Below are 72,089 nucleotides of genomic sequence, written 5' to 3'. Positions count from 1 at the left end.
CTGCTGAATGAAAAGAACAGTGTAACTCTGTGACTTGATTTCTCATATCACAAAGCAGTTTCTCAGAAATCTTCTTTCTAGTTTTCCTATGAGGATATTTCCTTTTTTGCCATAGGCCTCAATGCACGCCCAAAAATCCCTTTGCAAATTCCACGAAAACAGTGTTAGCAAACTGCTCCATGAAATCAAAGGTGTATCTCTGTGAGATGAATTCACACATCACAAAGAACTTGCTTAGAAAGCTCCTTTCTAGTTTTAATCTGAAGATATTTCCTTTGACATTATAGGCTTCAATGCAATCCAAAATATTCCTTCCCAGATTTCCCAAAAACAGCGCTATCAAACTAATCTGTGAAAAGAATCCTGTAACTCTGTGAGATGAATTTACAAATCACCAAGCAGTTCCTCAGAAAGTTTCTTTCTAGTTTCTGTCTGAAGATAATTTCCTTTTTCACAATAAGCTTCAATGTGCTCCAAAGTATCCCATTGCGGACTCAAAGAAAACAGTGTTAGAAATCTGCTCAATGAAAAGAACAGTGTAACCCTGTGAGTTGAATTCACACATCAAAAAGTGTTTTCTCAGAAAGCTTCTTTTTAGGTTTTCTATGAGGATATTTCCTTTTTCATTATAGGCCTCAATGCACTCCCAAATATCCCTTTGCAGATTCCACAAAAATTGTGCTAGCAAAGTGCTCCATGAAAAGAAAGTTGTAACTCCTTGTGAAGAATTCACACATCAAAAAGTACTTTCTCAGACAGCTTCTTTCTAGTATTTATCTGAGGATATTTCTTTATACACCATAGGCTTCAATGTGGCCAAAAATGTCCCTTTTCTGATTCCCCAAAAAGAGTGCTAAAAACTGATCCATGAAAAGAATCATGTAACTCTGTGTGATGAATTCACAAATCACAAAGCAGTTTCTCAGAAAGCTTCTTTCTAGTTTATGTATGAGGATACTTCGTTTGTCACCATAAGCTTCAATGTGCTCCAAAATATCCCATTGTAGATTCCAAGAAAACAGTGTAAGCAAACTGCTCAATGAAAATAACAGTGTAATTCTGTATGTTGATTTCAAATATCACAAAGTAGTTTCTCAGAAAGCTTCTTTTTGGTTTTTCTATGAGGATATTTCATTGTCACCCTCAGCCTCAATGAGCTCCCAAATAGCCTTTTGAGGTTTCCATGAAAACAGTGTTATCAATCTGCTCCATGAAAAGAAAGGTGTAACTCTGTGAGATAAATTCACACATCACAATGAACTTTCTCAGAAAGCCTCTCTAGTTTTTATATGAGGATATTTCCTTAGTCACCATAGACATCAAAGTGATCCAAAATATCCCTTCTCAGATTCCCCAAAAACAGTGCTGTCAAACTGATCCATGAAAATAACTGTGTAACGCTGTGAGATGAATTAATATATCTCAAAGCAGTTTCTCAGAAAGCATCCTTGTAGTTTTTATATGAGGATATTTCCTTTGTCACCATCAGCTTCAAATGATCCAAAATATCCCTTCTGAGATTTCCCTAGAACTGTGCTACCAAACCGCTCCATAAAATGAATTGTGTAACTCTGTGAGAAGAATTCACAAATTACAAAGCAGTTTCTCAGAAATCTTCTTTCTAGTTTTTGTCTGAGGATATTTCCTTTGTCACCATAAGCTTCAATGTGCTCTGAAATATCCCACTGCAGATTACAAGAAAGCAGTGTTATCAATCTTCTGAATGAAAAGAACAGTGTAACACTGTGAGATGAATTCACACATCACAAAGTATTTTCTCATAAAGCTTCTTTCTAGTTTTTAGCTGAGGATATTTCCTTTTTCACAATAGGTCTCAATGTGCTCCCAAATATCCCTTTGCGTATTTCACGAATACAGTGATACCAAACTGCTCCATGAAAAGAATGGTGTAAGTTTGTTAGGTGAATTCACACATCACAAAGAACTTTCTCAGAAAACTTCTTTCCATTTTGTATCTGAGGATAATTCCTTTGTAACCATAGGCATCAATGCGATGCAAAATATCCCTTCTCAGATTCCCCGAAAACAGTGCTACCAAACTGCTACATGTAAAAAATCATGTAACTCTTAGATGAATTAACAAATCACAAAGCAGTTTATCAGAAAGATCCCTTCTTGTTTTTGTGTGAGCATATTTTGTTTGTCACCATCAGCTGCAATGCACTCCGAAATATACCATTGCAAATTCCAAGAAAACAGTGTTTGCAAACTGCTCAATGAAAAGAACAGTGTAACTCTGTGAAATGAATTGACACAACACAATGCCGTTTCTCAATAGGCTTCGTTTTGGTTTTCATCTGATTGTATTTTCTTTGTCATAGTAGGCTTCAATGTGCTCCGAAATATCCCATTGCCTATTCCAAGAAAACAATGTGAATAAACTGCTCAGTGAAAATAACTGTGTAACTCTAAGAGATGAATTCACACATCACATAGCAGTTTCTCAGAAAGCTTCTTTCTAGTTTTTAACTGAGAATATGCCCTTTTTTAACATAAGCCTCAATGCACTCTCAAATATCCCTTTGCAGATTCCAAGAAAACAATGTTAGTCAACTGTTCCATAATAAGAAAGTTGTAACTCTGTGAGATGATTTCTCACATCATGAAGAACTTTCTCAGAACGCTTCTTTCTAGTTTTAATCTGAGGATATTTCCTTGGTCACCATATTTATCAATGTGATCCAAAATATCCCTTCTCAATTTACCCAAAAACAGTGCAACCAAACTGATCCATGAAAACAGCGTGTAACTCTGTGAGATGAATTAACACATCACAAAGTGGTTTCTCAAAAAGTTTCTTTCTAGTTTTTATATGAGGATATTTCCTTTGTCACCATAAGCTTCAATGCACTCTGAAATATCCCATTGCAGATTCCAAGAAAGCAGTGTTAGCAAACTGTCCAATGAGAAGAACAGTGTAACTCTCTGACATGATATTACACATCACAAAGAAGACTCAGAAAGCTTATTTCTAGGTTTTTCTGAGGATATTTCCTTTTTTACAATAAACATCAATGTTCTCCGTAATATGCCAGTTCAGATTCCAAGAAAAGAGTGTTAGCAAACTGCTCAATGAAAAGAACACTATAACTCTGTGACTTGAATTCACACAACACAAAGCCGATTCTCAGAAAGCTTCTTTTTGATTTTTCTATGAGGATATTTCCTTTGTCAGCATAGGCTACAATGCAATCCCAAATATCCTGATGCAGATTCCATGAAAACAGTGTTATCAACCTGCACAATGAAAATAAGGGTGCAACTCTGTGAGATGAATTCACACATCACAAAGCAGTTTCTCAGAAAGTGTCTTTATCGTTTTTATCTGAGTATATTTCCTTTTTCACTATAGGCCCTGAACCGCTCCCGAATATCCCTTTGCAGATTCCATGAAAACTCTGTTAGCAAACTGCACCATGAAAAGAAAGGTTTAACTCTGTGAGATAATTTCACACATCAAAAGGAACTGTATCAGAAAGATTCTTTCTATTTTTTTTCTGAGGATATTTTCTTAGTCACCATAGGCTTCAATGCCATCAAAAGTATCCCCTCTCAGATTCCCCAAAAACAGTGCTACCAAACTGATCCATGAAAAGAATCATGTAAATCTGAGATGAATTCACAAATCACAAAGTCTCCGTGTGTTCCCAAATATCCCTTTGCAGATTCCATGAAAGCTCTGTTAGCAAACTGCCCAATGAAAAGAAAGGTGTAACTCTATGAGATGAATTTACAGTGCACACCTAACTTTCTCAGAAAGTTTCTTTCTAGTTTTTTTCTGAGGATATTTTCCTTTTCACCATGGACTTCTATGTGAGCCTAAATATCCTTTCTCAGATTCCACAAAAACAGTGCTAACACACTTATCCATGAAAAGTCACGTGTAATGCTGTGAGATGAATTAACACATCTCAAAGCGATTTCTCAGAAAGCTTCCTTCTTGTTTTTATACGAATATATTTCATTTGTCATCATAGGCTTCAATGTGACCCAAGATATCCCTTCTCAGATTCCCCCAAAACAGTGCTATCAAACTGCTCCATGAAAAGAATCGTGTAAATCTGAGATGAATTCACACACCACAAAGTAGTTTATCAGAAACCTTCTTTCTAGTTTTTGTCCGAGGATATTTCTTTTGTCACCATAAGCTTCAATGTGCTCTGAAATGTCCTACTGCAGATTCCAAGAAAACAGTATTAGCAAACTGCTCAGTGAAAAGAACAGTGTAACTCTGTGAGATGAATTGACACAACAGAAAGCAGTTTCTCAGAAAGTTTCTTTTTGGTTTTCTTCTGAGGATATTTCCTTTGTCACCATATGCTTCAATGCACTCCCAAATATCCCTTTGCAGATTCCACAAAGACAGTGTTAGCAAACAGATCTCTGAAAAAAGAGGTGTAATACTGTGAGATGAATTCCCACATCACAGGGAAGTCTCTCAGAAAGCTTCTTTATAGTTATTTCTTCAGGATAGGTCCTTTTTCACCCTAGGCTATGATGCAACTAAAAATATCCCTTCCCAGATTCCCCAAAAACAGTGCTGCCAAACTGATCCATGAAAAGTATTGTGTAACCAGGTGAGCTGAACTAACCCATCACAAAGTGGTTTCCCAGAAAGCTTCCTTCTACTTTTTCTGTGAGGATATTTCCTTTGTCACCATAAGCTTCCATGAGCGCCAAAATACCCCATTGCAGATTCCATGAAAACAGTGTTAGCAAACTGCTACACTAAAACAAAGGTGTAACTCAGTGAGATGAATAAACACATCACAAAACAGTTTCTCAGAAACCTTGTTTCCAGTTTATACCTGTATACTTCCTTTGTCACCATAGGCTTCAATGCAATCCAAAGTATACCTTCTCAGATTCCCCCGAAACTGTGCTACCAAACTGCTCCATGAAAATAATCGTGTAATGCTGTGAGATGAATTAACATATATCAAAGCGGTTTCTTAGAAAGCTTCTTTCTAGATTTTATGAGGCTACTTCCTTTGTCATCATATGTTTCAATGTGATCCAAAATATCCCTTCTGAGATTCCCCAAAAACAGTGCTAATAAATGGCTCCATGAAAAGGATCATGTAACTCTGTGAGATGAATTCAGAAACCACAAAGCCATTTCTCCAAAGGCTTCTTTCTAGTTTTTGTCTGAGGATATTTCCTTTGTCACCATAAGCTTCAATGCACTCTGAAATATCCCATTGTAGATTCCAAGAAAACAGTGTTGGCAAACTTCTTAATGAAAACAACAGTGTAACTCTGTTTGATGAATTCACACATCAAAAAGAATTTTCCCAGGAAGCTTCTTTCTAATTTTTATCTGAGGATATTTCGTTTCTCACCATAGGCCTCAATGTGCTACCAAATATACCTCTGCAGATTCCACAAAAAAAGTGTTAGCTAACTTCTCTATGAAAAGAAAGGTGTAACTATCTGAGATGAATTCACACATCACAGAGAATTTTCTCACGAAGATTCTTTCTAGTTTTTTTCTGAGGATATTTCCTTTGTACCCATAGGCTTCCATGTGATCCAAAATAACCTTCTCAGTTTCCCCAGAAACAGAGCTATGAAACTGATCCATGAAAGGAATCGTGTAACTCTGTGAGATGAATTCACAAATCCAAAGAAGTTTCTCAGAAAGTTTCTTTCTTTTTTTGTCTGAGGATATTTCCATTGTCACCATAAGCTTCCTTCCATGTGCTCTGAAATATCCCATTGCAGATTAAAATAAAACAGTGTTACGAATCTTCTCAATGGAAAGAATAGTGTAACTCTGTGAGTTGAATTCACAGATTATAAAGCAGTTTTTCAGAAAGCTTCTTTATAGTGTTTATCTGAGAATATTTCCTTCTTCATGATAGGCCTCAATGCGCTCCCAAATATCCCTTTGAAGATTCCACAAAAACAGTGTTAGCAAACTTCTCCATGAAAAGAAAGGTGTAATTCTGTGAAATGAATTCACACATCACAAAGAACTTTCTCAGAAATCTTCTTTCTAGTTTTTATCTGAGGTTATTTCCTTTGTCACTTAGGCCTCAATGAGATCCAAAGTATCCCTTCTCAGATTCCACGAAAACACTGTTAGCAAACTGCTCCATGAAATGAATTAACACATCACAAAGCAATTTCTCAGAAAGCTTCTTTCTAGTTTTTATCTGAGGATATTTCCTTTCTCACAATAGGCTTCAATGAGATCCGAAATATCCCTTCTCAGATTACCCCAAAACAGCTCTCAAAATATTCCTTGAAAAGAATTGTGTAACTCTGTGTGATGAATTCACAAATCAAAAAGCAGTTTCTCAGAATGCTTCTTCCTGGTTTTCGTCTGAGGATATTTACTTTTTCACAAAAAGCTTCAATGCTCTCTGAACTATCCCATCATAGATTCCAAGAAAACTGTGTTAGCAAACTGCTCAATGAAAAGAACATGGTAACTCTGTGAGTTGAATGCACATATCACAAAGCAGTTTCTCAGAAAACTTCTTTTTGTTTTTTCTACGGGGATATTTCCTTTATCACCATAGGTTTCAATGCTCTCCAAAATATCCTCTTGCAGACTCCACGAAAACAGTGTTCTCAAGTAGCTCAAAGAAAAGAATGGTTTAGCACTGTGAGATGAATTCACCCATCACAAAGCAGTTTCTCAGAAAGGTTCCTTCTAGTAGTCATCAGAAGATATTTCCTTTTTCACCATATGCCTCAACGTTCTCCCAAATAACCCTTTGCAGATTCCACGAAAACAGTGTTAGCAAACTTCTAAATGAGAACAAAGGTGTAACTCTGTGAGACGAATTCAAACATCACAAAGAAATTTCTCAGAAAATTCTTTCTAGTTTTTATCTGAAGATATTTCCTTTGTCAACACAGGCTTCAATGTGTTCCAAAATATCCCTTCTCAGATTCCCCAAAAACATTGTTATCAAAGTGATTCATTGAAAACATCATGTAACTCTGTGATCTGAATTCACAAAATACAAAGGAGTTTCTCAGAAAGTTTCTTTCAAGTTTTTGTCTGGGGATATTTAATTTTTAAGAATAGGCTTCAATGTGCTTCAAAATATGCCATTGCAGATTCTAGGAAAATAGTGTTAGCAAACTTCTCAATGAAAAGAACAGTGAAACTCTATCAGTTGAATTCACACATCACTAAGCAGTTTCTCAGAAAGCTTCTTTTTCATTTTTCTATGAGGATATTTCCTTTTTCACTATAGGCCTCAAGGCCCTCACAAATATCCCTTTGCAGATTCTATGAAAACTGTGTTAGAAAACTGCTCCATGAAAAAAAAGGTGTTTCTCCATGAGATGAATTCACACAACACAAAGAACTTTCTCAGAAAGCTTCTTTCTAGTTTTTATCGGAGGATATTTCCTTTGTTACCACAGACTTCAGTGTGATCCAAAATATCCCCTCTCTGATACCCCTAAAAACGTGCTACCATACTACTCCATGAAAAGAATCCTGTAACTCTGTGAGATGAATTCACAAATCACAAAGCAGTTTCTCAGAATGCCTCTTTCTAATTTTTGTCTGAGGATATTTCCTTTGTCACCAAAAGCTTCACTGTGCTCTGAAGTATTCCGTTGCTGATTAAAAGAAAATAGTGTTAGAAAACTGCTCACTGAAAAGAACATAGTAAGTCTGTGCAATGAATTGACACAACACACAGCAGTTTCCCAGAGAGCTTCTTTTTGGTTTTTATCTGAGGATATTTCGTTTGTCACCATAGGCTTCAATGTGCCCCCAAATGTCCTATTGCATATTCCACAAAAAAAGTGTTATCAAACCACTCAATGAAAATAATGGTGTAGCTCTGTGAGATGAATTCACACATCACAAAGCAGTTTCTCAGAAAGTTCCTTTCTAGTTTTTATCTGAGGATATTTTCCTTTTCACTATAAGTCTCAATGCATTAACAAAATCCCTTTGCAGATTCCATGAAAACAGTGTTAGCAAACTGCTCCATGAAAGGAAAGGTGTAACTCTGTGAGATGAATTCACACATCACAAAGAACTTTCTCAGAAACCTTCTTTCTTGTTTTTATGTGAGGATATTTCCTTTGTCACCATAGGCTTCAAAGCAATTCAGAATATCCTTTCTCTGATTCCACGAGAACAGTGCTAAAAGACTGACCCATGAAAAGAATCATATAATACTGTGAGATGAATTAACACATCTCACAGTGTTTTATCAGAAAGTTTCTTTCTAGTGCTTATATGAGGAAATTTCCTTCGTCACCATAGGCTTCATTGTGATTCAAAATATCCCTTGTCAGATTCCCCTACAGCAGTGCTACCAAACTGTTCCACGAAAAGCATCATGTAACTCTGAGATGAATTCACAAATCACAAAGCAGTTTTTCAGAAAACGTCTTTCTAGTTTTTGTCAGAGGTTATTTCCTTTTTTATCATAAGTTTCAATGCCCTCTGAAATGTCCCATTGTGGATTCCAAGAAAACAGTGTTAGCAAACTGCTCAATGAAAAGAACAGTGTAACTCTGTGAGTTAAATTCACAGATCACAAAGCAGTTTCTCCAAAAGCTTCCTTTTGTTTTTTTCTCTGATGATATTTTGTTTGTCATCACAGGCTTCAAGGAGCTCCCAAATATCCTATTGTAGATCCCACGAAAACAGTGTTATCAAACTGCATAATAAGAACAGTGTAACTCTGTGAGATGAATTCACACATCACAAAAGCAGTTTCTCAGAAAGCTTCTTTCTAGTTTTGGTCTGAGGATGTTTCCTTTTTCACTATAAGCCTCAATGGACTCCAAAATATCCCTTTCCAGATTAAACGAAAACTGTGTTAGCAATATGTTCCATGAAAAGAAAGGTGTAGCTCTATGACATGAATCCACACATCACAGAGAACTTTCTCAGAAAGCTTCTTTCTAGCTTTTATCTGAGGATATTTCGTTTGTCACCATAGGCTTCAATACAATCCATAATATCCCATCTCAGATTCCCCAAAAACAGTGCTACCAAACTGATCCATGAAAAGAATCATGTAACCCTATGAGATGAATTAACACCACACAAAGCAATTTCTCAGAAAGCTTCTCTGTAGTTTCTGTCTGAGGATATTTAATTTTTCACAATAAGCTTAATGTGCTTCAAAATATGCCATTGTAGATTCCAAGTAAACAGTGTTAGCAAACTGCTGAATGAAAAGTACAGTGTAACTCTGTGCATTGAATTCACGTATCACAAAGCAGTTTCTCAGAAAGCTTATTTCTAGTTTTTTTATGAGTGTATTTCGATTTTCACTATAGGCTTCAATGTGCTCCCAAATATCCCTCTGCCACTTCCATGAAAACTGTTAGCAAACTGCTCCATGAAAAGAAATGTGTAACTCTGAGATGAACTCCCACATCACAGAGAAGTTTCTCAAAAACTTCTTTCTAGTTTTTATCTGAGGATATTTCCTTTGTCAATGTAGGCTTCAATGTGATCCAAATATCCTTTTTCAGATTCCATGAAAGCAGTGTTAACAGACTGATCCATGAAAAGATACGTTTAACATGGTGAGATGAATTAACACATCACAAAGCAATTTTTCTGAAAGCTTCTTTTTGCATTGAGGATAATTCCTTTGTCACTAGAGGCTTCAATTCACTCCAAAATATCATATTGCAGATTCCACGAAAAGGTATTATCAAACTGCTCAATAAAAACAATGGCGTAGCTCTGTGAGATGAATTCACACATCACAAAGCAGTTTCTCAGAAAGCTTCTTTTTAATTTCTATCTGAAGATATTGCCTTTTTCATTTATGCCCCAGTGCACTCCCAAATATCCCTTTACTGATTCCACGAAAAGAGAGTTAGCAAACAGATCCCTGAAAAGAAAGGTGAAACACGGTGAGATGAATTCACACATCAAGAAGAACTTTTTCAGAAAGGTTTGTTCTAGTTTTTACCTGAGTGTTTTTACTTAGTCATCAAAGTCTTCAATGCGACCAAAAATATTCCTTCTTAGTTTCCTCAAAATCAGTGCTACCAAACTGATACATGAAAACAATCATGTAAATCTGTGAGATGAATTAACACACCACAAAGTGGTTTCTCAGAGAGCTTCTTTCTAGTTTTTATATGAAGATATTTTCTTTGTCACCATAAACTTCAATGCACTCTGAAATATCAGATGGCAGATTCCAAGAAAGCAGTGTTCATAGACTGCTAAATGAAAAGAACAGTGTATCTCTGTGAGATGAATTCACATGTCACAAAGCAGTTTCTCAGAAAGCTTCTTCCTAGTTTTTATCTGAGCATATTTCCTTTTTCAACATAGGCCTCAATTCGTTCCCAAATATCCCTTTGCAGACTCCACAAAAGCAGATTTAGCAAACTGCTCCATGAAAAGAGAGGTGTAACTCTGTGAGATGAATTCACACGTTACAAAGAACTTTCTCAGAAAACTTCTTTCTAGCTTTTATCTGAGGATATTTCCTTGGTCACTATAGGCTTCAATGAGATCCAAAATATCCCTTCTCAGATTCCCCAAAAACAGAGCTGTCACACTGATCCATGAAAAGAATCATGTAACTCTGTGTAATGAATTCACAAATCACAAAACAGTTTCTCAGAATATTTATTTCTAGTTTTTGTCTGAGGATATTTTCTTTTTCACAAAAAGCTTCAAAGTGCTCCAAAATATCCCATCATAGATTCCAACAAAACAGTGTTGGCAAACAGCTCAATGAACAGAACAGGGTAACTCTGTTAGTTGAATTCACATATCACTAAGTCGTTTCTCAGAAAATTTCTTTTTGGTGTTTCTATGAGGATATTTCCTTTGTCATCATAGGCTTCAATGCACTCAGAAATAGCCTTTTGCAGACTCCATGAAAACAGAAAATCAAATGGCTCAAAGAAAAGAATGGTGTAGCTCTGTGAGATAAATTCACCTATCACAAAGCAGTTTCTCAGAAAGCTTTTTTCTAGATTTAATCTGAGGATATTTCTTTTTTCACCATAGGCCTCAATGCGCTCCCAGATATCCTTTACAGATTCCATGAAAAGAGTGTTAGCAAACTGCTCCATGAAAAGAAAGGTATATCAAAGTGTATCTCTGTGAGATGAATTCCCACATCAGAAAGAACTTTTTCAGAAAGCTTCTTACTAGTTTTTATCTGAGGATATTTCCATTGTCACCATAAGCTTCGATGCACTCCAAAATATCCCATTGCAGATTAAAAGAAAACAGTCTTAGAAAACTGCTCAATGAAAAGAACAGTGTAGCCCTGTAAGGTGAATTGACACAACACAAACAAGTTTATCAGAAAATTTCTTTTTGGTTTTTATCTGAGGATATTTACTTTGTCTACATAGACATCAATATGTTCCAAAATATCCTATTACAGATTTCATGAAAAAAGTGTTATAAAACTCTCAATGAAAAGGACGGTGTAGCTGTGTGGGATGAATTCAAAAATCACAATTCTGTTTCTCAGAAAGCTTCTCTCTAGTTTTTATTCACACATCACAAAGAACTTTCTCAGAAAACTTCTTTCTAGTTTTTTCCTGAGGATATTTCCTTTGTCATCATAACCTTCTTTGCTATCCAAAATATCCCTTCTCAAGAGCCCCAAAAACAGTGCTATCAAACTGATCCATGAAAAGAATCGTGTAGCACTGTGAGATGAATTAACACATCACAAAGCGGTTTCTCAGAAAGCTTCCTTCTAGTTTTAATATGAGGATATTTTCTTTTTCACCATAAGCTTCAATGTGCTCCAAAATATCCCATTGCAGAATACAAGAAAACAATGTTAGCAAACTGCACAATGTAAAGAAAGGTGTAACTCTGTGTGATGAATGCAAGCATCACAAAGCAGTTTCTCAGAATTCTTCTTTCTACTTTTAATCTGAGGTATTTAACTTTTAACCTTTGACCTGAAAGCACTTCCAAATATCTCCTTTGCAGATTCCATGAAAACAGTGTTTGGAAACTCCTCCATGAAAAGGAAGGTGTAACTCTGTGAGGTGAATTCACACATCACAAATAAATTTCTCAAAAACATTCTTTCTAGTTTTTATCTGAAAATATTTCTTTGTCACCATAGGTTTAAATGTCATTCAAAATATCCCTTCTGAGATTCACCAAAAACAGTGCTACCAAACTGCTCCATGAAAAGAATCGTGTAACTGTGTGAGATGAATTAAAAGATCACAAAGCAATTTGTCAGAAAGCTTCTTTCTAGTTTTTATCTGAGGATATTTCCATTGTCACCATAAGCTTCAATGTGCTCTGAAATATCAGATTGCAGATTCCAAGAAAACAGTGTAAGCAAACTGCTCAATGCAAAGAACAGTGTAACTTTGGGACATTAATTCACACATCACAAATAACTTTCTCAGAAAGCTTCTTTCTAGTTTTTATCTGAGATCATTCCCTTTTCCACTATAGGCATTAAAGCGCTCCAGAATATCCCACTGCAGATTCCATGAAAACAGTGTTAGTAAGCTGCTCCAGGAAAAGAAAGGTGTAACTGTGTGGAATGAATTCACACATCACAAAGAACTTTCTCAGAATGTTTCCTTCTAGATTTTAACTAAGGATATGTTCTTTGTCACCATAGACTTCAATGTGATCCAATATATCCCTTCTCAGATTCCCCAAAAACAGTGCCACAAAACTGCTCCATGAAAAGAACCATGTAACTCTGTGAGATGAATTCACATTTCACAAAGCATTTTTCCAGAAAACTTCTTTCTTGTTTTGTTGTAGAATGTTTCCTTTTTCACCATTAACCAGAAAGTACTTGTGAACATCCCTTTGCAGATACCACGAATTTAGTGTTAGCAAACTGCTCCATGAAAAGAAAGGTATAAATTGGTGAGATGAATTCACACATCATAAAGCAGTTTCTGAGATAGGTTCTTTTTGGTTTTTGTCAGAAGATATTTCCTCCGTCACCATAGGCTTCAATGAACTCCGAAATATCCTATTGCAGATTCCACAAAAACAGTGTTATCAAACTGCTCAATGAAAACAACAGTGTAACTCTGTGAGATGAATTCATGCATCTTAAAGTAGTTTCTCAGAAAGCTTACTTCTAGTTTTTATCTGAGGATGCTTCAGCAAAGGCTTCAATGTACCCCCAAAATATCACTTCTCAGATTCCCCAAAAACAGGGCTACCAAGCAGTTCCTTGAAAAGCATGGTGTAACAGTGTGAGATGAGTTCACATGTCACAAAGCTGTTTCACAGAAAAACTCTTTCTAGATTTTATCTGAGGATATTTCCTTTTTCACCATATTCCTCAAAGCACTCCCGAATATCTCACTGCAGATGAAAGGAAGAAAGTGTTAACAAACTTCTCAATGAAGAGAATGGTGTAACTCTGTGAGATGAATTCATACATCATAAAGTAGTTTCACAGAAAGTTTCTTTCTAGTTTCTATCTGAGGATATTTCTTTTTCCAATATAGGCCTCAATGTGCTCTGAAATATTCCATTGCAGATTCCAAGAATACAGTGTTAGTAAACTGCTCAATGAAACAAACAGTGTAACTCTGTGAGAGGAATTTTCACATCACAAAGCAATTTCTCAGAAAGCTTCCTTCTATCTCTCATCTCAGGATATTTCCTTTTTTACCATAGGCTTCAATGTGATCCAAATATTCATTCTCAAATTCCCCAAAAACCGTGTTACCTAGCTGTTTTATGAAGAGAAAGGTATAACACTGTAAGATGAATTCACATATCACAAAAACGTTGTCAGAAAGTATCTTTCTAGTTTTTACCTGATGATATTTCCATTGTGATCATAGGCTTCAATGCTGTCCAAAATATCCCTTCTGAGATTCACAAAAAACAGTGCTGCCAACCCGTTCCATGAATAGAATCATGTAGATCTGTGAGATGAATTCAGAAATCTCAAAGTGGTTTCTCAGAAATCTTCTTGCTAGTTTTTGTCTGAGGATATTTCCTTTGTCAACTTAGGCTTCAATGCACTCTGAAATATTCCATTGCAGATTCCAAGAAAACAGTGTTAGCAAATTGCTCCACGAAAAGAACAGTGTAACTCTGTGAGATGAATTCACACATCATATACAGTTTCTCAGAACGCATCTTTCTAGTTTTTATGTGAGGATATTTCCTTTTTCACCTTAGACCTCAATACGCTCCCAAATATCCCTTTGCACATTCCACAAAAACAGTGTTAGCAAACTCCTCCAAGAAAAGAATCCTGTAACTCTGTGAGATGAATACACACATCACAAAGCAGTTTCTCAGAAAGCTTCTTTCTAGTTTTTATGTGAGGATATTTCCTTTGTCACCATAGGCATCAATGGCATCCAAAATATCCCTTCTCAGATTCCCCAAAAACAGTGCTAACAAAGTGCTCCATGTAAAGAATGGTGTAACTCTGTGGGATGAATTCAGTCCTCACAAAACTGCTTCTCTGAAAGCTTCTTTCTAGCTTTTATCTGAAGATATTACCTTTTTCACCATATTCCTCAATGTGCTCCAGAATATCCCACTGCAGATTCCACAAAAAAAGTGTTAGCAGACTTTTCAATGTAAAGACTGGTGTAACTCTGTGAGATGAATTCACACATCACAAAGCAGTTTCTTAGAAAATATCTTTTTGGTTTTTGTCTGATGATATTTCCTTTGTCACCGTAGGCTTCAATGTGATCCAAAATACCCCTTCTCAGATCCCCGAACAACAGTTCTACCAAACTGATCCTAGAAAAGGGTCATGCAGCTCTGTGAGGTGAATTAGCACATCACAACGCTGTTTGTCAGAAAGCTTCTTTCTAGTTTTTGTCTGAGGATATTATTTCCTTTTTCACCATAGGCCTCAATGTGCTCCTGAATATCCCTTCTCAGACGCCACAAAAAGAGTGATGCCAAAGTGTTCCCTCAACAGAAATGTAGATCTCTATGGGTCGAATGCACACATCACAAAGGAGTTTCTCTGAAAGCTTCTCTCCAGTTGTTACCTGAAGAAATTTCTTTCTTCACCTCAGGTCCCTATGTGCTCCACAATATCCCTCTGGAGATTCCACAAAAACAGTGCTAACAAACTGTTCCATGAAAAGAATGATGTAACCCTGTGAGATAAATTGACCTATCACTAAGCAGTTTCTCAGGAAGATTCTGTGTAGTTTTCATCTGAGGATATTTCCTTTTCCACCACAGGCTTCAATGTGCTCCAAAATTTCCCTTCTCTGACACCACAAAAACAGTGATGCCAAAGTGTTCCCTACAGAAACGTTTAGTTCTATGAGATGAATGCACATAACACAAAGGGGTTTCTCCGAAAGGTTCTCTCCACGTTTTACCTTAAGATTTTCTTTTTTCACCTTAGGCATCTATGCACTCCCCAATATTCCCCTGCAGATTCCACAAAAACAGTGCTAACAAACTGTGCAATGAAAAGAATGGTTTAACTTTGTGAGATGAATTCGTCCATCAAAAAGGAGTTTCTCAGGAAGCTTTTTTCTAATTTTTATCTGAGGACATTTCCTATTCCACCATATTCTTCAATGCGCTCCCAAACATCCCTTCTAAGACACAACAGAAAGAGTGATGCCAAAGTCCTCCCTCAACAGAAACGATTAGCTCTATGAGATGAATGCACACATCACAAAGGAGTTTCTCGGATAGCTTCTCTCCAGTTTTTACCTGAAGATACCTCCTTTTTTGCCATTAGACTCTGTGCACTCCCGAATATCCCTTTTCAGATACTACAGGAACAGTGTTATCAAACTGCTCAATGAAAAGAAAGGGGCAAGTCTGTGGGATGAATTCACCCATCACAAAGCAGTTTCTAGGAAAGATTCTTTCTAGTTCAAATCTGATGATATTTCCTTTTTCACCATAAATTTCAATGTGCTCCTAAATATCACTTCTCAGATACCACAAAAACAGTGATGCCAAACTGCTCAATCAACAAAAAGGTTAAACTCCATGAGATGAATAGACCCATCAAAAAACCGTTTCTTGCAAAGCTTCTTTTCAGTTTTTATCTGAAGTTATTTTTCACCATAGGCCTCTAGGAGCTCCAGAATATCTCTTTGTAGATTCCATAAAAACAGTGCTACCAAACTGCTCAAAGAAAACTAAGGTGTAACTCTGTGTGATGAATTCATCATCACAAAGAAATTTCTCTGAAAGCTTCTTTCTAGTTTTTATCTGAGGATATTTCCTTTTTCACCTTAGGCCTCAATGTGCTCCCGAATATTCCTTTGCAGGTTCCAGAAAAACAGTGTTAGCAACCTGCATCATGAAAATAAAGGTGTAACTCTGTGAGATGAATTAACACTTCAGAAATAACTTTCTCAGAAAACTTCTTTTTAGTTTTTCTCTAAGGATATTTCCTTTGTCACCATAGGCTTCAAAGCGATCCAAAATATTCCTTCTCAGATTCCCCAAAAACACTGCTGCCAAACTGATTGATGAAAAGGATCATGTAACACTGTGAGGTGAATTAACACATCACAATGCAGTTTCACACAAAGCTTCTTTCAAGTGTTTTTATGAGGATATTTCGTTTGTCAACATAAGCTTCAATGCACTCCAAAATATCCCATTGCAGATTCCAAGCAAACATTGTTAGCAAACTGCTCAATGAAAAGAACATTGTAAGTCTGTTAGATGAATTCACACATCACAAAGCAGTTTCTCAGAAAACTTCTTTTTGGTTTTTATCTGAGGATATTTCCTATGTCACCATAATCTTCAATACATTCCCAAGTTACCTATTGTGGTTTCCACGAAAACAATGATAGTAAACTGCACAATGAAAAGAATCGTGTAACCCTGTGATATGAATTCACACATCACAAAGCAGTTTCTCAGAAAGATTCTTTCTAGTTTTAATCTGAGGACATATCCTTTTTCACCATAGGCCTCAAAGCACAGCCAAATATCCCTTTTCAGATTTCACGAAAACAGTGTCGGCATACTGATCCATGAAAAGAAAGATGTAACTCTGTGAGATGAAGTCACACATCACAAAAAACTTTCTCAGAAAGCTTCCTTCTAGTTTCTATCTGAGAATAATACCTTTGTCACCATAGGCTTCAATGCGATCCAAAATATCCCTTCTCAGATTCCCTGAATACAGTGCTACCAAACTGATTTTGAAAAGAATCATGCAACTCTGTGAAATCAACTAACACATCATGAAGTGCTTTCTCAGAAAGCTTCTTTCTAATTTTTTATGAGGATTTTTCCTTTGTCACCATAAGTTTCCATGCACTCTGAAATATCCCACTGCAGATACCAAGAAAACAGTGTTATCAAACTGCTCAATGAAAAGAACAGTGTAATTCTGTGAGATGAATACACACATCACAAAGCAGTTTCTCAGAAAGTTTCTTTCTAGTTTTAATCTGAGGATATTTCCTTTTTCACCATAGGCCTCGATGTGCTTCCAAATATCCCTTTGCAGAATCCAGGGAAACAGTGTATGCAGACTGCTCCATGAAAATAAAGGTGTAACCTGTGGGATGAATTAACACATTGGAAAGTACTTTCTCAGAAAGCTTCTTTCTAGTTTTTATCTGAGGATAATTGCTTTGTCACCATAGGCTTCAATGTGATACAAAATATCCCTTCTCATATTTCCCAAAAAAACTACTACCAAAATGGTGAATGAAAAGGATCGTGTAATACTTTAAGATGAATTAACATATCAGAAAGCAGTGTCTCAGAAAGCTTCTTTCTCATTTTTATATGAGGATATTTCCTTTGTCACCATAAGTTCCAATGTGCTCCGAAGAATCCCATTGCAGATTTCAAGAAAAGAGTGTTCGAAAACTGCTCAATGAAAAGAACAGTGTATCTCTGTGAGATGAATTCAAACATCACAAAGCAGTTCCTCTGAAAGCTTCTTTCTAGTTTTTGGCTGAGGATATTGCCTTTTTCAACTTAGACCTCAATGCCCTCACAAATATCCCTTTGCAGATCCCAGGTAAACAGTGTTAACAAACTGCTCTATGAAAAGGAAGGTGTAACTCTTTGAGTTGAATTAACACATCACAAGGAACTTTCTCAGAAACCTACTTTCTAATTTTTATCTGAGGATATTTCCTTTGTCACCATAGGCTTCAATGCGATCCAAAATATCTCTTTTCAGACTCCCCAAAAACACTGCTAGCAAACTGATCAAAGAAAAAGAATATCACAAATTGGTTTCTCAGAAAGCTTCTTCCTAGTTTTTATATGAGGATATTTCCTTTGTCACCAAAAGCTTCAATGCGCTATGAAATATTCCATAGAAGATTCCAAGAAAACAGTGTTAGCACACTGCTCAATGAAAGGAACACTGCAACTCTGTGAGATAGGTCCACTCATCTCAAAGCAGTTTCTCAGAAAACTTCTTTCTTGGATTTTATCTGAGGATATTTCCTTTGTCATCACAGGCTTCAATGCAGTCCCAAATATCCCATTGCAGATTCAACGAAAACAGTGTGAGCAAACTTCTCAATGAAAAAAATTGTGTAACTCTGTGAGATGAATTCACATATCACAAAGGAGTAGCTAATAAACAATCTTTCTACTTTTAATCTGAAGATATCTGAGTATATTCTGAAATATCTGAAGATATCTGAGGATATTCTGAAATATCTGAAGATATTTCACTATAGTCCTCAATGTGCTCTCAAACATTCCTTTGGAGATTCCACGAAAACAGTGTTAGCAAACTGTTCCATGTAAAGAAATGTGTAACTATGTGAGACGAATTCACCTAACACAAAGAACTTTCTCAGAAAGCTTCTTTCTAGTTATTATCTGAGAGTGTTTCCTTAGTCAACTTACAGTTCATTGTGGTCCAGAATATCCCTTCTCAGATACACCAAAAACAGTGCTACCAAACTGGTCCATGAAAATAATTGTGTAACTCAGTGAGATGAATTAACACACCAGAAAGAGGTTTCTTGGAAAGTTTCTCTCCAGTTTTTATATGAGGATATATACTTTGTCACCATAAGCTTCAATGTGATTCAAAATATCAGATTGCAGATTCTAAAACAACAGTGTCAGCAAACTGCTGAATGCAAAGAACAGTGTAACTCTGTGAGCTGAATTCACACATCACAAAGCATTTTCTCAGAAATCTTCTTTCTAGTTTTTATCTGAGGATATTTCCTTTTTCACCATAGGCCTCAATGCACTCCCAAATATCCCTTTACAAATTCCATGAAAACACTATTAGCAAACTCTGCCATTTAAAGAATCGTGTAATTCTGTGACATAAATTCACGCATCACAAAGAAGTTTCTCGGAAAGCTTCTATCTAGTTTCTCTCTGAGGATAATCTAGAGGTCTCTCTCTTTGTTACTCTAAGCTTCAATATGTTCAATTTGTTCAATATGTTCAATTTGTTACTCTAGGCTTCAATATTCTCTCTTTGTTACTCTAGGCTTTGTTACTCTAGGCTTCAATCAAAGAGTTTTCTCTCTTTGTTACTCTAGGCTTCAATATGATCCGAAGTATCCCCTCTCAGATTCCCCAAAAACAGTGCTACCAAACTGCTCCATGAATTGAATGGTGTAATTCTGTGAGACGAATTCACACATCACAAAGCTGTTTTTCAGAAAGCTTCTTTCTAGTTTTTATCTGAGGATATTTCATTTTTCACTATTTGCCTCAGGGCGCTAGTGAGTATCCCATCGCAGATTCCATGAAATAAGTGTTAGCAAGCTTCTCAATGAAAAGAATGGTGCAATTCTATGAGATTAATGGACCTATCACAAAGAGGTTTCTCCAAAAGTTTCTTTCTAGAGTTTATCAAGGATATTTCCTTTGCTATCATACGCTTCAATGTGATCCAAAATATCCCTTCTCAGATTCCCTAAAAGCAGTGCTATCAACTGCTCCATGAAAAGAATTGTGTAACTCTGTGAGATGAATTCACATATAATAAAGCAGTTTTTCAGAAAGATTCCTTCTAGTTTTTGAGAGAATATTTCCTTTTTCACTGTTTGCCTCAAGTCACTAGTGAATATCCTATTGCAGATTCCGCGAAAACAGTGTTAGCAAACGGCTCCATGAAATGAAAGGTGTAAATCTGTGAGATGAATTCCCACATCACAAGATGGTTTCTCATAGAGGTTCTTTTTGGTTTTTGTCTGAGGATATTTCTTTCTCACCATAAGCTCTGTGAGCTTATGGTTTCTCAGAAGCAGAAAAACTGCTTCTCAAAAAAGGATTCTCAGAAATTTTCTTTCTAGTTTTTATCTGAGGATATTTATTTTGTCACCATAGGCTTCAATGTGATCCAAAATATTCCTTCTCAGATTCCTCAAAAGCAGTGCTACCAAACTTTTCCATGAAGAGAATTGGGTAACTCTGTGACATGAAATCACAAATCACAAAGCAGTTTCTCAGAAAGCTTCTTTCTAGTTTTTATATGAGGATATTCCCTTTGTCACCATAAGCATCAATGCACTCTAAAATATCGCTTTGCAGATTCCTGGAAAACATTGTTAGCAAACTTGTGAATGAAAACAACAGTGTAACTGTAAGATGAATTCACCACCATAAAGTAGGTTCTCACAAAGTTTCCTTTTAGTTTTTATCTGAAGATATTACCTTTGTCACCATAGGTTTCAATGTGCTACCAAATATCCTATTGAAAATTCCATGAAAACGTTGTTAGCAAACTGCTCAATGAAAAGAACAGTGTTACTCTGTGAGAGGAATTCAAACATCAGAAAGCAGTTTGTCAGAAAGATTCCTTTTGGTTTTTATCTGAGTATATTTCCTTTTTCACCATAGACTTCAATGTGCTCCCAAATATCCTATTGCAGATCCACAAAAACAGTGTTAGCAAACTGTGCCATGAAAAGAAAGGTGTTATTCAGTGAGATAAATCACACATCACAAAGAACTTTCTCAGAATTCTTCTTTCTAGTTTTCATCTGAGGATATTTCCTTTGTCACCATAGGCTTCAATGCACTCCCAAATATCTTACTGCAGATTCCACGAGAACTGTGCTATCAAACTGCTCAAAGGAAAGAACAGTGTAAGTTTGTGAGATGAATTCACACATCACAAAGCAGTTTCTCAGAAAGCTTCTTTCTAGTTTTTATCTGAGGATATTTCCTTTCTCACTGTAGGCCTCAATGCACTCCCAAATATCCCTTTGCAGTTTCCATGAAATCAGTGATAGCAAACTGCTCCATGAAAAGAAAGGTTTGGCTCTCTGAGATGAAATCACACATGACAAAGAACTTTCTTGGAAAGCTTCTTTCTAGTTTTTCTGTGGCTATTATCTTTGTCACCATAGGCTCCAATGTGATCCAAAATATCTCTTCTCAGATTTCTCAAAAACAATGCTACCAAACTGATCCATGAAAAGAGTCTTGTAACTCTGTGAGATGAATTAATACACCACAAAGAGGTTTCTCAGAAAGCTTCATTCTAGTTTTTGCCTGAGGATATTTCCTTTGTCACCATACGCTTCAGTGCACACTGAAATATCCCATTGCAGATTCCAAGAAAACAGTGTTAACAAACTACTCAATGAAAAGAACAGTGTAACTCTGTGAGACGAATTCACACATCACAAAGCAGTTTCTCAGAAAGCCTCTTTTTGTTTTTTACGTGAAGATGTTTCCTTTGTCATCATAGGCTTCAATGTGCTCCCAAATATAATATTGCAGATTCCACAAAAACAGTGTTATCAAACTGCTCAATGAAAAGAACAGTGTAACTCTGTAAGATGAATTCACACATCACAATGTGGTTTTCCAGAAAGCTTCTTTCCAGTTTTTATCTGAGGATATTTCCTATTTCACCATAGGCCTCAATGTGCTCCCTAATATCCCTTTGCAGATTCCACAAAAACAGTGTTATCAAACTGCTCCATGTAAAGAAAGGTGTAGCTCTATGAAATGAATTCACACATCACAAACAACTTTCTCAGAAACCTTCTTTGTAGTTTTTATCTGAGTATATTTCCTTTGTCACCATAGGCTTCAAAGTGATCCAAAATATCCCCTCTCAGATTCTTCAAAAACAAAGTTTACAAATTTCTTCATGAAAAGTATCGTGTAACTCTGTGAACTGAATTCACAAATCACAAAGCAGTTTCTCAGAAAGCTTCTTTCTAGTTTTTATATGAGAATATTTCCTTTGTCCCCATAAACTTCAATGCGCTCCAAAATACCCCACTGCAGACTACTAGAAAACAGTGTTAGCAAACTTGTCAATGAAAAGAACATTGTTACTCTGTGAGATGAATTCACCAATCACAAGGCAGTTTCTCAGAAATCTTCTTTTTGGTTTTTATCTGAAGATATTTCCTTTGTCACCATAGGCTTCAATGCCCTACCAAATATCCTGTTTCAGATTTCACAAAAACAGTGTCAGCAAACCGCTCCATGAATAGAAGAGTGTTACTTGGTGAGATGAATGCACACATCACATAGAAGTTTCTCAGAAAACTTCTTTCTAGTTTTTACCCGAGGATATTTCCTTTGTCACCATGGGCTTCAATGCAACACAAAATATCCCCTCTCCAATTCCCCCAAAAATAGTGCTATCAAACTGTGCCATGGAAAGAAAAGTTTAACTCTGTGAGTTGAATTCACACAGCACAAAGTAGTTTCACAGAAAGCTTCTTTTTGGTTTTTGTCTGAGGATATTTCATTTGTCACCATAAACTTCAATGCGCTCTGAAATATCCTATTGCAAATTCCATGGAAACGGTGTTAGCAAACTGCTCCATGAAAAGAGTGGTGTAACTGCGTGGCATAAATTCACACATCACAAAGCAGTTTCTCAGAAAGCTTCTTTCTAGTTTTCATGTGAGGATATTTACTTTTTCACCATCAGTCTCAACTAGCTCACAAATATCACATTGTAGATTACACAAAAACATAGTTAACAAACTGCTCCATGAAAAGAAAGGTGTTACTCTGTGAGAAGAATTCACACATCACAAAACAGTTTCTCAGAAAGCTGCTTTTGGTTTTTTGTCTCAGGATAATTTCTCCCCATAGGCTTCAATGCAATCCAAAGTGTCCCTTCTCAGATTCCCCAAAAAGAGTGCGACCAAAATGATGCATGAAAAGAATCTTGTAACTCTGTGAGATGAATTAACACATCCCAAAGCAGTTTCTCAGAAAGCTTTTTTTAGTTTTTATTTGAGGATATTTACTTTTTAACCATATACCTCAATGTGCTCCCGAATATCTCATTACAGATTCCACGAGAAAAGTGTTAGCAAACTTCTCAATGAAAAGATTGGTGTAACTCTGTGAGGTTAATACAAACATCACAAATAAGTTTATCAGAAAGCTTCTTTCTAGTTTTTATCTGAGGATATTTCCTTTGTAACTAAAGGCTTCAATGCAATCTAAAATATCCATTCTCAGATTCTTCAAAACCAGGGCTACCAAACTACTCCATGAAAGAATCATGTAACTCTGTGAGATGAATTCAAAAATCACAAAGCAGTTTCTCAGAAATCTTCTTTCTAGTTTTTGTATGGGGATATTTCCTTTGTCACCATAGGCTTCAATGTGATCAAAAATATCCCTTCTCAGATACCCCAAAGACACTGCTACCAAATTGAACCACGAAAAGAATGATGTAACTCTGTGAGATGAATTCACAAATCAGAAATCAGTTTCTCAGAAAGCTTCTTTCTAGTTTTTTCTGAGGACATTTCCTTTGTCACTGTAAGCTTTGATGTGCTCTGAAGTATCCTATTGCAGATTCCAAGAAAACAGTGTTAGCAAACTGTACCATGAAGAGGAAGGTGTATCTCTGTGAGATGAATTCACATTTCACAAATAAATTTCTCAGAAAACTTCTTTCTAATTTTTATCTGAGGATATTTGCTTTGTCACCATAACCTTCAATGTGATCCAAAATATTCCCTCTCACATTCACCATAAACAGTGCTACCGAACTGCTCCATGAAAAGAATCGTGTAATGCTGTGAGAAGAATTAACACATCACAGTATTGTCTCAGAATGCTTCTCTCTGGATTTTATATGAGGCTATTTACTTTTCCACCATAGGCTTCAATGTCTCAAAAATATTCCTTCTCAGACACCACAAAAACAGTGATGCCAAAGTGCTCCCTCAACAGAAAAGTTTATCTCTATGTGATGAATGCACACATCACAAAAGAGTTTCTCAGAAAGCTTCTCTCCAGTTTTTACCTGAAGAATTTTTTTTCACCTGATACCTCTATGTGCTCTCAAATATCCCTCTGCATATTCCACAAAAACAGTGCTACTACACTTCCCAATGAATAGAAAGGTTTATCTCTGTGAGATAAATTCACACATCACAAAGGAGTTTCTCAGGAAGCTTCCTTCTAGTTTTTATCTGAGGATATTTCCTTTTCTGCCTTAGGTTTCAATGCACTCCCTAGCATCCCTTCTCAGGCACCATAAAAGCAGTGATGCAAAAGTGCTCCCTCAGCAGAAACGTTTATCTCTATGAGATGAAAGCACAAATCACAAAAGAATTCCTCAGAAAGTTTCTCTCCAGTTTTCACTTGAAGATATTTCTTTTTTTGCCATTGGACTCTATGGGCTCCCAAATATCTCTTTGCAGATTCCACAAAAACAATGTTACCAATCTGCTCAATGGAAAGAAAGGTTTAACTCTGTGAGATGAATGCACACATCACAAAGCACTTTCTCAGAAAGTTTCTTTCTAGTTTAAATCTGAGGATATTTCCTTTTCACCATAGGCTTCGATGAGCTCCAAAAATCCCTTCTTAGATATCACAAAAACAGTGATGCCGAACTGCTCAAGCAACAAAAAGTTCAAACTCTATGAGATGAATACACACATCACAAAACCACTTCGCAAAAGCCATTTCTCCAGTTTTTATCTGAAGTTGTTTCCTTTTTCACCATAGATCTCTAGGAGCTCCCAAATATCCCTTTGCAGATTCCACAAAAACAGTGCTACCATACTGATCCATGAAAAGAATCATGTAACTCCTTGAGATGAATTAACACATCACAAAGCCGTTTCTCAGGAAGCTTGTTTCTAGTTTTTATCTGAGGATAATTCCTTTTTCACTATAGGACTCAGTGTGTGCCGAAATATCTGAGGATATTTCCTTTGTCACCTTAAGCTTCAATGAGCTCCAAAATATCCCATTTCAGATATCAAGAAAACAGAGTTAGCAAACTACTCAATGAAAAGAACAGTGTAACTCTGTAGTTAAATTCAAGCATCACAAAGTAGTTTCTCAGAAAGTTTCTTTCTACTTAATATCTGAGGACTTTTTATTTAATACGGGCCTCAAAACACTCCCAAGTATCACTTTGCAGATTCCATGAAAACAGTGTTAGCAAATGGCTCCATGAAAACAATGGTGTATCTCTGTGAGATGAATTCACACATCACAAATAAGTTTCTCAGAAAGCATCTTTCTAGTTTATATCTGAGGGTATTTCCTTTGTCACCATAGGCTTCAAGACGATCCAAAATTTCCATTCTCAGATGCTCCAAAAACAGTGCTACCAAATTGCTCCATGATAAGAAAGGTGTTAGTCTGTGAGATGAATTCAGAAATCAGAAAGCAGTTTGTAAGGGGCGGAGCAAGATGGCCGAATAGGAACAGCTCCAGTCTCCAACTCCCAGCGCAAGCGACACAGAAGACCGGTGATTTCTGCATTTTCAACTGAGGTACTGGGTTCATCTCACTGGGGAGTGGAGGACAATCGGTGCTGGTCAGCTGCTGCAGCCCGACCAGTGAGAGCTGAAGCAGGGCGAGGCATTGCCTCACTTGGGAAGCACAGGGGGAAGGGAATCCCTTTTCCTAGCCAGGGAACTGAGACACACAACAACACCTGGAAAATTGGGTAACTCCCACCCCAATACTGCGCTTTAAGCAAACAGGCACACCAGGAGATCATATCCCACACCTGGCCGGGAGGGTCCCACACCCAAGGAGCCTCCCTCATTGCTAGCACAGCAGTCTGCGATCTACCGGCAAGGCAGCAGCGAGGCTGGGGGAGGGGTGCCCGCCATTGCTGAGGCTTAAGTAGGTAAAAAAAGCTGCTGGGAAGCTCGAACTGGGTGGAGCTCACAGCAGCTCAAGGAAACCTGCCTGTCTCTGTAGACTCCAACTCTGGGGACAGGGCACAGTAAACAATAACAAACGCAGCAGAAAGCTCTACAGACGCAAATGACTCTGTCTGACAGCTTTGAAGAGAGCAGTGGATCTCCCAACACGGAGGTTGAGATCTGAGAAGGGACAGACTGCCTGCTCAAGTGGGTCCCTGACCCCTGAGTAGCCTAACTGGGAGACATCCCCCACTAGGGGCAGTCTGACACCCCACACTTCACAGGGTGGAGTACACCCCTGAGAGGAAGCTTCCAAAGCAAAAATCAGACAGGTACACTCACTGTTCAGAAATATTCTATCTTCTGCAGCCTCTGCTGCTGATACCCAGGCAAACAGGGTCTGGAGTGGACCTCAAGCAATCTCCAACAGACCTACAGCTGAGGGACCTGACTGTTAGAAGGAAAACTATCAAACAGGAAGGACACCTACACCAAAACCCCATCAGTACATCACCATCATCAAAGACCAGAGGCAGATAAAACCACAAAGATGGGGAAAAAGCAGGGCAGAAAAGCTGGAAATTCAAAAAATAAGAGCACATCTCCCCCGGCAAAGGAGCGCAGCTCATCACCAGCAACGGATCAAAGCTGGACGGAGAATGACTTCGACGAGATGAGAGAAGAAGGCTTCAGTCCATCAAATTTCTCAGAGCTAAAGGAGGAATTACGTACCCAGCGCAAAGAAACTAAAAATCTTGAAAAAAAAAAGTGGAAGAATTGATGACTAGAGAAATTAATGCAGAGAAGGTCATAAACGAAATGAAAGAGATGAAAACCATGACACAAGAAATACGTGACAAATGCACAAGCTTCAGTAACCGACTCGATCAACTGGAAGAAAGAATGTCAGCGATGCAGGATGAAATGAATGAAATGAAGCGAGAAGAGAAACCAAAAGAAAAAAAGAAGAAAAAGAAATGAACAAAGCCTGCAAGAAGTATGGGATTATGTAAAAAGACCAAATCTACGTCTGATTGGGGTGCCTGAAAGTGAGGGGGAAAATGGAACCAAGTTGGAAAACACTCTTCAGGATATCATCCAGGAGAACTTCCCCAACCTAGTAGGGCAGGCCAACATTCAAATCCAGGAAATACAGAGAACGCCACAAAGATACTCCTCGAGAAGAGCAACTCCAAGACACATAATTGCCAGATTCACCAAAGTTGAAATGAAGGAAAAAATCTTAAGGGCAGCCAGAGAGAAAGGTCAGGTTACCCACAAAGGGAAGCCCATCAGACTAACAGCAGATCTCTCGGCAGAAACTCTTCAAGCCAGAAGAGAGTGGGGGCCAATATTCAACATTCTTAAAGAAAAGAATTTTAAACCCAGAATTTTATATCCAGCCAAACTAAGTTTCATAAGTGAAGGAGAAATAAAATCCTTTACATATATGCAAATGCTTAGAGATTTTGTCACCACTAGGCCTGCCTTACATGAGACCCTGAAGGAAGCACTAAACATGGAAAGGAACAACCGGTACCAGCCATTGCAAAAACATGCCAAAATGTAAAGACCATCAAGGCTAGGAAGAAACTGCATCAACTAACGAGCAAAATAACCAGTTAATATCATCATGGCAGGATCAAGTTCACACATAACAATCTTAACCTTAAATGTAAATGGACTAAATGCTCCAATTAAAAGACACAGACTGGCAAACTGGATAAAGAAGAGTCAAGACCCATCAGCCTGCTGTATTCAGGAGACCCATCTCACACACACAGACATACATAGGCTCAAAATAAAGGGATGGAGGAAGATTTACCAAGCAAATGGAGAACAAAAAACAGTGGGGGTTGCAATACTAGTCTCTGATAAAACAGACTTTAAACCATCAAAGATCAAAAGAGACAAAGAAGGCCATTACATAATGGTAAAGGGATCAATTCAACAGGAAGAGCTAACTATCCTAAATATATATGGACCCAATACAGGAGCACCCAGATTCATAAAGCAAGTCCTTAGAGACTTACAAAGAGACTTAGACTCCCATACAATAATAATGGGAGATTTTAACACTCTACTGTCAACATTAGACAGATCAACGAGACAGAAAATTAACAAGGATATCCAGGAATTGAACTCATCTCTGCAGCAAGCAGACCTAATAGACATCTATAGAACTCTCCACCCCAAATCAACAGAATATACATTCTTCTCAGCACCACATCGTACTTACTCCAAAATTGACCACGTAACTGGAAGTAAAGCACTCCTCAGCAAATGTACAAGAACAGAAATTATAACAAACTGTCTCTCAGACCACAGTGCAATCAAACTAGAACTCAGGACTAAGAAACTCAATCAAAACCGCTCAACTACATGGAAACTGAACAACCTGCTCCTGAATGACTACTGGGTACATAACGAAATGAAGGCAGAAATAAAGATGTTCTTTGAAACCAATGAGAACAAAGATACAACATACCAGAATCTCTGGGACACATTTAAAGCAGTGTGTAGAGAGAAATTTATAGCACTAAATGCCCACAAGAGAAAGCAGGAAAGATCTAAAATTGACACTCTAACATCGCAATTAAAAGAACTAGAGAAGTAAGAGCAAACACAGTCAAAAGCTAGCAGAAGGCAAGAAATAACTAAGATCAGAGCAGAACTGAAGGAGATAGAGACACAAAAAACCCTCCAAAAAATCAATGAATCCAGGAGTTGGTGTTTTGAAAAGATCAACAAAATTGACAGACCACTAGCAAGACTAATAAAGAAGAAAAGAGAGAAGAATCAAATCGATGCAATTAAAAATGATAAAGGGGATATCACCACCGACCCCACAGAAATACAAACTACCATCAGAGAATACTATAAACACCTCTACGCAAATAAACTGGAAAATCTAGAAGAAATGGATAATTTCCTGGACACTTACACTCTTCCAAGACTAAACCAGGAAGAAGTTGAATCCCTGAATAGACCAATAGCAGGCTCTGAAATTGAGGCAATAATTAATAGCCTACCAACCAAAAAAAGTCCAGGACCAGATGGATTCACAGCTGAATTCTACCAGAGGTACAAGGAGGAGTTGGTACCATTCCTTCTGAAACTATTCCAATCAATGGAAAAAGAGGGAATCCTCCCTAACTCATTTTATGAGGCCAACATCATCCTGATACCAAAGCCTGGCAGAGACACAACAAAAAAAGAGAATTTTAGAGCAATATCCCTGATGAACATCGATGCAAAAATCCTCAATAAAATACTGGCAAACCGGATTCAGCAACACATCAAAAAGCTTATCCACCATGATCAAATGGGCTTCATCCCTGGGATGCAAGGCTGGTTCAACATTCGCAAATCAGTAAACATAATCAAGCATATAAACAGAACCAAAGGCAAGAACCACATCATTATCTCAATAGATGCAGAAAAGGCTTTTGACAAAATTCAACAGCCCTTCATGCTGAAAACGCTCAATAAATTCGGTATTGATGGAACGTACCTCAAAATAATAAGAGCTATTTATGACAAACCCACAGCCAATATCATACTGAATGGGCAAAAACTGGAAAAATTCCCTTTGAAAACTGGCACAAGACAGGGATGCCCTCTCTCACCACTCCTATTCAACATAGTGTTGGAAGTTCTGGCTAGGGCAATCAGGCAAGAGAAAGAAATCAAGGGGATTCAGTTAGGAAAAGAAGTCAAATTGTCCCTCTTTGCAGATGACATGATTGTTTATTTAGAAAACCCCATTGTCTCAGCCCAAAATCTCCTTAAGCTGATAAGCAACTTCAGCAAAGTCTCAGGATACAAAATTAATGTGCAAAAATCACAAACATTCTTATACACCAGTAACAGACAAACAGAGAGCCAAATCAGGAATGAACTTCCATTCACAATTGCTTCAAAGAGAATAAAATACCTAGGAATCCAACTTACAAGGGATGTAAAGGACCTCTTCAAGGAGAACTACAAACCACTGCTCAGTGAAATCAAAGAGGACACAAACAAATGGAAGAACATACCATGCTCATGGATAGGAAGAATCAATATCGTGAAAATGGCCATACTGCCCAAGGTAATTTATAGATTCAATGCCATTCCCATCAAGCTACCAATGAGCTTCTTCACAGAATTGGAAAAAACTGCTTTAAAGTTCATATGGAACCAAAAAAGAGCCCGCATCTCCAAGACAATCCTAAGTCAAAAGAACAAAGCTGGAGGCATCACGCTACCTGACTTCAAACTATACTACAAGGCTACAGTAACCAAAACAGCATGGTACTGGTACCAAAACAGAGATATAGACCAATGGAACAGAACAGAGTCCTCAGAAATAATACCACAAATCTACAGCCATCTGATCTTTGACAAACCTGAGAGAAACAAGAAATGGGGAAAGGATTCCCTATTTAATAAATGGTGCTGGGAAAATTGGCTAGCCATAAGTAGAAAGCTGAAACTGGATCCTTTCCTTACTCCTTATACGAAAATTAATTCAAGATGGATTAGAGACTTAAATGTTAGACCTAATACCATAAAAATCCTAGAGGAAAACCTAGGTAATACCATTCAGGACATAGGCATGGGCAAAGACTTCATGTCTAAAACACCAAAAGCAACAGCAGCAAAAGCCAAAATTGACAAATGGGATCTCATTAAACTAAAGAGCTTCTGCACAGCAAAAGAAACTACCATCAGAGTGAACAGGCAACCTACAGAATGGGAGAAAATTTTTGCAATCTACTCATCTGACAAAGGGCTAATATCCAGAACCTACAAAGAACTCAAACAAATTTACAAGAAAAAAACAAACAACCCCATCCAAAAGTGGGCAAAGGATATGAACAGACATTTCTCAAAAGAAGACATTCATGCAGCCAACAGACACATGAAAAAATGCTCATCATCACTGGCCATCAGAGAAATGCAAATCAAAACCACAATGAGATACCATCTCACACCAGTTAGAATGGCGATCATTCAAAAGTCAGGAAACAACAGGTGCTGGAGAGGATGTGGAGAAATAGGAACACTTTTACACTGTTGGTGGGATAGTAAACTAGTTCAACCATTATGGAAAACAATATGGCGATTCCTCAAGGATCCAGAACTAGATGTACCATATGACCCAGCCATCCCATTACTGGGTATATACCCAAAGGATTATTATTTTTTTTAATTTATTTATTATTATTAAACTTCAAGTTGTAGGGTACATGTGCACAACGTGCAGGTTTGCTACATATGTATACTTGTGCCATGTCGGTGTGCTACCTGATGGAAATATACCCAAAGAATTATAAATTATGCTGCTATAAAGACACATGCACACGTATGTTTATTGCAGCACTATTCACAATAGCAAAGACTTGGAATCAACCCAAATGTCCATCAGTGACAGATTGGATTAAGAAAATGTGGCACATATACACTATGGAATACTATGCAGCCATAAAAAAGGATGAGTTTGTGTCCTTTGTAGGGACATGGATGCAGCTGGAAACCATCATTTTAGCAAACTATCACAAGAACAGAAAACCAAACACCGCATGTTCTCACTCATAGGTGGGAACTGAACAATGAGATCACTTGGACTCTGGAAAGGGAACATCACACACCGGGGCCTATCATGGGGAGGGGGGAGGAGGGAGGGATTGCATTGGGAGTTATACCTGATTTAAATGACGAGTTGATGGGTGCAGCACACCAACATGGCACAAGTATACATATGTAACAAACCTGCATGTTATGCACATGTACCCTACAACTTAAAGTATAATAATAATAAATAAATTTAAAAAAAAAAAGAAAGCAGTTTGTCAGAAAGCTTCTTTCTAGTTTTTGTATGAGGATATCTCTTTTTTCACCATGAGCTTCAATGCGCTCTGAAATATCCCACTATGAATTACAAGAAAACAGCATTACCAAATTGCTCAATGAAATGAACAGTGTAACTGTGAGGTGAATGCACAGATCACAAAGCAGTTACTCAGAAGACTTCCTTCTAGTTTTTATCTGAGGATATATCCTTTTTCACTACAGGCCTCAATGTGCTCCAGAATATCCCATTACAGATTCCTCAAAAACTGTGTTAGCAAAATGTTCGATGAAAGAAAGGTGTTGCTCTGTGAGATGAAATCACATAACACAAAGAACTTACTCAGAAAGCTTTTTTCTAGTATTGATCTGAGGATATATCCTTGGTCACCATAGGCTTCAATGTGATCCAAAATATCCCTTCTTAGATTCCTCAAAAACAGTGCTACCAAATTGCCCCATAAAAAGAATATTTTATCTCTGTGAGATGAATTAACACTTCACAAGCGGTTTCTCTGGAGGTTTTTCTACTTTTTATTGAGGATATTTCCTTTTTCACTATAGGCCTCAATGCACTCCGAAATTTCCCTATGCAGATTCCGTGATAACAGTGTTAGCAAACTACTCCATGAAAAGAAAGGTGTAAATCAGTGAAATGAATTCACACATCACAACGAACTTTCTCAGAAAGCTTCTTTCTAGATTTTATCTGATGATACTCCCTTTGTCACCCAGGCATCAATGGGATCCAAAATATCTCTTCTCAGATTCCCCCAAAACAGTGCTACCAAACTGAACCATGAAAGGAATGGTGTAACTCTGTGAGATGAATTCACGAATCACAAAGCAGTTTCTCACAAAGCTTCTTTCTAGTTTTTGTCTGAAGATACTTCCTTTGTCACCAAAAGCTTCAATATGCTCCAAAATATCCCATTGCAGATTCCAAGAAAACAGGGTTAACAAACTGCTCAATGGAAAGAACAGTGTAACTCTGTGAGATGAATTCATTCATCACAAACTAGTTTCTCAGAAAACTTCTTCATAGTTTTTATCAGGATATTTCATTTATCACCGTAGACCTCAGTGTGCTCCGAAATATCCCCTAGGACATTCCACGAAAACAGTGTTAGCAAATTGCTCCATGAAAAGGAAGCTGTAAGTCCATGGGATGAATTCACACATCACAAAGAGTTTCTTATAAAGCTTCTTTCTTGTTTTATCTGAGGATATTTCTTTTGTCACCATAGTCTTCAATGCGATCCAAAATATCCCATTTCAGATTCCCCAAAAACAGTGCTACCAAATTGCTCCATGAAAAGAGCTGTAAGATGAATTCACAAATCAGAAAGCAATTTCTCAGAAAGTTCTTTTTGGTTTTTATCTGAGTATATTTCCTCTGTCACCATGGGCCTCAATGTGATTAAAAATACCCCTTCTCAGATACCCCTAAAACAGTGCTACAGAACTGATCCATGAAAAGAATCGTGTATCCCTGTGAAATAAATTAACATATCACAAAATGGTTTCTCAGAAAGCTTCTTTCTAGTTTTTATATGAGGGTATTTTCTTTGTCACCTTTAGCTTAAAATGTGCTCTAAAATATCCCATTGCAGATTCCAAGAAAACAGTGTTAACAAACAGCTCATTGAAAATAACAGTGTAACTCTGTGAGATGAATTCACACATCACAAAGCATTTCTCAGAGAGTTTCTTTCTAATTTTTTCTGTGAGGATATTTCTTTTGTCACCATCAGTTTCAATGCTTTGTGAAACATCCCATTGCAGATCCCAAGAAAACGGTGTTGACAAACTTCTCAATGAAAAGAACAGCGTAACTCTGTCAGATGAATTCACACATCACAAAACAGTTTCTCAGAAAGTTCTTTGTGGTTTTTCTCTGAGGATATTTCCTTTGTCAACATAGGCTTCAAGCGATCCAAAATATCCCTTCTCAGATTCCCCAAAAACAGTTCTACAAAACTCACACAGATGTATTAACATGTCACAAAATTCTTTCTCAGAAAGCTTCTTTCTAGTTTTTACATGAGGGCATTTCCTTTGCCACCATCAGCTTAAAATGTGCTCCAAAATATCCCTTTTTAGATTCCAAGAAAAAAGGTCACAAGGCAGTTTCTCAGATAACCTCTTTCTAGTTTTTATCTGAGGATATTTCCTTTTTCACCGTAGGTAGACCTCAATGCACTCCCAAATATCCCTTTGGATAGTCCATGAAAAGAGTGTTAGCAAACTGCTCCATGAAAAGAAAGGTGTAACTCTGTTAGATGAATTTACTAATCACAAAGAAGTTTCTAAGAAATCTTCTTTCTAGTATTTATCTGAGGATATTTCCTTTGTCACCATAGACTTCAATGTGATCCAAAATATCCCTTCTCAGATTCCCCAAAAATAGTGCCACCAAATTGCTCCATGAAAGGTTAAGTGTTACTCTGTGAAATGAATTCACAAATCAGAGAGCAATTTCTCAGAAAGTTCTTTTAGGTTTTTATCTGAGGATATTTCCTCTGTCACTGTAGACCTCAATGTGACTAAAAATATCCCTTCTCAGATTCCTCAAACACAGTGCGACCATACTGACCCATGAAAAGAATTCTGTAACTCTGTGAGATGAATTAACGCATCATAAAATGGTTTCTCAGAAAACTTCTTTGTAGTTTTTATATGAGCTGATTTTCTTTGTCACCGTAAGCTTAAAATGCACTCCAAAATATCCCATTGCAGATTCCAAGAAAACAGTGTTAGCAAACTCCTCAATGAAAGAACAGTGTAACTCTGTGAGATGAATTCACACATCACAAAGCAGTTTCTCAGAGAGCTTCTTTCTAGTTTTTGTGTGATGATATTTCCTTTGTTACCATCAGTTTCAAGGCATTCGGAAATACCCAACTGCAGATTCCAAGAGAACAGTGTTGGCAAACTGTTCAATGAAAAAAACAGTGTAACTCTGTGAGATGAATTCACACATCACAAAGCAGTTGTCAGAAAGTTCTTTCTTTTTTTTTTCTGAGGATACTTCCTTTGTCACCATAGGCTTCAATGTGATCCAAAATATCCCTATTCAGATACCCCAAAAACAATGCTACAAAACTGACCCATGAAAAGAGTTGTGTAACTCTATGAGATGAATTAACACATCACAAAATGGTTTCTCAGAAAGCTTCTTTCTAGTTTTTATATGAGGGCATTTTCTTTGCCATCATAAGCATAAAATGCGCTCTGAAATATCCCATTGCAGTTTCCAAAAAAATAAAAGGGTTTATAAACTGCTCAATGAAAAGAGCAGAGTAACTGTGTGAGATGAATTCACACATCACAAATCGGTTTCTGAGATAACTTCTTTCTAGTTTTTATCTGAGGATATTTCCTTTTTCACCATAGGCCCCAGTGTGAACCCATTATACCTTTGGAGATTCCACGAAAACAGTGTTAGCAAACTGCTCCATAAAAGAAAGGGGTAAATCTGTGAGATGAATTCACACATCACAAAGCAGTTTCTCAGAAAGCTTCTTTTTGGTTTTTGTGTGAAGATATATCCTTTGTCACCATAGGCTTAAATGTGCTCCTAAATTTCCTATTGCAGATTCCATGAAAACAGTGTTATCAAACTCTTCAATGAAAAGAACAGTGAACCTCTGTGAGATTAATTTCCACATCACAAAACAGTTTCTTAGAAAGCTTCTTTCTAGTTTTTATCTCAGGATAATTCCTTTTTCACTACAAGTCTGAATGTTCTCCCAAATATCCCTTAGCAGATTCCAGGAAAATAGTGTTAGCTAACTGTTCCATCAAAGAAAGGCTTAAGTCTGCGTGACCAATTCACATCACAGAGAACTTTCTCTAAAAGCTGCTTTTCAGTTTTTGTCTGAGTATATATCCTTTGTCACCATAGCCTTTAATGTGATATAAAGTATCCCTTCACAGATTCCCCAAAAACAGTGCTACAAAACTGCTCCCTGAAAAGAAAGGTGTAACTCTCTGAGATGTGTTCAAAAATCATAAAGAAGTTTCTCAGAAAGCTGCTTTCTAGTTTTTGTCTGAGGATATTTCCATTGTCACCATAAGTTTCAATGCACTTCAAGATTTCCCATTGTGGATTCCAAGAAAACAGTGTTAGCAAACTTCTCAATGAAAAGAACAGTGTAAATCTATGAGATGAATTCACACATCACCAAGCAGTTTCTCAGAACGTCTTTTTTGTTTTTATCTGAGAATATATCTTTGACCCAGAGGCTTCAATGTGCTCCCAAATATCCTCTTTCAGATTCCACAAAAACCACGTTATGAAGCAGCTCAATGATAAGGAAGGTGTAACTGTGTGAGTTGAATTCACACATCACAAAGCACTTTTCAGAAAGCTTCTTTATATTTTTTATCTGAAGATACTTCCTTTTTGACTGTGGGCCTGAATGCGTATGCAAGAATCCCTTTGCAGTTTCCACAAAAACAGTGTTAGAAAACTGCTCCATGAAAATAAAGGTGTGACACGGTGAGATGAATTCACACATCATGAAGAACTTTCTCAGAAAGCTGCTTTCTAGTTTTCATCTGAGAATATATCCTTTGTCAACATAGGCTTCAAAGTGATAAAAAATATTCCTTCTGAGATTCCCCAAAAACAGTGCTGCCAAACTGCTCCAAGAAAGGTATTGTGTAACTCTGTGAGATGAATTAACACATTCCAAAGTGGTTTCTCAGAAATCTTCTTTCTAGTTTTTATATGAGGGTATTTCCTTTGTTATCATAAGCTTAAAATGTGCTCTGAAATATCCCATTGCAGATTCCAATAAAATAATGTTAGCAAACTGCTCAATGAAAAGAACAGTGTAACTCTGTGAGATGAATTCACACATCACAAAGAATTTTCTTAGAAAGCTTCCATCTATTTTTTATCTGAGGATATTTCCTTTGTCACCATAGGCTTCAATGCCATCCAAAATATCCCTTCCGACATTCCCCAAAAGCAGTGCTACCAAACTGCTCCATGAAAAGAAAGGTGTAACTCTGTGAAATGAATTCACAAATCAGAAAGCAGTTTCTCAGAAAGCTTCTTTATAGTTTTTGTCAGGATATTTCCTTTGTCAGTATAAACTTCAAAGAGCTCTGAAACATCCCATTGTGGATTCCAAGAAAACAGTGTTAACAAACTAGACAATGAAAGGAAGAGTGACTCTGTGAGATGAATTCATACATCACAAAGCAGTTTCTCAGAATGCTTCTTTTTGGTTTTCATCTGAGAATATATCCTTTGTCACCATCGGTTTCATTACATTCCCAAACACACTATTGAAGATTCCATGAAAACAGTGTTACCAAACTGCTCTGTGAGATGAATTGATGCAACACAAAGAACTTTCTCAGAAATCTTCTTTCTAGTATTTGTCTGAGGATATTTACTTTTTCAGTGTAGGCCTGAAGGCACTCGCAAATATCACTTTGCCATTTCCGTGAAAACAGTATTAGCAAACTGCTCCATGAAAAGAAAGGTGTAATTCTGTGAATGAATTCACACATCATAAAGAGCTTTCTCAGAAATCTGCTTCGAAGTTTTATTGAGGATATATCTTTTGTCACCATAGGCTTCAATCCAATCAAAAGTATCAATTCTGAGATTCCACAAAAACAATGCTACCAAACTGCTCCATAAAAAGTGTCGTGTAACTCCGTGAGATGAATTAACACATCCCAAAGTGGTTTCCCAGAAATCTTCTTTCTAGTTTTTATATCAGGGCATTTCCTTTGTCATTATAAGCTTCAACGCACTCCGAAATATCCCTTTGCAGATTCCAAGAAAACAGTGTTAGCAAACTGCTCACAAAAAGTAGAGGGTAACATTGTGAGTTGAATTCACAAATCACAAAGCAGTTTCTCAGAAAGTTCTTTTTTGTTTTTATTTGTGGATATTTCGTTTGTGACCATAAGCTCCAATGCAATCCAAAATATCCCTTCTCAGTTTCCCCAAAAACAGTGCTCCAAAATTGATCCATGAAAAGAATAGTGTAACTCTCTGAGGTAAATTAACTCATTACAAAATGGTTTCTCAGAAAGATTCTTTCTAGTTTTTATATAGGGGTATTTCCATTGTCAGCATGAGCTAAAATTGTGCTCTGAAATATCCCATTGTGGATTCCAAGAAAACAGTGTTATCTAACTGCTCAATGAAAAGAATGGTGTAACTCTGTGAGATGAATTGACACATTGCAAAGCAGTTTCTCAGAAAGATTCTTTCTAGTTTTTATCTGGGGATATTTCCTTTTTCACTGCAGGCCTCAATGTACTTCCAAATATCCCATTGCAGATTCCACTAACACATTGTTAGCACACTGCTCCATGAAAGAAAGGTGTAGCTCTCTGAGATGAATTCACACAACATGAAGAAATTTCGCAGAAAATGTCTATCTAGTTTTTATCTGAGGATATTTCCTTTTTCACTATAGGCCTCAATGCGCTCCCAAATATCCCTTTGCAGTCTCCACAAAAACAGTGTTACCAAACTGCTCCATGAAAACAAAGATGTAATTCTGTGAGAGGAATTCACCCATTACAAAGCAGTTTCTCAAAAAGTTTTTTTTTGTTTTTTATCTGAAGGTATTTTCTTTGTCACCATAGGCTTCAATGTGCTCCAAAATATCCTATTACAGATCCCATGAAAACAGTGTTATCAAACTGCTCAATAAAAACACCAGCGTACCTCTGTGAGATGAATTCACTCATCTAAAAGTAGTTCCTCAGAAAACTTCTTTCTAGGTTAAACATGGGAATATTTCCTTTTCCACCATAGACTTCAATGTGCTCCAAAGTAACTCCTCTCAGATACCACAAAAACAGTGGTGCTAAACTTCTCAATCAATAAAAACTTTAAACTCTGAGATGAATATACACATCACAGAACTATTTCTCGAAAAGCTTCTCCAAAGTTTTAATCTGAAGTTATTTCCATTTTCACCCTAGGCCTCTACTAGCTCCCAAATATCCCTTTGCAGATTCCTAGAAACAGTACTATCAAACTGCTCAAAGAAAAGAAAGTTGTAACTGTGTCTGACGAATTCAACCGTCACAAAGAAATTTCTTTGAAAGCTCCTTTCAGTTTTCATCTGTGCATATTTACTTTTCCACCATCAGCCTCAATGCACTCCTAAATATCCCTTCTCAGACACCACAAATACAGTGATACCAAACTGCTCAATCAACAAAATGGTATATCTCTATGAGGTGAATACACATATCACAAAACAGTTATTCAAAAACTTTCTCTCCAGTTTTGATCTGCAGATATTTACTTTTTCACCATAGGCCTCTAAGAGCTCCCTAAAATCTCTTTGCAGATTCTCCAAAAACAGTGTTTTGAAACTGCTCAATGAAAAGAAAGGTATAATTCTGTGAGATGAATTCACCCATAACAAAGCAGTTTCTCATAAAGCTTTTTTCTAGTTTTTATGTGAGGATATTTCCTTTGTCACCATAAACTTCAATGCACTCCAAAATATCAGATTTCAGATTCCAAGAAAACTTTATAAGCAAATTGCTCAGTGAAAAGAACAGTGTAACTCTGTGAGTTGAATTCGCACATCACAATGCAATTTCTCAGAAAGCTTCTTTCTGATTTTAATCTGAGGATTCTTCTTTTTCACCATAGGCCTCAAAGTGCTCCCAAATATCCCTTTGCAGATTCCACGAAAACGGTGTTATCAAACTGCTCAATGGAAACAGTAGTGTATCTCTGTGAAAATGAATTCACACATCCAAAAGTAGTTTCTCAGAAAGCTTCTTTCTAGTTTTTATCTGAGGATATTTCCTATTTCTCCCTAGGCCTCAATGTTCTCCCATATATCACGTTTCTGATTCCACCAAAACAGTGTCTACACACTACTCCATGAAAAGATAGGTGTAACTCTGAGGTGAATTCACACATAGCAAAGAACTTTCAGAAAACTTCTTTCTAGTTTTTATCTGAGGATATTTCCTTTGTCATCATTGGCTTCAAAGATATCCAAAACATCCCTCCTCTGATTCTCCAAAAACAGTGCTACCAAACTGTTCAAAGAAAAGAAAAGTGTAACTCTGTGAGATGAATTCACATATCACATGGATGTTTCTCAGAAAGCTTCTTTCTAGTTGTTATCTGAGGATATTTCCTTTTTCACCATATTTTTCAATGTGCTCTGGAATATCCCATCTCAGATTCCACAAAAAAAGCATTAGCAAACTTCTCAATGAAAAGAACAGTGTAACTCTGTGAGATGAACTCACACATCACAAAGAGGTTTCTCAGGATGTTTCTTTCTAGATTTTATCTGAGGATATGTCTTTTGTCACCATAGGCTTCGATGCATTCCAAAATATCCCTTCTCAGATTTCCCAAAAGTAGTGCTACCAAACTACTCCCTGAAAAGAACTTTGAAACTCTGTGAGACGAATTCATAAATCACAAAGCAGTTTCTCAGAAAGCATCTTTCTAGATTTTGTATTAGGATATTTTCTTTTTCACCCTTTGCCTCAATGTACTCGCGAATATCCCTTTGCAGATTCCATGAAAATAATGTTAGCAAACTGCTCCATGAAAAGAAAGGTGTAAATCGGTTAGATAAATTCATACATCACAAAGCAGTTTATCAGAAAACTTCTTTTTGGGTTTTGTCTGACGATATTTTCTTTGTCACCATAGACTTCAAACACACCCAAATATCCCTTCTCAGACAACACAAAAACAGTGATGTCAAAGTCCTCCCTCAACAGAAACTTTTAGCAATATGAGATGAATGCAGATATCAGAAAGGATTTTCTCTGAAAACTTCTCCCCTGTTTTTACCTGGATAAATTTCTTTTTTCTCCTTACACCTATATGTGCTCCCAAATATCCCTTTGCAGATTCCATCAAAACAAGTGCTACCAAACTGCTCAAAGAAAACAAAGGTGTAACTCTGTGTGATGAATTCACCTATCACAAAGAAATTCCTTAGAAAGCTTCTTTCTAGTGTTTATCTCACGATATTTCCTTTTACATCATTGACTTCCATGTGTTCCCCAATATCCCTTCTCAGACCCCACAAAAATAATGAGACCAATCTGCTCTCTCAACAGAAAAGTTTACCTCTATGAGATGAATGCACACATCACAAAGGACTTATCAGAAACTTTCTCTCCAGTTTTTACCTGAAGATATTTCCTTTTTCAACCTTGGCTTCCATCCACTCCTTAATATCCCGTTGCATATTCCACAAAAACAGTGTTACCAAACTGCTCAGTGAAAACGAAGATTTAACTTTGTTTGGTGAATTCACCCATTACAAAACAGTCCCTCAGAAAGCTTCTTTCTACTATTTATCTGAGGGTATTTCCTTTTTAACCGTAGGCCTCTGTGTTCTTCAAATATCCCTTTGTAGATTAAACAAAAACAGGGTTACCAACTTGTTCAATGAAAAGAATGGTTTACCTGTGGGAGGTGAAATCACCCATCACAAAGAAATTTCCCAGAAGACTTCTTTCTAGTTTTTATCTGTGCATATGTACTTTTCCACAATCAATGTCAATGCGCTCGCAAATATCCCTTCTCAGACACCACAAAAACAGTGATGCCAAACTGCTCCATCAACAGAATTGTTCATCTCTATGAGGTGAATACACATATCATGAAACATCTTTTCAAAAACCTTCTCTCCAGCTTTTATCTGAAGATAATTCCTTTTTCACCAAAGGCATCTATGAGCTCCCAGAAATCCCTTTGCAGATCCCCCAAAACAGGGCTACCAAACTGCTCAATGAAAAGAAAGGTGTAAGTCTGTGAGATGAATTCACCAATCACAAAGCAGTTTCTCAGAAAGTTTCTTTTGGTTGTGCTCTGAAGATATCTCCTTTGTCACCATAGGCTTCAATGAGCTCCCAAGTATCCTATTTCAGAATCCATGAAAACAGTGTTATCAAACAACTCAATGAAAACAACACTGTATCTCTGTGAGATGAATTCACACATCCAAAGGTAGTTTCTCAGAAAGCTTCTTTCTACTTTTTATCTAAGGATATTTCCTTTTTCACCATAGGCCTCATGCGCTCCAGAATATCCCATAACAGAGTCCACAAAAAAAGAATGAACAAACTTCTCAATGAAAAGAACAGTGTAATTCTGTGAGATGAATTCACACATCACAAAGAAGTTTCTCAGAAAGTTTCTTTCTAGATTTTATCAGAGGATATTTCCTCTGTTACCATTGACTTCAATGTGATCGAAAATATTCTTTCTCAGATGCCCCAAAAACAGTGCTACCAAACTGCTGTATGAAAAGAATCATGTAACTCTGTGAAATGAATTCACAAATCACAAAGTCGCTCCTCAGAAAGTTTCTTTCTAGTTTTTGTCTGAGGATATTTCCTTTTTCACCATTTGCCTCAATGTGCTTGCGAATATCCCTTTGCAAATTCCACGAAAATAGTGTTAGCAAAATGCTCCATGAAAAGAAAAGCGTAAATCTGTGAGATGAATTCACACATCACAAAGCAATTTCTCAGAAAATATTTTTTTGTATTTTATCTGAGGATATTTCCTTTGTGACCATGGGCTTCAATGCACTCCAAAATATCCCTTCTCAGTCACCACAAAAGCAGGGATGCCAAAGTTCTCCCTCAACAGAAAAGTTTATCTCCTTGAGATGAATGCACACATCACAAAGGAGTATCTCTGAAAGCTTCTCTTCAGTTTTTACCTGGAGAATTTTCTTTTTTCATCTTAGGCCTCTATGGGCTCCAAATATCCCTTTGTAGTTTCCATAAATACAGTGCTACCAAACTGCTCAAAGAAAACAAAGGTTTAATTTGTGTGATGAATTCACCCATCACAAAGAAATTTCTCTGAAAGCTTCTTTCTAGTTTTTATCTCAGGATACTTCCTTTTACATCATCGGCTTCCATGCGCTCCAAAATATCCCTTCTCATACACCACAAAAATGGTGATGCCAAACTGCTCTCTCAACAGAAAGCTTTACCTCTATGAGATGAATGCACACTTCACAAAGGAGTTATCAGATACTTTCTCTCCAGTTTTTACCTGAAGATATTACCTATTTCAAACTTGGCCTGTATCCGCTCTGAAGTATCCCTTTGCATATTCCACAATAACAGTGTTATCAAACTGCTCAATGAAGGAAAGATTTAACTCTGTGAGATGAATTCAGCCATCACAAAACAGCCTCTCAGAAAGTTTCTTTCTAGTTTTTATCTGAGTGCATTTCCCTTATCACCATATACTTCCCTGTGCTCTGTGTACACCTTTGTAGATTCCACAAAAAGAGGATTACCAAACTGCTCAATGAAAAGAAAAGTTTAACTCTGGGAGATGAAATCACCCATCACAAAGAAATTTCTCAGGAAGTTCCTCTCTAGTTTTTATCTTTGCATATTTATTTTTCCACCATGAGCATCAATGCGCTCCCAAATATCCCTTCCCAGACTCCACAAAAACAGTGAGACGACACTGCTCAATCAACAAAATGATTTAGCTCTATGAGGTGAATACACACAACACAAAACAGCTTCTCAAAATCTTTCTTTCCATTTTTTTTTACTGAAGATATTTCCTTTTTCACCATAGGTCTCTATGAGCTCCCAGAAATCCCTTTGGAGATCCCCAAAAACAGTGCAATCAAACTGCTCAATGAAAAGAAAGGTGTAACTCTGTGAGATGAATTCACCCATCACAAATCAATTTGACATAAAGTTTCTTTCTAGTTTTTGTCTCAGGATATTTCCTTTTCTACTATAGGCTTCAAATCGTTCTGGAATATCCCTTTGTGGATTCCACGAAAACAGTGTTAGCAAACTGCTTCATGAAAAGAAATGTGTAAACCTGTGAGATGAATTCACATACCACAAAGCAGTTTCTCAGAAAACTTCTTATTGGTTTTTCTCTGAGGATATTTCCTTTGTCGCCATGGGCTTCAATGCACTCCCAAATATCCTTTTGCATATTCCAAGAAAACAGTGTTATCAAACTGTTCAAAGAAAAGTATGGTGTAACTATGTGAGATGAATTCACACATCCAAAAACAGTTTCTCAGAAAGTTTCTTTCTAGTTTTTATCTGTGGACATTTCCTTTTTCATCATAGTCCACAATGTGCTCTGGAATATTCCATCGCAGATTCAATGAAAAAAGTGTTAGCAAACTTCTCAACGAAAAGAATGGAGTACTTCTGTGAGATGAATTCACACATCACAAAGAAGTTTCTCAGAAAGTTTCTTCTAGATTTTATCTGAGGATATTTCCTTTGTCACCCTAGGCTTCAATGTGATCCAAAATATCCTTTCTCAGATTCCCCAAAAACAGTGCTACCATTCTGCTCCATGAAAAGAATCGTGTGGCTCTGTGAGATGAATTCCAAATCACAAAGCAGTTTCTCAGAAAGCTTCTTTCTAGTTTTTGTCTGAGAATATTGTCTTTTTCAACATTTGCCTCAACACGCTTGCAAATATCCCTTTGCAGATTCCATGAAAATAGTATTAGGAAAATGCTCCCTGAAAAGAAAGGTGTAAATCCGTGAGATTAATTCACACATTGCATGGCAGTTTCTCAGAAAGCATTTTTTTGGTTTTTCTCTAAGGATATTTCCTTTTCCACCATTGGTTTCCATGTACTCCCAAATATTCCTTCTCTGTCACCACAAAAACAGTGATGCCAAACTGCTCCCTCAACAGAAAGCTTTACCTCTATGAGATGAATACACACTTCACAAAGGAGTTATCAGAAACTGTCTTTCCAGTTTTTACTTGAAGACATTACCTTTTTCAACCTTGGCCTCTTTCTGCTCCCGAATATCCCTTTGCGTATTCCACAAGAGGAGTGTTACCAAACTGTTCAATGAAAAGAAAGATTTAACACTGTAAAATGAATTCACCCATCAGAAAACAGTCTCTCAGAAAGCTTCTTTCTAGTTTTTATCTGAGGATATTTCCTTTGTCACCTTAGGCTTCAAAACGATCAAAAATATCTCCTCAGATTCCCCAAAAACAGGGCTAGCAAACTGATACATGAAAAGAATCATGTAGCTCTGTGAGATGAATTCACAAATCACAGAGCAGTTTCTCAGAAAGTTCTTTCTAGTTTTTGTTTGAGGATATTTCTTTGTCATCATAAGCATCAATGGGCTCTGAAATATCCCCTTGCAGATTGCAAGAAAACAGTGGCAGCAAACTGCTCAATGAAAAGCACAGTGTAACTCTGTGAGGTGAATTCACACATCACAAAGCAGTTTCTCAGAAAGCTTCTTTTAGGTTTTTATCTGAGGATATTTCCTATGTCACCACAGGATTTAATGAGCTCCCGAACATCTTATTGCAGATTCCACAAAAACAGTGTTATCAAACCGATCAAAGAAAAGAATCATGTAACTCTGTGAGATGAATTCACACATCACAATCCACTTTCTCAGAAAACTTCTTTCTTGTTTTATTCTGAGGATATTTCCTTTGTCAACACAGGCTTCAATGTGATCCAAAATATGCCTTCTCAGATTCCCCAAAAAGAGTGTTATCAAATGATTCATGAAAAGAATCGTGCAGCTCTCTGAGATGGATTAACACATCACAAAGCAGTTGCTCAGAATGCTTGTTTCTCGGTTTTATCTGAGGATATTTCCTGTTTTCACTGTAGGCCTCAATGCACTCACAATTATCCCTTTGCAGATTCCACGAAAACAGTGTTAGAAAACTGCTCCATGGAAAGAAAGGTGTAACTGTGTGAGATGAATTCACACATCACAAAGAACTTTCTCAGAAAGTTTCTTTCTACTTTTCGTCTGAGGATATTTCCTTTGTCACCATATGCTTCAATGCAATTCAAAATACCCTTTCTCAGATTCCCCAAAAACAGTGCTACCAAACGGCTCCAAGAAAACAGTGGTGTAACTCTGTGAGATTAATTCACACATCACAAAGTTGTTTCTCAAAAAGCTTCTCTCTAGTTTTTATCTGAGGATATTTCCTTTTTCACTATATTCCTGAATGTGCGCCCGAATATCCCATTGCAGATTAAACGAGAAAAGTGTAAGCAAACTTCTCAATTTAAAGAACAGTGTAACTCTGATATGAATTCACACATCACAAAGCAGTTTCTCAGAGAGCTTATTTTTGGTTTATTATTATTTGGTTTATTATTTCCTTTGTCAGCATGATCTTCAATGTGCTCTGAAGTATCCCACTGCAGATTCCAAGAAAACAGTGTTAGCAAACTGCTGAGTGAAAAGTACGTTGTAACTCTGTGGGATGAATTCACACATCAAAAAGCAGTTTCTCAGAAAGCTTCTTTCTAGTTTTTATCTGAGGATATTTTCTTTTTCACCATAGGCCTAAATGCACTCCCAAATATCCCTTTGCAGATTCCACAAAAAGAGTGTTTGGAAACTGCTCAGTGAAAAGATCAGTGTAGCTCTGTGAGACGAATTCACACATGCAAAGAAGTTATTCTGAAGGCTTCTTTCTAGTTTTTATCTGAGGATATTTCCTTTGTCACCATAGGTTTCAATGCAATCCAAATTGTCCCTTCTCAGATTCCCCAAAAACAGTGCTACCAAATTGCTCCATGAAAAGAATGGAGTTACTCTGTGATATCAATTCAGAAATCAGAAAGCAGTTTCCGGAAAGTTCCTTTCTAGTTTTTCTCTGAGGTTATTTCCTTTTACACCATAGGCCTCAATGCAGTCATGAATATCTCTTTTAAGATTCCATGAAAATAGTGTTAGCAAACTGCTTCATGAAAAGAAAGGTGTAAATCTGTGAGAGGCATTCACACACCACAAAGCAGTTTCTCAGAAAGATTCTTTCTAGTTTTTATCTGAGGATATTTCCTTTTCACTATAGGCTTCAACTTGCTACCAAATATCCTTTTGTAGATACCATGAAAACAGTGTTATCAAACTACTCCATGAAAAGAAAGGTTCACCTCTGTGAGATGAATTCACATGTCACAAAGTGCTTTCTCAGAAAGCTTCTTTTAAACTTTCATCTGAGGATATTTCCTTTGTCACCATAGGCTGCAATGTTAATCACAATATCCTTTCTCATATTCCCCAAAAACAGTGCTACCTAACTGCTCCATGAAAAGTATAGAGTAACTCTGTGAGATGAATTCACAAATATCAAAGCAGTTTCTCAAAAAGCCTCTTTCTAGTTTTTGTCAGAGGATATTTCCTTGTAAGACTCAATTTGCTCAGAAATATCTCATTGCAGACTGCAAGAAAACAGTGTTAGAAAATTGCTCAATGAAAAGAACCATGTAACTCTGTGAGATGAATTCACACATCACAAATCAGCTTCTCAGAAAGCTTGTTTTTGGTGTTATCTGAGGATATTTTCTTTGTCACCATAGGTTTCATCACGCTCCCAAATATCCTATTGCAAATTTCTCAAAAACAGTGTAATCAAATTGCTCAATGCAAAGAAAAGTGTAACTGTTTGAGATGAATTCACACATCACAAGGCAATTTCTCAGAATGCATATTTGTATTTTTTATTTGAGTATATTTCCTTTTTCAATATAGATCTCAATGTGCTCCCAAATGTCATTTTGCAAATTCCATGAAAACAGTGTTAGCAAACTGCTCCATGAAAAGAAGATTGTCACTCTGTGAGATGAATTCACACATCACAAAGCAGTTTCTTGGAAAGCTTCTGTCTAGTTTTTATTTGATGATATTTCCTTTGTCACCATAGGCTTCAGTGCAACCCAAAATATCTCTTCTCAGAGTCCCCAAAAACAGTGCTAGCAAACTGATCCATGAAAAGAATTGTGTAACTCTGTGAGATGAATTCCAAATCACAAAGCAGTTTCTCAGAAAGCTTCTTTCTAGTTTTTCTCTGAGGATACTTCCTTTATACCATAGGCCTCAATGCGCTCGCGAATATCCCTTTGAATATCCCTTTGATTTCACGAACATAGTGTTAGCAAACTGCTCCATGAAAAGAAAGATGTAAATCTGTGAGATGCATTTACTCACCACAAAGCAGTTTCTCAGAAAGATTCTTTCTAGTTTTTATCTGAGATTGTTTCCTTTTTCACCCTAGGCTTCAACTCACTCCCACATATCCTTTTGTAGATACCATGAAAACAGTGTTATCAAACTGTTCCATGAAAAGAAAGGTTTACCTCTGTGAGATGAATTCACTCATTACAAAGTACTTTCTCAGAAAGCTTCTTTTTAGTTTTTATCTGAGGACATTTCCTTTGTCACCATAGGCTTTAATGCTATCCACAATATCATTTCTCATATTCCCCAAAAACAGTACTACCTAACTGCTCCATGAAAAGTATCATGTAACTCTGTGCGGTGAATTCACAAGTCACAAAGCAGTTTCTCAGAAAACTTCTTTCTATTTTTTGTGGGGATATTTCCTTTTTTCACCCTAGGTCTCAATAGCTCACGAATATGCCTTTGCAGATTCCACGAAAATAGTGTTAGCAAACTTGTCCATGAAAATAAAGGTGTAAATTTATGAGATGAATTCACACATCACAAAGCAGTTTCTCTGAAAGCTTCTTTTAGGTTTTTGTCTGAGGATATACCCATTGTCACCATAATCTTCAATGTGCTTCCAAATATTCTATCGCAGATTCTCCAACAACAGTGCTACCATACTGCTGCATGAAAAAAATGGTGTAAATCTGTGAAACGAATTCACACATCATGAAGCTGTTTCTTAGTAATCTTCTTATCAGTTCTTAACTGAGAATATTTCCTTTTTCACCGTATTCCTCTATGTGCTCCCTAATATCCTTATGCAGACTCCATGAAAAATGTGTTAGCAAACTTCTCAATCAAAAGAACAGTGTAACATCGTGAGACGACTTCACACATCACAAAGCAGGTTCACAGAAGTTTGTTTTTGGTTTTTGTCTGAGGATATTTCCATTGTCACCAGAGGGTTCAATGCACTCCAAAATATCCTGTTGCAGACTCCTCGAAAATAGTGTTATGAAACTGCTCAATGAAAAGTACTGTGTTTTCTCTGTAAGATGAATTCACACAACACAAAGCAGTTTCTCAGAAAGCTGCTTTCTAGCTTTCGTCTGAGGATATTTCCTATTTCACCATAGGCCGAATGCACTCCCAAATATCCCTTTGCAGATCCCACAAAAACAGTTTTAGCAAACTGCTCCATGAAAAGAAAGGGGTAACTCTGTGAGATGAATTCACACATCACAAAGGACTTTATCAGAAAGCTTCTTTCTAGTTTTTATCTGAGGATATTTCCTTTGTCACCATAGGCTTCAATGTGCCCCAAAATATTGTATTGCAGATTCCACACAATCTGTGTTAAAACACTGCTGCAAGAAAAGAATTGTGTAACTCTGAGATAAATTCACACATCACAAAACGGTTTCTAGGAAATACTCTTTCTAATTTTTATCTGAGGATGTTTCACTTGTCACCATAGGCTTCCATGCAATTCAATATATCACTTCTCAGGTTCCCCAATAACAGTGCTACCAAACTGTTCCATGAAAAGGGTGTTGTAACTCTGTGAGATGAATTCATGCTTTACAAAGCAGTTTCTCTAAAAGCTTCTTTCTAGTTTGTGTTTCAGGATATTTCCTCTTTCACCATAGGCCTTAATTCATTCCTAAATATCCCTTTGTAGATTATGTTAAAACAGCGTTAGTAAACTTCTCAATGAAAAGAATGGTGTAACTCTGAGAAATGAATTCACACATGACAAATCAGTTTCACAGAAAACTTCTTTTTGGTTTTTATCTGAGGATATTTCCTTTGTGACCATTGGCTTCAATGTGCTCCCAAATATCTTATTACAGATTCCATGAAACCAGTGTTATCAATAGGTTCAATGAAAAGAATGATGTAACTCTGTAAGATGAATTCACCCATCACAAAGCAGTTTCTCAGAAAGTTTCCTTCTAGTTTTTATCTGAGGATATTTCCTTTTTCACCAAAGGCCTAAATGTGCTCTCAAATATCCCTTTGCAGATTCCACGAAAAGAGTGTTAGCAAACTACTCTATGAAGAGAAAGGTGTAAAGCTGTCAGATGAATTCAAACGTTACAAAGAACTATCTCAGAAAGCATCTTTCTAGTTTTTATCTGAGGATATTTCCATTGTCACCATAGGCTTTATTGCAAACAAATATATCCCTCCTCAGATTCCCCAAAAACCGTGTTACCAAACAGTTCCATGAAAAGAATCGTGTAACATTGTGAGTTGAATTAACACATCACAAAGCAGTTTCTCAGAAAGTTTCTTTCTAGTTTTTATATGAGGATATTTGTTTTGTCACTATAAGCTTCAAAGTGCTCCAACTAACCCATTGCAGATTCCAAGAAAACAGTGTTTGTAAACTGCTCAATGAAAAGAATAATGTAACACTGTAAGATGAATTCACACATCACAAAGCAGTTTCTCAGGAACCTTCTTTCTGGTTTGTATCTGTTGATATATCCTTTTCACTATAAGCCTCAATGCGCTCCCGAATAAACCTTTGCAGATTCCACGAAAACAGTGTCAGCAAACTATTCCATAAAAAGAAAGATGTAACTGTGGGAGATGAATTCACACATCACAAAGTAGTTTCTCAGAAAGCTTCTTTCTAGTTTTTATCTGATGATATTTCCTTTTACACCATAGGTCACAACTCGCTCCCTAATATCACTTTGTAGATAGCACACAAACATTGTTAGCAAACTGTTCCATGAAAAGAAAGGTGTTACTGTGTGAGATGAATACACACGTCATAAAGAAGTTTCTCAGAAAAGTTATTTCCAGTTTTTATCAATTTATAGTTCTTTTTCAACATAGGCTTCAAGGCAATCCAAAATATCCCTTCTCAAATTCCCCAAAAACAGCATAAACAAACTACTCCATGAAAAGAATCATGTGATTCTGTGAGATGAATTCAGAAATCATAAAGTAGTTTCTCAGAAAGCTTCTTTCTAGTTTTTGTCTGAAGATATTTACTTTTTCAACATACGCCTCGACATGCTCACGAATATCCCTTTGAGGATTCCATGAAAACAGTGTTAGCAAACTGTTCCATGAAACGAAAGGTGTAAAGTTTTGATATGAATTGACACATCACAAAGAAGTTTCTCAGAAAGCTTCTTTCTAGTTTTTATCTAAAGATATTTCCTTTGCCACCATAGGCTTCAATGCAATCCAAAATATCCCTTCTCAGAATCCCCAAAAACAGGGCTATCAAACACCTCCATGAAAATAATCAAGTAACTCTGTGAGATGAATTCACAAACCGCAAAGCCGTTTTTCAGAAAGCTTCTTTTTGGTTTTTGTCTGAGGATATTTCCATTGTCAATGTATGCATTCATGCACTCCCAAATAACCTTTCTCAGAGCAAACTGCTCAAAGAAAAGAATCATGTAATTCTGTGAGATGAATTCACACATCACAAAGTAGTTTCCCAGAAAGATTTTTGTAGTTTTTAACTGAGGATATTTCCTCTGTCACCATAGTACTCAATGTGCTCCGGAATAGCCCATTGCAGAGTCCATGAAAAAAGTGTTAGCAAACCTGAAAAGAATGGTGTAACTAGCTAAGATGAATTCACACATCACAAAGCAGTTTCACAGTAAAGTTCTTTTTAGTTTTTGTCTGAGGATATTTCCTTTGTCACCATTCACTTCAATGAACTCCAAAATAACCTATTGCAGATTCCATGAAAACAGTGTCATCAAACTACTCAATTAAACTAATGGTGTAAACCTGTATGATGAATTCACACATCACAGAGCTTTTTCTCAGTAAGATTCTTTCCAGTTTTTATCTAAGGATATTTCCTTTTACACTATTGGTCTCAATGAACTCCCAAATATCCCCTTGCAGAATGCAAGAAAACAGGGTTATTAAACTGCTCTATGAAAAGAAACGTGTAACACTGTGAGATGTATTCACACGTCACAAAGAACTTTCTCATAAAGTTATTTCTAGTATTTATCTGATAACATTTACTTTGTCACCATGGACTTCAATGTGATCCCAATATCCCTTCTCAGTTTCCCCAAAAACAGTGCAACCAAACTGCTAAATGAAAAGAATCGTGAAATTCTTTGAGATAAATTAACACATCACAAAGCGGTATCTCATAAAGATTCTTTCTACTTTTTATATGAGGATGTTTCCTTTGTCACTGTAAGCTTCTGTGCACTCCAAAGTATCCCATTGCAGATTCCAAGAAAACAGTGTTACCAAACTGCTAAATGAAAAGAACAGTTTAACTCTGTGAGATGAATTCAAACATCACAAAGAGGTTTCACAGAAAGCTTCTTTTTGGTTTTTATCTGGGGATGTTTCCTTTTTCACCATAGGCTTCAATGCCCTCCCAGATATCCTATTGCAGATTCCACAAAAACAGTGTTATCAAACAGCTCAATGGAAAGCACAGTGTAACTCTGTGAGATGAATTCACACATCACAAAGCAGTTCCTCAGAAATCTTCCTTCTATTTTTAATCTCAGGATATTTCCTTTTTCACTATAGGCCTCAATGTGCTCCCAAATACCCTTTTGCAGATTCCACGGAAATTGTGTTAGCAAACTTCTTAATGAAAAGAATAGTGTAACTCTGTGACATGAAGTCACACATCACAAAGCAGTTTCTCAGAAAGCTTCTTTCTAGTTTAAATCTGATGATAATTTGTTTTTCACCATAAGCCTCAAGGTGCTCGCAAATATCCCTTTGCAGGTAACATCAAAACAGCGTTAGCAAACAGCTCCATTAAAAGAAAGGTGTAACTCTGTGAGATGAATTCGCACATCACAAAGAACTTTTTCAGAAAGTTTCTTTCTTCTTTTTATCTTAGAATATGTCCTATGTCACCGTAGGCTTTAATGTGATCCAAAATATCCCTTCTCAGAATCCCCAAAAACAGTGCTATCAAACTGTTCCACAGAAGAAATCATGTAACTCTGTCAAATGAATTAACACATTAAGAAGTCGCTTCTCAGAAAGCATCTTTCTATTTTTTGTATGAGGATATTTAATATGTCACCATAAGCTTCAATGTGCTAAAAAATATCCCATTGCAGGTTGCCAGAAGACAGCGTTAGCAAACTGCTCAAAGAAAAGAACAGTGTAACACTGTGAGATGAATTCACACATCACAAAGCAGTGTCACAGAAAGCTTTTTTCTAGTTTCTATCTGAGAATATTTCCTTTGTCACCGTAGGCTTCAACACGATCCAAAATATCCCTTCTCAGATTACCCAGAAACAGTGCTAACAATCTCCTCCATGGAATGAATCATGTAAATCTGTGACATGAATTAACACATTACATCACAAAGCATTTTCTCACATGGCTTCTTTCTAGTTTTTATGTGAGGATATTTCCTTTTCCACACTTCAATGTGCTCCCAAATATCCATTCTCAGACACCATCAATACTGTTATGCCAAAGTGCTCCATCAACAGAAACATTTAGCTCTATGAGATGAATGCACTCATTACAAAGGAGTTTCTCAGACAACATCTGTCCAGTTTTACTTGAAGATATTTCCTTTTTCACCATTGGACTCTGCGTTCCCTAATATCCCTTTGCAGATTCAAGAAAAACAGTGTTACCAAACTGCTAAATACAAAGAAAGGTGTAAGTCTGTGAGATGAATTCACCCAGCACAAAACAGCTTCTGAGAAAGCTTCTTCCTAGTTCAAATCTGAGGATATTTCCTTTTTCACCCTAGGCATCAATGTGCTCCCAAATATCTCCTCTCAGATACCACAAAAACAGTGATGCCGAAGTGTTCAATCAAAGAAAAGGTTAAACACTTTCAGATGAATACACACATCACAAAACAGTTTCTGGAAAAGTTTCTCTCCAGTTTTTCACTCTAGACTGCTAGGAGCTCCTGAATATCCCATTGCAGAATCCATAAAAACACTGCTAGCAAACTGCTCCATGAAAAGAAACCTGTAACTCTGTGACATGAATTCACAAATCACAGAGTAGTTTCTCAGAAAGCTTCTTTCTAGTTTTTATCTGAGGATATTTCCTTCATCACCATAGGCTTCAATGCGCTCCAGAATATCCTATTGCAAATTACATGAAAACATTGTTAGCAAACTGCTCAATGAAAGGAACGGTGTGAACCTGTGATATGAATTCACACATCACAAAGCAGTTTTTCAGAGAGCTTCTTTGTAGTTTTTATCTGAGGATATTTCATTTTTCACCACGGGCTTCAATATTACCCCAAATATCCCTTTGCAGATTCCACAAAAACTGTGTTAGCAAACTGCTCCATGAAAATAAAGGTGTAACTCTGTGAGATGAATTCACACATCACAAGGAACTTTCTCAGACAGCTTCATTGTAGTTTTTACCTGAGGATATTTCCTTTGTCACTATAGGCTTCAATGTGATCAAAAATATCCCTTCTCAGATTCCCCAAAAACAGTGCTACCAATCTGCTCCATAGAAAGAATCATGTAACTCTGTGAGATGATTTAACACATCACAAAGCCGTTTCTCACAAGGTTTCTTTCTAGTTTTTATACGTGGATATTTCCCTTTCCACCATAGACTTCAATGTGCTCCCAAGTATCCCTTCTCAGATACCACAAAAACAGTGAGGCCAAAGTGCTCCCTCAACAGAAACATTTAACTCTATTAGATGAACACACACTTCACAAAGGTGTTTCTCAGAAAGCTTCTCTTAACTTTGTACCTGAAGATATTTCCTTTTTCAACATTGGACTCTAGGCACTCCCAAATATCCCTTTGCAGATTCCACAAAAACAGTGTTAAAAAACTGCTCAATGAACAGAAAGGTGTAACTCTGAGATGAGTTAACCCATCACAAAGCAGTTTCTCAGAAAGCTTCTTTCTAGTTTAAATCTGAGGATATTTCCTTTTTCAAAACTGGTTTCAATGCTCTCCCAAGTATCTCCTCTCAGATACCACAAAAACAGTGATGCTGAACTGCTTAATGAACAAAATTTTAAACTCCATGAGATGAATACACATCACAAAACCGTTTCTCAAAAACCGTCTCTCCGGTTTTTATCTGATGTTATTTCCTTTTTCACCATAGACCTCTAGGATCTCCAGAGTATCCCTTTGCAGATTCCATATAAACAGTGTTACCAAACTGCTGAAGGAAAGCAAATGTGTAAATCTGTGTGATGAATTCATCCATTACAAAGAAATTTATTGGAAAGCTTCTTTCTGTTTTTTATCTGAGGCTATTTCCTTTGTCACCACAGACTTCAATGTGCTCCCAAATATAATATGGCAGATTCCACGAAAACAGTGCTATCAAACTGCTCAATGAAAACAACAGTGTAACTTTGTAAGATGAATTCATACATCACAAAGTAGTTTCAGAAAACTTCTTTCTCATTTTTACATGTGGACATTTCCAATTTCACTATACCCATCAAAGTGCTCCCAAATATCCCTTTGCACATTCCACGAAAATAGTGTTAGAAAACTGCTCCATAAAAGAATAGTGTAACTCTATGAGTTTAACATATCAAAAAGATAAGGTGCAACTCTATGATTTCACATATCAAAAAGAAATTTCTCAGACAGCTTCTTTCTAGTTTTTATCTGAGGATATTTCCTTTGTCACCCTAGGCTTCAATGTGATTCAAAATATCCCTTCTCAGATTCCCGAAAAACAGTGTTATGAAACTGACACATGAAAAGTATCGTGTAACTCTGTGAGATGAATTAACACATCACAAAACAGTTTCTCAGAAAGCATCTTTCTAGTTTTTATATTAGAATATTTCCTTTGCACCATAAGATTCAATACAGTCTGAAATATCCCATTGCACATTCCAAGAAAAGAGTGTTAGCAAACTGCTCCACGAATTGAACACTGTAACACTGTGTGATGAATTTACACATCACAAAGCAGTTTCTCAGAAAGCTTCTTTCTAGTTTTAATCTGAGGATATTTCCTTTTTCACCAAAGGACTCAATGTGCTCCCAAAAGTCCCATTGCAGATTCCACGAAAAGTGTGCTGGGATACTGCTCCATGAAAAGAGAGGTGTAACTCTGTTAGGTGATTCACAAAACACAAAGAAGTTTCTTAGAAAGCTTCTTTCTTGTTTCTGTCTGAGGAAATTTCCTTTGTCACCATAAGCTTCAATGAGCTCTGAAATATCCCATTGCAGATTCCAAGAAAACAGTGTTAGCGAACTGCTCAGTAAAAACAACAGTGTAACTCTGTGAGATGAATTGAAACATCACAAAGCAGTTACTTAGAAAGCATCTTTTTGGTTTTTATCTGAGAATATTTCCATTGTCTCCATAGGCTTCAATGCAACCCCAAATATCCTATTGCAGATTCCATGAAAAGATTTTATCAAACTGCTCAATGAAAAGAACAGTGTAACTCTGTGAGATGAATTCACACATCACAAAGCAGTTTCTCCAAAAGCTTCTTTCTAGTTTTTATCTGAGGATATTTCCTTTTATTCCATAGGTCTCAATGTGCTCCCAAATATCCTATTGCAGATTACACGAAAAGAATGGCAGGAAACTCCTCCATGAAAAGAAAGATATAACTCAGTGAGATGAATTCACACGTCACAACAAAGTTTCTCAGAAAGCTTCATTCTAGTTTTTATCTGATTATATATCGTTTGTCACCATAGGTTTGTATGCAATCCAAAATATCCCTTCTCAGATTCCAGAAAAAGAGTGCTAGCAATCTGATCCATGAAAAGTATCATGTAACTCTGTGAGATGATTTCACAAGTCACAAAGCAGTTTCTCATAAAGCTTCTTTTTGGTTTTGTCTGAAGATATTTCCTTTGTCACCTTAGACTTCAATGCAATCCAAAATAAACCTATCAGATTCCCCAAAAGCAGTGCTACCAAACTGCTCCATTAAAGGAATCATGTATCTCTGTGAGATGAATTAACCCATCACAAAGCGATTATCAGAAAACTTCTTTCTGATTTTGGTATGAGGATATTTCCTTTGTCACCATAGGCTTGTATGCGATCCAAAAGATCCCTTCTCAGATTCCAGAAAAACAGTGCTAGCAATCTGAGCCATGAAAAGTATCATGTAACTCTGTGAGATGAATTCACAAGTTACAAAGCAGTTTCTCATGAAGCTTCTTTATGGTTTCGTCTGAGGATATTTCCTTTGTCACCTTAGGCTTCAATGGGATTCAAAATATCCTTATTCAGATTCCCCAAAAGCAGTGCTACCAAATTGCTCCATTAAAGGAATCATGTATCTCTGTGAGATGAATTAATCCATCACAAAGTGATTATCAGAAAGGTTCTTTCCGGTTTTGGTATGAGGATATTTCGTTTGTCACCATAAGCCTCAATGTACTCCAACATATCACATTGCAGATTCCAAAAAAACCGTTTTCACAAACAGCTCAATGAAAGTACAGTGTAACTCTGTGAGATGAATTCACACATCACCAAGCAATTTCTCAGAAGGTTTCTTCTTGATTTTTATCGGAGGATATTTCCTTTGTCACCATAAGCTTCAAGTGTTCCCAAATATAATATGGCAGATTCCACAAAAACAGTGTCATCAAACTGCTCAATGAAAAGAACAGTGTAAATCTGTGAGATGAATTGATCTCACAAGGATCTCACAAGGCAGTTTCCCAGAAAACTTCTTTCCCGTTTTTAAATAAGGATTTTTCCTTTTTCACTATATGCCTTAATGCGCTCCCAAATATGCCTTTGCAGATTCCATGAAAACAGTGTTACAATGCTGCTCCATGAAAAGAACGGTGTAACTCCGTGAGATGAATTCACAAATAACAAAGAAATTTCTCAGACAACTCCTTTCTAGTTTTTATCTGGGAATATTTCCTTTCTCAACATAGGCTACAAAGCAATTCAAAATATCGCTTCTCAGATTCCCGAAAACAGAACAACCAAACTGATCCATGAAAAGAATCGTGTAACTCTGTGGGTAGAATCAACACATCACAAAGCAGTTTCTCAGAAAGCTTCTTTATGGCTTTTGTATAAGAATATTTCCTTTTTCACCATAAACTTCAATGTGTTCCGAAATATCCCAACGCATATTCGAAGGAAACAGTGTTAGCAAACTTCTCAATGAAAAGAACAATGTATCTCTGTGAGATGAATTCACACATCACAGAACAGTTTCTCAGAAAGCTACTTTCTAGTTTTTATCTGAGGATATTTCTTTTATCTCCATAGGCCTCAATGTGCTCCAAAATATCCCTTGGCAGATTTCACGAACACATTGTTAACAAACTCCTCCACAGAAAGGATGGCGTAATTCTGTGAGACAAATTCACACATCACAAAGAAGATCCTCAGAAATCTTCTTTCTAGTTTTTACCTGAAGATATTTCCTTTGTCACCATAGGCTTCAAAGTGATCCAAGATATTCCTTCTCAGATTCCCCAAAAACAATGCTATAAGACTCCTTCATGAAAAGAGTCATGTAATTCTGTCAGATGACTTAACACATCACAAAGCAGTTTCTCAGAAAGCTTTTTTCTAGTTCCTTTGCAGATTCCAAGATGACAGTGTTAACCTACTGCTCAAAGAACAGTGTAACTCTGGGGGATGAATTCACACATTACTAAGCAGTTTCTCAGAAAGCTATGTTCTAGTTATTATTTGAGGATATTTCCTTTTTCACTGTTGGCTTCAATGCACTCCAAAATATCCTATTGCAGATTCCATGAAAACAGTGTTAGCATACTGCTCAATGAAAAGAATGGTGTAACTCTGTGAGATGAATTCACACATCACAAAGAAGTTTCTCAGAAAGCTTCTTTTTGGTGTTTATTTGAGGACATTTCCTTTGTCACCATAGGCTTCAATGTGCTCCCAGGTATCCTATCACAGATTCCATGAAACCAGTGTTATCAGACTGCCCAATGAAAAGTACGGAGGAACTCTGTGAGATAAATTCACACATCACAAAGCGGTTTCTCAGACAATTTATTTCTAGTTATCTGAGGATAATTCCTTTTTCTCTGTAGTCCTCAATGCGCTCCTAAATATCCATTTGCGGATTCCTAGAAAACATTATTAGCAAACGGCTACATGAAGAGAAGGTGTACCTCTGTGAGATGAATTCATACATCACAAAGAAGTTTCTCAGAAAGCTTCTTTCTAGTTTTTATATGAGAATATTCCCTTTGTCACCATAGGTTTCAATGTGATTCAAAATATCCCTTTACAAATTATATGAAAACAGTGTTAACTTACTGCTCAATAAATAGAACAGTGTAACTCTGTGAGATGAATTCACACATCCCTAAGCAGTTTCTCAGAGAGCTATTTTCTAGATATTATTTGAAGATATTTCATTTTTCACCTAAGGCTTCAATGTGCTCCAAAATATCCTATTGCAAATTCCATGAACACAGGGTTCGCATACTGCTCAATGAAAAGAATGGTGTATCTCTGTGAGATGAAGTCCTACATCACAAAGCAGTTTCTCAGAAGGCTTATTTCCAGTTTTTATCCGAGGATATTTCCTTTGTCACCATGGGCTTCAATGTGATCCCAAGTATCCTATTACAGATTCCACGAAACCAGTGTTAACAGACTGCCCAATGAAAAGTACGATGTAACTCTGTGAGATGAATTCACACATCACAAAGCAGTTTCTCAGACAATTCCTTTCTAGTTTTTATCTGAGGATATTTCCTTTTTTGCTATAGTCCTCAATGCACTCCCAAATATCCCTTTACAGATTCCATGAAAAGAGTTTTAGCAAACTGCTACATGAAAAGAAAGGTGTACCTCTGTGAGATGAAGTCACACATCACAAACAAGTTTCTCAGAAAGCTTCTTTCTAGTTTTCATTTGAAGATATTTCCCTTGTCACCATAGGCTTCAAGGTGATTCAAAATATCCCTTCTCAGATTCCCCAAAAACAGTACTACCAAGCTGCTCCATGAAAACTGTTGGGTAACTCTGTGAGATGAATTCACACATCACAAAGATGTTTCTCAGAAACTTTCTTTCTAGTTTTTGTCTGAGGATATTTCCTTTGCCAAAATAAGCTTCAATGCGCTCTGAAATATCCCATTCCAGGTTTCAAGAAACCAGTGGTAGCAAACTGCTCAAGGAAAAGAACAGTATAACCCCTCAGATGAATTCAAACATCACTAAGCAATTTCTCAGAAAGCAATTTTCTAGTTATTATTTGAAGATATTTCCTTGTTCACCATAGACTTCAATGCGTTCCAAAATATCCTTTTGCAAATTCCACGAAAACATTGTTAGCATACTGCTCTATGAAAAGAACGGTGTAACTTTGTGAGATGAAATCACACATCACAAAACAGTTTCTCAGAAAGCTTCTTTTCGTTTTTATCTGAGGATATTTCCTTTTTCACCGTAGGCTTCAATGCGCTCCCAAGTGTCCTATTACAGATTCCACGGAACTGGTGTTATCAGACTGCCCAATAAAACTTATGGTGTAACTCTGTGAGATGAATTCACACATCTCAAACAGTTTCTCAGACAATTTCTTTGTAGGTATATGTGAGGATATTTCCTTTTTTCTCTATAGTTCTCAATGCACTCCCAAATATCCCTTTGCAGATTCCACGAAAACAGTGTTAGCACACTGCTATATGAAAAGAATGGTGTACATCAGTGATATGAATTCACTCATCACAAACAAGGTTCTTAGAAAGCTTCTTTCCAGTTTTTATCTGAGGATATTTCCTTTATCACCACAGGCTTCAAGGTGATACAAAAGATCCCTTCTCAGATTCTCCAAAACCAGTGCTACCAAACTGCTCCATGAAAACCGTGGTGTACTTCTGTGAGATGAATTCACACGTCACAAAGGTGTTTCTCAGAAACTTTCTTTCTAGTTTTTGTCTGATGATATTTCCTTTGTCAAAATAAGCTTCAATGCACTCTGAAATATCCCAATGCATATTCCAAGAAAACAGTGGTAGCAAAATGCTCAGTGAAAAGAACAGTGTAACCTTGAAAGATGAATTCACACATCACAAAGCAGTTCCTCAGAAACCTTCTTTCTAGTTTTTATCTGAGGATATTTCCTTTTTCACCATTGGCCTCAATGCGCTCCCAAATATCCCTCTGCAGATTTCATGAAAACAGTGTTAGCAAACTGCTCCATGGAAAGAGAGTTGTAACTCAGTGAGATGAAATCACACATCACAGAGAACTTTCTCAGAAAGCATCTTTCTTGTTTTTATCTGAGAATTTTTCCTTAGTAACCATAGACTTCTATGCGATCCAAAATATCCCTTCTCAAATTCAGCAAAAACAGTGTTATCAAACGGCTCCATGAAAAGAGTCATGTAACCCTGTGAGATGAATTAGCACATCACAAAGTCGTTTCTCAGAATGCTTCTTTCTAGTTTTTACATGAAAACATTTCCTTTGCCACAATAAACTTCAAGGCGCTCCAAAATATCCCATTGCAGATTCCAAGAAAACAGTGTTAGCAAACTGCTTGATGAAAAGAACAGTGTAACTGTGTGAAATGTATTCACACATCAGAAAGTAGTTTCTCAGAAAACTTCTTTCTAGTTATTATCTGACGATATTTCTTTTGTCACCATAGGCTTCGATGTGTTCCAAAATATAATATGACAGATTCCCCAAAAACAGTGTTATCAAACTGCTCAATGAAAACAACAGTGTAACTCTGTGAAATGAATTCACACATCATGAAGCAGTTTCCCAGAAAACTTCTTTCTCATTTTTAAATGAGGATGTTTCCCTTTTCAATGTACGCCTCAATGTTCTCCCAAATATGCCTTGCAGATTCCACAAAAACTGTGTTACAAAACTGCTCCATGAAAAGAAAGCTGTAACTCTGTGAGATGAATTCACAAATAACAAAGAAATTTCTCAGACATCTTCTTTCTAGTTATTATCTGAGGATATTTCCTTTGTCACCATACGCTTCAATGCAATTCAAAATATCCCTTCTCAAATTCCCCAAAATCAGTGCTGGAAAACTGATCCATGAAAAGAAAGTTGTATCTATGTGAGGCGAAGTCACATATCAGAAACAAGTTCCTCAGAAAGCTTCTTTCCAGTTTTTTTACCTGAGGATATTTCCAAGTCACCATTGACTTCAGTGTGATCCAAAATATCCCTTCTCAGATTCCCCAAAAACAGTGCTACCAAACTGCTTCATGAACGGAATTGTGAACTCTCTGAGATGAATTAGCACATCACAAAGCAGTTTCTCAGAAAGTTTCTTCTAGATTTTATCTGAGGATATTTCCTTTGTCACCCTAGGCTTCAATGTGATCCAAAATATTCCTTCTCAGATTCCCCAGAAACAGTGGTATCAAACTGATCTGTTGGAAGCATTGTGTAACTCTGTGAGATGAATTCACAAATCTCAAAGCAGTTTCTCAGAAAGCTTCTTTCTAGTTTTGGCTGAGGATATGTCCTTTTGCACCATTTGCCTCAATGCACTTGTAAGTATCATTTTGCAGATTCCAGAAAAATAGTATTAGCAAACGTCTCCATGAAAATAAGGGGGTAAATGTGTAAGATGAGTTCACACATCACAAAACAGTCTCTCAGAAAGCCTCTTTTTGGTTTTTGTCTGATTATTTTTCCTTTGTCAACGTAGGCTTCAATGTACTCCCAAATAACTCTTCTCAGATACCACAAAAACAATGATGACGTAGTACTCAATCAACAAAAATATTAAAATCTATGAATTGAATGCACGTATCACAAAATCGTTTCTCAAAAACCTTCTCCCCAGTTATTATCTGAAGTAATTTCATTTTTCTCCGTAGGTCTGTAGGAGCTCCAGAATATCCCTTTACAGATTCCATAAAAACAGTGCTACCAAACTGCTCAAAGAAAATACAGGTGTACCTCTGTGTCATGAATTCACCCATGACAATGGAATTTGTCAGAAAGCTTCTTTCTAGTTTTTATCTCAAGATATTTCCTTTTCCACCATCATCACCATCATCTACCATGCACTCTCAAATATCCCTTCTCAGACACCACAAAAACAGGGATACCAAACTGATCTATGAAAAAAATCATGTAACTCTGTGAAATGAATTAGCACAACACAAAGTGGTTTCTCAGAAAGATCCTTTCTAGTTTTTATGAGGATATTTCCTTTATCACCCAAAGCTTCAATGTACTCTGCAATATCCCATTGCAGTTTCCTAGAAAACAGCATTAGCAACCTGCTCAATGAAAAGAGCAGTGTAATTCTGGGAGATGAATTCACATATCACAATGCAGTTTCTCAGAAAGCTTCTTTTTGGTTTATATCTGAGGATATTTACTTTTCCACCACAGGCCGCAATGCAGTCCCACATATCCCTCTGTGGATTCCATGAAAACAGTGCTAGGAAACTACTCCATGAAAAGAACGGGGTAACTCGGTGAGATGAATTCAAAAATCACAAAGAACTTTCTCAGAAGTCTTCTTACTTGTTTTTATGTGAGGATATTTCCTTTGTCACCATAGGCTTTAATGCAATGCAAAATATCCCTTTTCAGAATCCCAAAAAAACAGTGCTACCAAACTGATCCATGAAAAAAATTCATGTAAATCTGTCAGAGGAATTAATCCATCAAAAGAGGTTTGTCAGGAAGCTTCTCTCAAGTTTTTACATGAGGATATTTATTTGTCACCACAAGCTTCAATGTGCTATGAAATATCACATTGCAGATTCCAAGAAAACAGTGTTAGCAAACCTTTCAATGAAAAGCACAGTGTAACTCTGTGAGAAGAATTTGCACATCACAAAGCAGTGTATCAGAAACCTTCTTTCTACTTTTTGTATGAGGATGATTCCATTTTCACTATAGACTTTCTTACACTCGAAAAATTATCACTTGGCAGATTCACGAAAACAGTGTTAGCAAACAGCTCCATGAAAAGAAACGTGTAAATCTGGGAGATGAATTCACACATCACAAAGCTGTTTCTCAGAAAGATTTTTTTGGTTTTTGTCTGAGGATATTTCCTTTGTCACTATAGGTTTCAATGCTCTCCGAAATATCCTATTGCAGTTTCCCCGAAAACAGTGTTAACAAAGTGCTCCATGAAAAGAACAGTGTAACTCTGTGAGATGAATTCACACATCACAAAGAACTTTCTCAGAAAGCTTCTTTCTATTTTGTATCTGAGGACATTTCCTGTGTCATTATAGACTTCAATGAGATCAAAAATTATAACTTCTCAGATTCCCCAAAAACAATGCTACCAAGCTGCTCCATGAAAAGAATCGTGTAACACTGTGAGATGAATTCACAAATCACAAAGTAGTTTCTCAGAAAGCTTTTCTCTAGTTTTTATCTGAGAATATTTCCTTTGTCAAAATAGGCTTCAATGCGATTTAAATATTACTTCTCATATTCCCCAAAAACAGTGCGACAAAACTGCTCCATGAATAGTATCATGTAACTCTGTGAGATGAATTCACAAATCACAAAGCAGTTTTTCAGAAAATTTCTTTCCAGTTTTTGCCTAAGGATAGTTCCTTTGTCACCAAAGGCCACAAGGCACTAGTGAATATCCCTTTGCAGATTCGACAAAAACAGTGCTAGCAAACTGCTGCATGAAAAGAGAGGTATAAATCTGTTAGATGAATTCACAATTCACAAAGCAGTTTCTCAGAAAGCTTCTTTTTGGTTTTGTCTGATATTCCCTTTGTCACCATAGGCTTCAATGTGCTCTGAAATATCCTATTACAAATTCCACAAAAACATTGTTAGCAAACTGCTCCATTAAAGGAATGGTGTAACTCTGTGAGATGAATTAACACATCACAAAAAAGTTTCTCAGAAAATTTCTTTCTAGTTTTTATATGGGGATATTTCCTTTGCCACCATAAGCCTCAATGTGCTCCGAAATATCCCTTTGCAGTTTCCACGAAAACAGTGTTAGCACACTGTGCCATGAAAAGAAAGGGGTAACTCTGTGAGATGAATTCACACATCACAAAGAAGTTTCTCTGAAAGTTCCTTCTAGTTTTAGCCTGAGGATATTGCCTTTGACACCAGAGGCTTCAATGCAATCCAAAATATCCCTTCTCAGATTCACCAAAAACAGGGCTACCAAACTGCACCTTGAAAAGAATTGTGTACCTCTGTCATATGAATTCAGAAATCACAAAGCAATCCCTCAGAAAACTTCTTTCTAGTTCATGTCTGAAGATATTTCTTTTGTCACCATAAGCTTCAATGCGCTCCGAAAAATACCATTGCAGATTCCAAGAAAAAAGTGTAGCAAACTGATCAATGAAAAGAACAGTGTAACTCTGTGAGATGAATTGACACATCACAAAGTAGTTTCTCAGAACGCTTCTTTTTGTTTTTATCTGAGGATATTTCTTTGTCACCATAAGCTTCAATGCGCTTCCAAATATCCTATTGCAGATTCCAGGAAAATAGTGTTATCAAACTGCTTAATGAAAAGAATGGTGTAACTCTGTGAGATGAATTCACACATCACAAAGCAGTTTCTCAGAAAGCTTCTTTCTAGCTTTTATGTGAGGGTATTTCCTTTTTCATGATAGCAATTAATGCACTCCCAATTATGCCCTTGCAGATTCTATGAAACAGTGTTAGCAAACGGCTAAATGTAAAGAAAGGTGTAACTCTGTGAGATGAATTTACACATCACAAAGAACTTTCTCAGAAAGCATCTTTCTACTTTTTATCTGAGGATGTTTCATTTGCCACCATAGGCTTCAAAGTGATCCAAAGTATCCCTTCTCAATTCCCCAAAAACAGTGCTTCCAAACTGATCCATGAAAAGAATTGTGTAACTCTGTGAGATCAACTAACACATCAAAAAGTGGGTTCTCAGAATGCTTTTTGTTTTTATCTGATGATATTTCTTTGACACCATAGGCTTCAATGTGCTTCCAAATATCCTATTGCAGATTCCAGGTAAATAGTGTTATCAAACTGCTTAATGAAAAGAATGGTGTAACTGTGTGAGATGAATTCACACATAACAAAGCTGTTTCTCAGAAAGCTTTCTAGTTTTTATGTGAAGGTATTTCCTTTTCATGATAGTAATTAATGCACTCCCAATCATCCCCTTGCAGATTCTATGAAACAGTGTTAGCAAACTGCTAAATGTAAAGAAAGGTGTAACTCTTTGAGATGAATTCACACATCACAAAGAACTTTCTCAGAAAGCATCTTTCTAGTTTTTATCTGAGAATGTATCCTTTGCCACCATAGGCTTCAAAGCGATCAAAAGTGTCCCTTCTCAGATTCCCCAAAAACAGTGCTTCCAAACTGATCCATGAAAAGAGTTGTGTAACTGTGAGATGAACTAACACATCAAAAAGTGGTTTCTCTGTATGCTTCTTTCTCGTTTTTATATGAGGATATTTCGTTTGTCACCATAAGCTTCAATTCACTTGGAAATATCCCATTGCAGAATCCTGGAAAAAAGTGTTAGGAAACTGGTAAAAGAAAATAATAGTTTACTGTCGTGAAATGAATTCACACATCACAAAGCAGTTTCTCAGACAGCTTCTTTGTTTTTATCTTTTCTTCTAGTTTTTATCTTAGGATATTTCCTTATTCACCACAGACCTCAGAGCCCTCAGAAATATCCCTTTGCAGATTCCACGAAAACAGTGTTAGCACACTGCTCAATGAAAAGAACAATGTAACCCTGTGAGATGAATTCACACATCACAAAGCAGTTTCTCAGAAAGTTATTTCTAGTTTTTATCTGAGGATATTTCCTTTGTCACCATAGGTTTCAAAGAGATCCAAAATCCCTTCTCAGATGCACCAAAAACAGTGCTACCAAACTGTTCCATGAAAAGAATCATGTAAATTTGTGAGAAGAATTAACACAACTGAAAGTGCCTTCTCAGAAACCTTCTTTCTAGTTTTCATATGAGGGTATTTACTTTGTCACCATAAGCTTCAATGCACTCCGAAATATCAGATTGCAGATTCCAAGAAAACAGTGTAAGCAAACGGCTCAATGAAAAGAAGTGTAACTCTGCGAGATGAATTCACACATCACAAAGCAGTTTTTCTCAAAGCTTCTTTCTAGTTTTTATCTGAAGATAGTTCGTTTTTCACCACAGTCTTCAATGAATCAGCAAACATCGCATTGCAGATTACACGAAAAAGTGTTAGCAAACTTCTCAATGAAAAGGATGGTATTACTCAATGAGATGAATTCACACATCAGAAAGAAATTTCACCAAAAGCTTCTTCTTGGTTTTTATTTGAGGTCATTTCCTTTGTCAGTAGGCTTCAATGTGTTCCTAAACACCCTATTGCAGATTCCACAAAAACAGTGTTATCAAACTTTTCAATGAAAAGAATGATGTAACTCTGTAAGATGAATTAACATATCACAAAGATGTTTCCCAGGAAGCCTCCTTCCAGTTTTTACCTGAGGATATTTACTTTTTCACTACAGGCCTCAATGCCCTCCAGAATACCCCATTGCAGATTCCAAGAAAACAGTGTTAGCAAACTGCATCATGAAAAGGAAGGTGTAACTTTCTGAAATGAATTCACATATCATGAAGAACTTTCTCAGAAAGTTTCTTTCTATTTTTTATCTGAGGATAATTCCTTTGTCACCATAGGCTTGGATGCGATTCAAAATAACCCTTCTCAGATCTCCAAAAAACAGTGCGATCAAACTGATCCATGAAAAGAATTGTGTAACTCTGTGAGATGAATTAACACATCACAAAGTGGTTTCTCAGAAATCTTCTATTTTTTTATATTAGGATATTTCCTTTTCACCTTAGGTTTCAATGTGGTCCCAAATATCCCTTCCCAGACACCACAAAAACAATGATGCCAAAGTGCTCCCTCAACATAAACGTTTAGCTCTATGAGATGAATGCACACATCACAAATAAGTTTCTCCAAAATCTTATCTCCTGTTTTTACCTGAAGAATTTTCTTTTTTCACCTTTGGCCTCTATGTGTTCCCAAATATTCCTCTACAGATTTCTCAAAAACAGTGCTACCAAACTGTGCAATGAAAAGAAGGTTTTAACTCTGTGAGATAAATTCAACCTTCGCAAAGTAGTTTCTCAGCAAGCTTCTTTCTACTTTTTATCTGAGGATATTTTCTTTCCACCTTAGGCTTCAATGTGCTCCAAATTATCCCTTCTCAGATACCACAAAAACAGTGATGCCAAACTTCTCCCTCAACTGAAACGTTTCACTCTATGAGATGAATGCACACATCACAAAGGAGTTTCCCAGAAAGCTTTTCTCCAATATTTAACTGAATATATTTCCTTTTTTGACATTGGACTCTATGCGCTCCCGAATATCCCTTTGCAGATCCCACAAAAACAGTGTGACCAAACTGCTCAATGACAAGAAAGGTTTAACTCTGTGAGATGATTTCACCCATCACAAAACAGTTTCTCAGAACGCTTCTTATTAGTTTAAATTTGAGGATATTTCTTTTTTCACCATTGGCTTCAATGTGCTCCAAAATAACTCCTCGCTTTTACCACAAAAACAGTGAGGATGAACTACTTAATTTAAAAAAGGTTAAACTCTATGAGATAAATACACACAGCACAGAATCATTTCTCAAAGAACTTCTCTCCAGTTTTCATCTGAAGTTATTTCCTTTCTCACCATAGGCCTCTAGGCGCTCCTGAATATCCCTTTGCAGGTTCCATACAAACAGTGCTACCAAACATCTCAAAGAAAATAATCGTGTAATTCTGTGTTATGAATTCATGCATCACAAAGAAATTTCTCAGAAAGTTTCTTTCTAGTTTTTATATCAGGATATTTGCATTTCCACCATCAGCTGCCATGCGTTCCCAATTATGCCTTGTCAGACACCACAAAAACAGTGATGCCAAACTGCTCTCTCAACAGAAAGCTTTACCTCTATGAGATGAATACACACATCACAAAGGAGTTATCATAAACTTTCTCTCCTGTTTTTACCTGAAGATATCTCCTTTTTCAACATTGGCCTCTATCCGCTCCTGAATATCCCTTGCATATTCCACAAGAAGAGGGCTAACAAACTGCTCAATGAAAAGAAAGATTTAACTCTGTGAGATGAATTCGCCCATCACAAAACAGTCTCTCAGAAAGCTTCTTTCTAGTTTTTAACTGAGGGTATTTCCTTTTTCACCATAGGCTTCCCTGCACTCCAAATATCCCTTTGTACATACCACAAAAACAGGGTTACCAAACTGCTCAATGAAAGGAATGGTTTACCCTGGGGGATGAATTTACCCAACACAACAAAATTTCTCAGAAAGCTTCTTTCTAGTTTTATCTGTGCATATTCACTTATCTGCCCTCAGCCTCAATACACTCCCAAATAGTGCTTCTCAGACACCACTAAAGCAGTGATGAAAAACTGCTCAATGAACAAAATGATTTATCTCTATGAGGTGAATACACATATCACAAAATGGTTTCTCAAAAACCTTCTCTCCAGTTTTTATCTGAAGATATTTCGTTTTTCACCATAGGCCTCTCAGAGCTCCAGAAAAATCCCTTTGCAGATTCCCCAAAAAGAATGCTACCAAGCTGCTCAATGAAAAGGAAGGTTTAACTCTGTGAGGTGAATTCAGCCATCACAAAGCAGTTTGTAAGAAAGCTTTTTTCTAGTTTTTGTCTGAGGATATTTCCTTTTTCACCATAGGATTCAAGGCACTCCAAATATCCCTTTGAAGATTCCACGAAAACAGTGTTTGCAAACTGTTCGATGAAAAGAAAGGTGTAATTCTGTGAGATAAATTAAAAAAACACAAATAACTTTCTCAGAAACCTTCTTTCCAGTTTCTATCTGAGGATATTTCCTTTGTCACCATAGGTTTCAATGCAATCCAAAATATCCCTTCTCAGATGCACCAAAAAGAGTGCTACCAAACTGCTCCATGAAAGAAATCATGTAACTTTGTGAAATGAATTAACACATCAGAAATCAGCTTCTCAGAAAGGGTCTTTCTAGTTTTTATATGAGGATATTTACTTTGTCACCATAAGCTTCAATGCACTCAGAAATATCACATTTCAGATTCCAAGAAAAGAGTGTAAGCAAACTGCTCAATGCAAAGAGCAGTGTAACTCTGTGAGATGAATTCATACATCACAAAGCAGTGTCTCAGAAAGCATCCTTCTAGTTTTTATCTGAGGATATTTCCTTTTTCACCATACTCTTCAATGCACTCCGGAATATCCAATTGCAGATCGAATGAAAAAGTGTTACCAAACTTCTCAATGAAAAGAATGGTGTTATTTGGTGAGCTGAATTCACACATCACAAAGCAGTTTCACAGAAAGCTTCTTTTTGGTTTTTATCTGAGCATATTTCCTTTGTCACAATAGGCTTCAAAGTGCTCCCAAATACCCTATTGCAGATACAATGAAAACAGTGTTAACAAACTGTTCAATGAAAAGAGCAGTGTAATTCTGTAAGATGAATTCACACATCATAAAGCTGTTTCTCAGAAAGTTTCCTTCTAGTTTTACATGAGGATAACTACTTTTTCACTATAAGCCTCAATGCACTCCAGAATATCCCATTGCAGATTCCATGAAAACAGTATTAGCAAACTGCTCCTTGAAAAGAAAGGTTAACATTCTGAGATGAGTTCACACATTATAAAGAACTTTCTCAGAAACCTTCCTTCTTGTTTTTATCTGAGTATATTTCCTTGGTCACCATAGGCTTCAATACAATTCAAAATATGATTTCTCAGATTCCACAAAAGAACTGCTAACAAACTGATGCATGAAAAGGATCATCTAATTCTGTGAGGTGAATTAACACAGCACAAATCAGTTTCTCCAAAAACTTCTTTCTAGTTTTTACATGAGGATGTTTCCTGTGCTACCATAAGCTTCAATGTGCTCCAAAATATCCCATTGTAGATTCCAGGAAAACAGTGTTAGTAAACCGCTCAATGAAAACTACAGTGTAATACTGTGAGATGAATTCACACATCACAAAGCACTTTCTCAGAAAGATTCTTTCTATTTTTATCTGAGAGTATTTTCTTTTTCACCAAAGGCCTCCAATATATATGTGCTCCAATATATATGTTTGCAGATTCCGCAAAAACAGTGCTAGCATACTGATCAATTAAAAGAATTGTGTAACTCTGAAAGATGAATTCACACATTACAAAGAAGTTTCTCCTAAAGTTTGTTTCTAGTTTAAATCTAAGGATATTTCCTTGGTCACCATAGGCTTCCATGGGATTCAAAATATCCCTTCTCAGATATACCAAAAACAGTGCTACCAAACTGATCCATGAAAAGAATAGTGTTACTCTGTGAGATGAATTAACACATCACAAAGCGGTATTTCAGAAAGCTTCTTTCTAGTATTCACATGAGGATATTTCCTTTTTCACCACAGGGTTCAATGTGCTCCCAAGTATCCCTTCCCAGACACCAGAAAAACAGAGATGCCAAAGTGCTCCCTCAACAAAAACATTTAGCTCTATGAGATGAATGTACACATCACAAACAAGTTTCTCCAAAATCTTCTCTTTGGTTTTTACCTGAAGAATTTTCTATTTTTACCTTTGGATTCCATGTGGTCCCAAATATCCCTCTGCAGATTCCACAAAAACAGTGCTACCAAACTGCACAATGAAAAGAAAGTTTTAACACTGTGAGATAAATTCACCCATCACCAGGCAGTGTCTCAGGAAGCTTCTTTCTAGATTTTATCTGAGGATATTTCCTTTTCCACCATAAGCTTCAATGTGCTCCCAAATATCCCTCCTCAGATACCACAAAAACAGTGATAATGAACTGCTCAATCAACAAACAGGTTAAACTCTATGAGCTGAATACACACAACACAAAACCTTTTCTCAAAGAGCTTCTCTCCAGTTTTTATCTGAAGTATTTCCTTTTTCACCATAGGCCTCTTGAAGCTCCTGAATATTCCTTTGCAGATTCCATAAAAATAGTACTACCAAACTACTCAAAGAAAGCAAATGTGTAATTCTGTGTGATGAATTCACGCATCCCAAAGAAATTTCTCAGACAGCTTCTTTCTAGTTTTTATATAAGGATATTTCCTTTTCCACCATCGGCTTCCATGCGCTCCCAAATATCTCTTTTCAGACACCACAAAAATAGTGATGCCAAACTCCTCTCTCAAAAGTTTTACATCTATGAGATGAATGCACATATCACAAAGAAGTTATCAGAAACTTTCTCTCCAGTTTTTACCTGAAGATATTACCTGTTTCAACATTGGTCTCTATCTGCTCCCAAATATCCTTTTGCATATTCC

This window comes from Chlorocebus sabaeus, chromosome 12 (assembly GCF_047675955.1).
Source record: "Chlorocebus sabaeus isolate Y175 chromosome 12, mChlSab1.0.hap1, whole genome shotgun sequence".
Lineage (NCBI taxonomy): Eukaryota > Metazoa > Chordata > Mammalia > Primates > Cercopithecidae > Chlorocebus > Chlorocebus sabaeus.
This window is presented reverse-complemented; position numbering follows the sequence as displayed.